The 72,089-nt window shown below is 42.8% G+C and overlaps 1 protein-coding gene across 1 annotated transcript; it reads left to right on the top strand.

Moving 5' to 3' along the window:
• The first annotated feature begins 8,398 nt into the window (after positions 1–8,398).
• Positions 8,399–55,649, top strand: LOC148534444 (alpha-1,4-N-acetylglucosaminyltransferase-like). The gene is made up of 2 exons (XM_088466866.1): positions 8,399–8,872; positions 55,062–55,649. The coding sequence occupies exons 1-2, from the start codon at positions 8,399–8,401 to the stop codon at positions 55,647–55,649; spliced, it is 1,062 nt and encodes a 353-aa protein (XP_088322992.1).
• Positions 55,650–72,089: the final 16,440 nt, after the last annotated feature.

Below are 72,089 nucleotides of genomic sequence, written 5' to 3' on the forward strand. Positions count from 1 at the left end.
GAGGACCACTACTGGGGGCACTACATGGGGGGACTGTATAAGGGACACTACTGGGGGCCCTGTAAAATGGGCACTACTTGGGCACAATTACATGGAGCACTGCTACTGGGGACATTGCATAAGGGACACTACTACAGTGGGCATTGCAAGAAGGGCACTACTATTGGGGGCATTAAGGTGCATATGGAATGGAAAGGAATGTTCCCAGAGAAACAGGGGATGTCACACCCCTATTTTTCAGTGGTCACTCTCCTTGTGGTATGTGGCCATGCCCACTTTTCGGCATGCACAAATAGGTAAAGGTCTCCATTTTTCTTCTTGCCCTGAGCTCCAAATATCCTAGCCACTGCAGCAGCCCTTGGATGGACACAGCAACCCCTGGATGGACAGAGCAGCCCCTGCCCTGGACTGACACAGCAGGCCCTGGATGGACACGCCTGTGCTCACTACACTCTCCACAGCAAGAGTGAAAATGGCACCAATGACCGGGTACCTTTGTAGTATCCAAAATCTGCAAGAATCTGATAGCGTGAATATGCCTTAAATCCCCTTTTTCTTTGTAACATAAACAAATGTAACCAGAAACTCCCACTGGGTAGCTGCTGGAAGGAAATCTTTCAGTAGCTGCCAATCAACCTTCCTCTGCTTCCTTGCACCCTCCCCCAGTACCTGCCAGGCAGCCAATAACTGCTTATTGGGCAACTCAGCAGCACCCCCCACTGCAACGAGGAGAAGATGCCATGGAAATGTAAATCCAGCAGTACTCAGCCACCCCTCTGTATAACCAGTGGCTGCAGAGAGGAGCAACCGCCAGGGAAATGTGAAGTCACAATGTCTCAATGTTCCCATTATAGATTTTAAAGTTTATCGAAGTTAATTTTTTTACATCAAAATTAATGTTATGTTTTCAAAATAATTTATTTTTATAAATAAAAACTTGTTGGATAAGTTATAACAAGATGTTCTTGACATATTTCAATCATGAAAAAAAATTCTGAGCGGTTTTTGGAAAAATATTAGCCAGTTAAGTGGTTTAAAGGATTCCTGTTATTTAGAGACCCCTGTTAGTATACAGTATACTTTTTATGCAGCTGCTGCTCAGTGCTCACATCCTTAGGCTCTGCCCCCTCATGCCGTAATGTTGCAATTCGTGGGTCATTTTGGGGCAGGGCTTGTCGTATTGGCTCTGCCCCCTCCGCCCACGATAGCCGGGGGAATTGGTCCGTCAGGGGGGTTTCACTTTCTAGCTACTTAGAAACACCCCCTGCGTGCTCTAGAGGTGGGGGCCCCTCTGTGTGTGGGGGCGACGGAATGACCGCCCCTGTCGCCCTCCCCTTAATCCAGCCCTTGTTAGGGTAGGGGTTAGAAAAACACTTACCGTTATTTCATATGGGTGTCGGGATTCTGGCTGTTGGGATGCCGCTGACGGTATTCTGACGAGCGGCATTCTGACAGCCAGGATTTCATATCCAACCCCTTTTAACAACCTTCTTTAAATTCATATGAATCCCAAATACATGTATAAGGGGAAACAGTTATAAACTATTAGGGTAGTATGTAAAGATAATGCTACTTTTATCAAAAAAATTAACAAAAACACTGTAAAAAAATATAAATCACAGTAGTGGGATAAGCTCCGTAGCAGACATAGATGTATATACTTCACAGGGACGTAGATGGAACCTGACTAATCTGTCACACATGGCTGAAATGGTGTGCTAGATAGGAGAAGATACCCCCACATCACTTTGCCAATGCATTTTGATGTACTATGACATCTTTATCAAGGTAAGTGGTACTTCCCCAGTAACAGTTTAAATACCCAAAAAATGATATATATATTATATAAAAACTGTACATATAGTACAGATGGTGTGTGTATATATATATATATATATATATTATATATATATATATATAGATATATAAAAAATCTTCCAGTATGGACTGGCACTCAATGGCCCCCTGGCTAATCAATGGAAGGGTGCCTCCAGTAAGAATTTGAAGAAGAAGAACAAAAGGCTTCGGCTCTCAGATATTTCAGAGCTGCACTCTTTTTTCAAGGCAGCCAACTACAGTATAACTTCAAACGGACAAACAAATACATATACAACTCATCTTACCTTAAGTAGGCAGTTGGAATCACTGCTTTGAGACATATGGTCATTGACCATATGCCAGTATCTCTTCGGGAAGGAGGGGGGGTTATAGAGAAAGTTAATTATTGAAATTGGAGGCCAGATGAAATCACCAATTAGATTCCATTTCACCTTGTGGATTGAATGAAAAAATTAATTGGAACTCCATTGTGTACTAGTGTTTGTAGTCTTGGCACACCTCCAATACACCAGATTGCCCCCCCCAGCCACATTTTGCCCAATTAAAAAAAATATATATATTTAATATTGATGCATTATATTTTTAATTGTCCATATAATATTTATTATATGAATACTTACCTGAAATATTTTCTTGTTTTACTGTAATCTATTATCATTAATACATATTTGTTTAAATCTTTATTTTACACCGTTTTTGATCCTAAACTGCCAATTAGTCTACCAAGACACATTACAATATATATCTTGTTTCATAGTATTTTTTTATTTGATCAGAACAGCCTGAAATCTATGTGGCATGGATTTATTCATGTTTATTTTTGTGTACTATATGCTCATATTTACATTACCACACATTTGAAACACCACACACACCCTTGTAATAGTGGGAAAAAATATACTGTTAGAACATTTTAATGTGGTACTGCACTGAACCTTCCCAAGAGCCGGACAACGTACCCATTTCACAAGGAGCAGAGTAATAATGTGATATTCTTAAATAAATGTGGTATTACTAGAATTACTGAATCTTTCCCTATGATTCAGATTATACTACTATATTGCTGACATATATGATCATTAAAATCTGAAACAGATGGCAATTAGGTTAAAAACAGAATTTTAGTTTTGAACTACATGGTACTATATAAGAATTCTACGTGGGGGTATTCAGCATAATCCTGGCTTCAATTTTGTCACTATGAAGGGAAAGTACCATTTATACTATTTGATATTTTATGCACATTGTTATAGTTCAACTTATTTGTATGCTGGATATATGGTAATATGCAAAATGTAATAGCATGTGGGATTCTGTATTCTCGAGATTTCGGTGAGTTAACAGTCAAATTTAAAGCAGTAATGTTTAGTAAAACAAAACCAACCTGGATATTCTTTAAGATATATTCCTATCTCACTTCTGTAAATTTCAATCCCTGCTCTTGAAAGTCAATGGTAGCAAAACTTTGAAAAAGGGATTGAATATTTAATAGCATTGAGGAAAAAACTGGTTTGCGGTTTCCTGTCAAAAGTAAGGATTGGCTTTTATAGGTGCGCAACCCATTAAATGTGGTGCTTTGGTTATACAAATTAGAGCTGTAAACCATAGGCAAATGCAGGGGGGGTTTCTGTCTGCCTGTAAACCCCCTCCCCAGCACACACCATGACCACAATAGAAATAGTAATATAATAGAATTTTACTAGTGCTGCTGGTTCTTCTCAGTATCACAAATGAAATAATTAGCTCCACCTGTGGATCTTTTAACATGTATCAGCCAGTGACAAATAACCTTTGCACCAACTAGGAGATATGGAAAACATGCACTGTTAGGAATGTACTGCAATAGAGCCCAATATGTACATATATGTCCAGGACAGTGCTAGGTTCTTCTGCTGCTCCTCATGGCTCCTGGACTTGCTCCAATAGTCTGGGCCCACATCTAAAATAAAACCACTCAGCTCAGGCAGGATGGCCCTACTGCCGCATCTAATGGTTTACTGTGATTGCTGGTCCTCTATATGCTGGAATTATGACACAATACACTTTGTATGATGCATATTAAAGCTGTTTAAGTACTAATTCTGCCCTCTTCATGGTCTGGCCAAACTCGCTCTAAAATCAAGCATTTGGAAACCCACCTCTAGAAATCCTGCGTTTGCCACTGGTAAACAATGAAGTAAACTTTGGACAAAAACTTGAACCTCGATCAAAAATGGACATTCCTGCTTGAATACAGTACTGTACACTTGTGACTTCTGTATCACTCACCTGTTTCATATTTGATTATAAGTTCCTTTGACTAAGGTCTTCAATCCGCTTTTCTCACGTTATGTTCTTATATTTTTCAAAACATATATAATGTATTTTACAATATGTTGGCAGCTTAACACTTTATAAAAAAATGAATAATAATAATGATAATAATTATTATTTGTAAACAAGCTCAAGTGAGGACTGACTAATAAAATATATTCATCATCTTTTGTTGGCAATAATTGTATAAATAGGCAAGTCATAGCTATTTTGGGGTGATTCTGAATTGATCACAGCTGCGTCGGTGCCTGTTTGCTGGTTGCATGTCTGCGACTTTATGCAAATGCTACAACAAAGTTCCTGTTGTACAGCCATCTGTATGAATGTGCAAGGACTGAGATGCCCACTTCCAGCATCCAAAGATGCTAAAACAAGGGTGTATCTACTACTTGACCATGATTGCACTTGCCAGGGATGCCGGGCACTACTTGCTGGGCACCCTGCTCCTTCTCTGCAGCCAGGTGACTGGCCACTGGCACAAGCTCTATGTCAGGGAGCTTTCTGTAAATTTTTATATACCAATTTATATCATATACCATTCAGGTTAGGGAGACTAAATATAAATATATATATATATATATATATATATATATATACCTGTATATATATATATTTTTTTTTGTTTCATTTATAATATTTACCTTATGCTAATTTCCATTTATTTAGTCATTTAATATCAACTAAATTGCAGAAGGTGCAAATATTACATCATTTACACTTAAACTTTAAACGCAAGAAAATAATTTGTATATACAGTATACTATACTTACCTTTCTGTCTACAGGTATTAGCATCCTGTTATAAACTTATAGTAGCTTATCACATCACAATACGTTAATCAGAAATGTCATCTAAGATTTGCATAATTGTAAAGTAACTTACGTGGAACTCATGTACAATAATAACTACAAGCTAAGTGTTCATACATAGATAACCAGTTAAAGAATAAACATTAGTGTTAAGTGTTCCATTTCTTCAGTCACTTGACTGGGTCAAGCCACATATAACACACTCCTTTCTTCAAGGTATGACTTTTGTTTAAGTTTTGAACATGCAGTACAATATATAGTATATAATAATTATCAGCATACAGGTTATATTTTATTACGTACATTGTTGTATCTAATAATATTGTGAGTGCTAGAGTGAGTTTTAGAAAGAATTGCTTATTCCCTACCAATGTTCTGTAGTTGTATTGTTGGTGTGTTTATTTAGCTAGTGAGACATTTGATTGGTTCCTTTACAATTTTTAAAAATATTTTTTTTATATAAACTGTATATATTTTTATATATTTTGTTGTGGTTTCTGTTATATTGAGTAGCACCATACCAAAACCGCCATGTGCTAAAGAATTATAGTAAATACAAGTATAATGGGAATCAATATTCATGGAATGTCTATTTGCCAAAGGGATTGATTTATAGTTATAGGTACATTTGCATTACACCATCATTTGACAGAATATAGCAATACATTTATAAAATATGTTTATTTAATAAAAGTTTAATGCCAATTTAAAAATATATGTCCAAGTATAGCAAATTTCTGTTTAAAAAAAAATGTTTGCATGCCTAAATCATAACAATTCAGTAAATTAAAGTAACCAGTTTATAAATACAGGGAAGTTGTGTTATGCCACACAAAATATAACCCACTGATGATACTGAAGTTTGGTCTCTCCTGTGGATAACTGACAAGATTGACGTGACTCAAGAAAACTGAATGTGCTGACATCTCTCACAAAAACACAATAGGTTACAAATGTCTGTGTGCAGCACTAAACAAGCAGCATACAGCATACCAAGGTGCCTTCCTAATGCAGTATATACAAAACATCAGTGTCCCCTAAGGAACAAAGGCAATACTCACTGCATTTGTATTGAAAAATAGCTATTTCATTGCACCTTCAAAATTCAATGCAGTACTGTACATAGTTACCGGAACACAGTCCAAATGCAAACTATAGGTCAACTTTTCAGAGCTTGCTACAGTATGCCTTTCTTCAGGACCACATAATGCAGATAAATGTTGTATAATTTTATATATATATATATATACATATATATACATATATAGACATACAGTATATCTGTTACAACCGATACAAAATTGTCACAACCAATAAATAAAAGTCCCAGTGAGGACCGAAATGTTGATATATTTGTGATGGCTTTCCTGTGAATAAAGACCTTTTTCTACGCTTTAAGTCTGGTGAGTGCACCTTAATATGACTTTATATATATAAGTCTTGGTGGGCGGCACACTCGTGAAATTACCGATAAAGGTTCCGGTGCCTTCCATAGGTAGCCCCGGCACGGTGCTCCAACATATAACTTAGGATATATATATATCCTAAGTGCGGCACTCTGGACTTCGATCCAATGATACAACTGCACTTCAAAGCTTGGGTCAATGTTTCAATCTATTTAAGAATATTTCGTCAGGAAGTACTGTGCTTCCTGACAAAAATCTTAAACAGATTGAAACGTTGAAGCAAGCTTTTTTTGTGCAGTTGCATCATTGAATCGACATCCAGAGTGCCGCACTTATTATCTATGTGTTTGCTGGTGTGACTGAATGTTTTTTATAGAATGCCAGTTTGTCTGACTGTTTTCTATAAATATATATATATATATATATAGATCCAAAAAAAGGCGTCACTCGGAGACTTGAAATGCAGGTGAAAATTCAGTTTTAATGAATTTTCACCTGCATTTCAAGTCTCCGAGTGACGCCTTTTTTTGGATCTGTATCTGGGACACTGTGTTGGCACCCTATAGGAAGGCACCGGAGCAATTTAAATGGTATGCATCATTTATTGAGTGCCGGTCTGTGGATCTGTATATATATATATATATATATGTGCAAAGGGAAGTATATATCATCGGTTGCTAATTTTTTATTGTGTGCCAAATATAACTTTTATTCTCTTAGATCTTAGGGAATTTAAATATTCCTAATAAGAGTGAACGTAATTGTGATTGTTATATACTCACATTGTATCTTAACTGTTTTGTTACAGTAATGTATCTTGCCTGATTTCAGCTAGCTTTGAGAATTTGAATATAAATTTGCAGTGCTTTTACTTTTTATTGTGGTTTTAATTCTTATGTGTTTAATCCGTTATTTATGCTTTTAGACATTATTCTAATTAACCAGTGCTCAGGTTACTAGAATTATTTCTTCAGTAGCTGCCTTCATACAAAGGAGTCCCATCTTCAGTAGCAATACAATAAATACAATATTGTGTAATGCTTTTAAATATAGTTTCATATATTAATTATATACTTAGTCTACACAACAAATATGATATTAGATGGCAAGTAAGTTCCGCTACTGTTGACAATTATTCTAATAATTTCCAATATTGCAACACTAACTATTATAAGTGAGCAATACTAGGTTAGTTATATATGGGCCTGATTCAGAGCCGGACGCTATTTGCGGTCGTTCGTTCTGAAAAAAGGGGTGGCTATTCAAATGAACCGTTCGCTCTTTGCGGTCTGTTCACGCCTCTATGTCTGAACGAGCAAACAAAACTTGCGGTCGTTTTTTTGGAAACTACGCCCCCTGGCCGCTCGCATCCTACGTCATGTCCGCTATTTATTAGATTAATCGAGTACATCGACCAGCGTATGAACTGCTCGCTATTCTTGTGGTTGGTTTTTCCTACCGCAATCATGCGAGCAGTTCTGACTATAAAATAACCCAGTGACGTGGTCAATGACGCTGCTGTATTAATTATGCACACCCATAAAATGCCCGTTTTGACCTTTAAGCACGCCTGCGTTCTGATCTCCACTCCCCGTTTTCAAGCACCTTCCCCTGTTATCACCCACATACGCCTCCTCCTGTCACTCAAAATAGCAGGTATTCGCTATTTAGCGAACAAACGATTTTCAGCCACACTGACTGGTTCGCGCATGCGTATTACGATCCGTACGCATGCGCAGTTGGGCAAACATCGCTCGGAAAGAACGAGCGGCCGCTTACGAGCTGCTCTGAATCAGGCCCTATGTTTGCTCTAGTAGTATAGTTAGTTGTATCTACCTGAACATTGCAAAGGTTTATCATTGGTACAGGTATTTGCTATCGTGGCCTCTGTTCTTGCATTTGATTATTGGGGCTCCATCTCTAGGTCTATTCATTCTTCCTTTTCTCCTCTTAATCACTTCGTGGTATAACATAATGTGCATGTTGATATTTTTCTTTTCTCTTGTAGTTTGATGTTTACATACAGTGACCATGATAAAAGACTTTAGGATATTCCCATTTGTTCTGCTGTTGATATCGGCTGGATTTTTCTACAAAACAATCTACATAAAGGGCAATGTTTCCTACTTGTCCTATATCTTCAGAGGAAACCAAAGCCATAAAGCCATGCATGAAAAGGTAAACTTTAAAGACCGGATATACTCCAATGGAGTTAATCCAGAAGCCGTCCTGAGCCATGGAAATGGCATCATTTTTCTGGAGACCACAGATAGGATGAAACCCCCATCCTTGGTGTTGTGTGCTATTGAGTCAGCAGCCCGTGTGTATCCGGAGCGGCCTGTGGCCTTCTTCATGAAAGGGTTAACAGAAATAAACTCAGTAGATGATGAGAAGAGATCACTGAGGCAGTTCCCAACCTTTTCATCTCTAGATAATGTCTACATCTTTCCTCTTATAATGGAAGACATTTTCAATAATACACCACTGCTTCCCTGGTACAAAAAGGTAAGGTTTTGTAGACTATTGCTTACTAGCAGATACATTACATATATTCAGGAATGTGCTCTTGGATCCTTGAGAATATACTATTCTTTCTATTGTTATTTGCTATATGAAAAATACATATTAAGGAAAAGTGGATTTGCATGTGATACTGCCATAAAGGTAAAATCTATCTTCAGAGAATTGTCCGTGCAGATTTAAACAGTGGGTTTATTGACATGATTCACATTTAAACCACATCATTGTCCCACCCCACTGTATAATGTCACAAATTGCGGCTGTGAATAGCAGGACTTGAGGCAATGATGATGGATTTGCGGTGCACGACCACATCGCCACATGGCTGCCCCCCAGATACACTCCCATAGGGGGATTTTTAAAAGTACTGTATGTCTGTTGCCTAGATACTGTATAATTGTATCAAATGTACAGGTCTGAATTTTTTGGTTATTGTATCCAAATACAACAAAAGTAATTTATAAAAAAATAATTTGGTAATAGTTTTATCTAAGGGTGGATTTCCTCTTTGTATTACTTTATCTTCTAACCTAAGCAATTCAGAAAATATTCACTTTCTTCAAATATTAGAGAAGAGGAAAGATTTGCGCACTACATTACCTATATTAGTAGAATATATCACTAATCTTGTTGAGGTCAAGCAATTATGTCCTGAGCACATTTGAAGTGGTGGTGCTCCCAAAGAATAAGACAGTTATGAAATCAAAAAGGAAAAAAGAAAGAACTCTTAATGACAGGGGCAATCTGTCACGTTTGGGCTATGGTGGTCCCCTAGAGGGGTGTTAGAAGACGTGGACCCAGGTTGATATTGGCATAAGAGGCAAGTGGCCTGGATAAGTGCTTCTTCATCCACCTGTACAGGATGTTGGCTAAACCAGACCTAAGGCATGGAGTCTAGTTTACTGGGAGGAGTTCACCAGTGACCCTTACAAGCAGGATTTGGGCTTAAGCTGCACCCAGCTAGCAGGTTGCAGCCCTTTAGTCAGGTCAGTGGTGTAAGTAGCCCCACCCCCCCTATGTGCGCTCATCTTCAGCGTGTGCGGTGATAAATGGGCGTGGTCACTTAAAAATGGGGCATGTCAACATAACACACACCCCTGTCTCGTCACTCTGAACATTCCTTTCCATATGCACTTTAACCCCAGTAGTGTCCCTTATACAGTACCCCCAGTGTGCAATGTCCCCAGTTGTGTTTCCTCTTATGCAGGCCCATAGTAGTGCCCTTTATACAGTACCCCCAGTAGTGGTCCCCCTTATGCAGCCCCCCATTAGTTCCCCTTATACAGTACCCCCAGTATGCAATGCCCCCAGTAGTGGTTCCCCTTATGCAGCCCCCCATTAGTTCCCCTTATACAGTGCCCCCAGTAGTGGTCCCACTTATGCAGTGCCCCTTATATAGTGCCCCCAGTAGTAGTCCCCCCATGCAGTGCCCCCAGTAGTGGTACCCCCTATGCAGTGCCCTTTATATAGTGCCCCCAGTAGTAGTCCCCCTATACAGTGCCCCCAGTAGTGGTCCCCCTTATGCAGTCCTCCAGTAGTGATCCCTCCATCCAGTGCCCCTGTAGTGGTCCACCCTAATTAGTGCCCCCAGTAGTGGTCCCCCTATCCAGTGCCCCTTGTGCCCCTAGTAAAAAGCCCCTTATATAGTGCCCCCAGTAGTAGTCCCCAGTAGAGGTCCTCCCACCCGATGCAGTGCCCCCAGTAGCAGCCCCCCCATATAGCAGCCCCCCAGTAGTAGTCCACAGTAGAGGTACTCTACAGTAATGCCCCCAGTAGTAGCCCCCCAGTAGTAGCCCCCAGTAGAGGTCCCCCCAATAGTGCCCACAGTAGAGGTCCCCCCTGCAGTGCCCCCAGTAGTGGTCCCCCCAGATGCAGTGCCCCCAGTAGTAGCCCTCCCAGTGGTAGTCCCCAGAAGAGGTTGCCCCCAGTAGAGGTCCCCCCTAGTAGTGGTCCCCCGATGCAGTGCTCCCAGTAGCAGTCCCCCCCAGTAGAGGTCCCCCTGTAGTGCCCCCAGTAGTGACCCCCCATTGTGCCCCCAGTAGTGGTCCCCCCTCCGGTGCAGTGCATTACACATAGAAGTAAAATAAAGAAAAAAAATACACTTACCTGTATCCACGCTACAGCTCTGGCCACTGCTTCGCCGCCGCACGTCAGTCCTCCCAGGCTGGTGCACTCTGCATTATGGGAGAGACATCATGACATCATGATGTCTCTCCCATTACCCACTGCAGGAGCTGGAAGGCGGCGATGTGTGTGCAGCAGCAGCCAAAGAGAGTCTGTCTGATGCTCATTGGCTGCTGGTTAACACACACCTTGTTGATCCAGATGCAGGGCAGACACAGGAGAATGGCACTAGGAGTTTGTACTTGGATAACGTACTAAGTACACATGCTGTGGCTTTAGATGCAGAACTGACAAAGGAGATGACACTAGAAGTTTGTACTTGGATAACGTACTAAGGGCCTGATTTATCAAGGATCGCTATTCTGCTAGAACGCATGCACCACAGTTGCTTATATTAGCAGTGAAATGTAAATGTTTGCAATTGCATTGCGACCACAGCTTACCATAAGGATGTCCACTTCCCCTTACACACATCCGTATACTTGGGCAACATAGCAAAATAATCTGTAACATCGAGTAACATCAGGCCCATACGCACAGTTAAGGCAGGTCAGACCTCACTCAGGAATTGCCAACTTCTGGTCACACTATGACGCCTCAGGCTGCATATGGAACTGTAATGGATAAGTTATTCACGACCATGCAATGCCGTCCCAATGGACTGCACGCCTGCATTTGCCCAACCACCCTCCCTTCACCACCCACAAACGGCACTTCCTGTCAATCACTGTGCTCAGGGTCTGCGTTGCCTCTGCATTTGCAGTTCCCATCGCAATTGCTAGTTCATGCACGCACACTGCGATGCACGCACAGTGCGTAAACTTCGACCGAGTGCGTGCGTTCTCTCCTGTGCATTCCTTGCTGAATCAGGCCCTAAGTACACATGCTGTGGCTTCAGACGCAGAACTAGCACAGGAGATGACACTAGGAATTAAGGTAGCAGTCCATTGGAGGATGGTGTCAGCTGATAGCAACCAATGCTACCGTAGCGTAAAGGGCAATTAAGTGGTAGACTGTCATGGCTGCTCCCATGTTGGTAACCGCAGGAACCAAATCACTGAACGAGCACATGGATGTCCTAGCAGACCCCAGGTATAATCCTCAGCACTTCACTTGCCACCACCGCACAAGAGGTCAGGGTAAGCCTACGCTGAGGTGAGTTACGGACTATCCTAGGTCGCAACCTGACATAGTCTTATTAAATTGTATGGTTACACAGTATAAAATTTTAACTTTTATTGTATTATACCAATGATATAACATCTATACATACAACATAACTGGTGAAATAAAAATAGTGCTGAGATGTGATGTGATTATGTGTCTAATGTATACAAACACTTAATGGTTTGGACATGTATTTGAATCTGTGAAAATGTAAACACAAATTGATACAGATGAGACATTACATTATAATATAAACACATAATATAAATACACCAGAACTCATAAAGATGTCTATTTCTAAAGATTGTGTGCTTATTAGCATTGATACAGAAATTCTATAATAGGTACAGGCAGTACTGCAGTTGATGTCTATAGTATTTAGAATGTAAGCTCTCATGAGCAGGGACCTCTTCCCTCATGTGCTTCTCTTTTACATTTTCTTTGACTCTTTTCTCCCCATTAGGGCAAATAACACGTGACTGCCAACTCCCTTCTGCTTATTGTGAGTGTCTAACGGCTATTGCAGCAATCTATATAAATTGTGTCCTTGTCCTGCACTGTAATGTACTTTAAGTTACTTGTTTCTTGTTCACTGTTAGTTCTATGTACTACCGGTATGTAAGGTGCTGCGGAACACTTGTGGTGCCATATAAATAAAGGATAATAATAATAATAGTAGCAAGAGAAAATATAGTAGGATATATTCTACTTCTCACTGTGGGGTATATATTCTAAGTGCGGGTTTCTAGAAGTGCAGTTGTTGCCCATAGCAACCATTCAGATTCTAGTTATTATCTTCTAGGTGCTAGATAAATGTTAAGTAGAATCTAATTGGCTGCTATTGGAAACATATCCACTTCTAAAATCTTGCAATTAAGTAAACATACCCCTAGGAGTCATATAGGTGAGTACAATATAACTCACATTCCCCAATGCGAGAAATTTATATAAGGTTGATATTATTACAACCGTTCCTGAATGGTTTGTTCCTCAATACAATGTTAGTAGTCAAAAAGACAGATGCTTAATATATATTGAGTATCCTCTATATTTGATACAGTAATCATCAAAATTAGAAAAATGGGGGGGGAGGGGGAGATAAATATATCACCACTTTGTATCTGATTCAGTATGATTTACTCCCAAGTGCCTCACCCTAATCCCCCCTCTAAGTGCCTAAACCTAACCCCCCCTTCCATGCCGCCTAAACCCAAGTCCCCCGGGGGGGTGCTTAACCCTAACCTCTCCCTGAGGGTGCCTAACCCTAACCCCCCCTTCCCCTAGCCTAATCCTAACCCCCCGCAGTTGTCCACGCCCGTCACCCAGTTTACCTTTGATCGGTAAACCGGGTGTCGGTCTCCCGTTGTAGGGAAAATGACAGGCGTCGGGATTTCGACGCCTGTCATTAACCCTTGCTGGGATTGTATAGTCGGGAAGCCGGCGGTCGGCATTCAGTCCATCGGCTTCCTGACTGTTTGTCAAATAATCCATTAATGTGGTAAAGGAAATATTCCATACATGGAGGGAGACTTCAAGTGTCCAAGATTATAACCATCCAAGCACAATGCCATAAACGAACAGAAATTATCCACATTTAAATGCCTATGTATAGACAGGGCCGGCCCTAGCCCAAATTTTTTGGTAAGCAAGTATATTTTTTGGCGCCACCCTTTGCAGTGCCCCTTTTACAGTGCCACTGGTAGTGGTCCCCCCTGTACAGTGCCCCTTGTGCCCCCAGTAGTATTCCCCTTATATAGTGCCCCCAGTAGTAGTCCCCCTATGCAGTGCCCCCAGTAGTGGTACCCCCTATGCAGTGCCCCTTTTACTAGGGCCCCCGGTAGTGGTCCCCCCTGTGCAGTGCCCCTTATGTCCCCAGTAGCATTCCCCTTATATAGTGCCCCAGTAGTACCCCCCCTATGCAGTGCCCCCAGTAGTGGTACCCATTATGCAGTGCCCTATATATAGTGCCCCCAGTAGTGGTCCCCCCCTTGTAGTGCCCATAGTAGTAATCCCCCCTTGTAGTGCCCCCAGTAGTATTCCTCCCCCTTGTAGTGCCGCCAGTAGTATTCCCCCCTGTAGTGCACCCAGTAGTATTCCCCGCTGTAGTGCCCCCAGTAGATAGCTCCCCTTGTAGTGCTCCCAGTAGTAGCCCCCCCTTGTAGTGCCCCCATTAGTAGCCCCCCCTTGTAGTGCCCCCAGTAGTAATCCCTCCCCTTGTAGTGCCCCCAGTAGTATTACCCCCTGTAGTGTCCCCAGTAGTATTCCCCCCCTAGTAATCCCCCCTTGTAGTGCACCCCAGTAGTATCACCCCCTGTAGTGTCCCCAGTAGTATTCCCCCCATAGTAATCCCCCCTTGTAGTGTCCCCAGTAGTATTCCTCCCCTAGTAATCCCCCCTTGTAGTGCCCCCAGTAGTATTACCCCCTGTAGTGTCCCCAGTAGTATTCCCCCCTAGTAATCCCCCCTTGTAGTGCCCCCCAGTAGTATTACCCCCTGTAGTGTCCCCAGTAGTATTCCCCCATAGTAATCCCCCCTTGTAGTGCCCCCTGTAGTGTCCCCAGTAGTATTCCCCCCATAGTAATCCCCCCTTGTAGTGCCCCCAGTAGTATTACCCCCTGTAGTGTCCCCAGTAGTATTCCCCCCCAGTAATCCCCTCTTGTAGTGCCCCCAGTAGTATTACCCCCTGTAGTGTCCCCAGTAGTATCCCCCCGTAGTAATGCCCTCTTGTAGTGCCCCCAGTAGTATTACCCCCTGTAGTGTCCCCAGTAGTATTCCCCCCCTAGTAATCCCCCCTTGTAGTGCCCCCCAGTAGTATTACCCCCTGTAGTGTCCCCAGTAGTATTCCCCCCTAGTAATCCCCCCTTGTACTGCCCCCCAGTAGTATTACCCCCTGTAGTATCCCTAGTAGTATTCCCCCCTAGTAATCCCCCCTTGTAGTGCCCCCAGTTGTATTTCCCCCTCTAGTGTCCCCAGTAGTATTCCCCCCTAGTAATCCCCCCTTGTAGTGCCCCCAGTGGTATTCCACCTTCCCCCGCCCCCCGCAGTAGAGATGTAATGAAAATTTTTAAAAAAAAACCACTTACCTGAAACCCGCTCCTGCTCCTGGTCCTGCCGCCGATACCAGCTCCTCCGTCCGTTGCTTTGCATTATGGGAGTGACGTCACATCATGACGTCACTCCCATTACCCGCTGCGGGAGCCGGAAGATGCCCGGCTCTGGCAGTGGGAGCAGCAGCAGCCGATGAGAGTCTGTCTGACTCTCATCAGCTGCTAAAGCAAACACACAGCTGCCGGCGCCGGCGGCTATGTGTTTGTGCTGTGCAGCGCTGATCGAACTCCATCCGGTCAGCGCTACACGCGTGGTGCAGCTGTGTCACAGAGACACAGTCTGCACCGCGGCCAGCATGGTATGCAGCTGAGGCGCCATTCACTATGTGGTGCCTTACGCAGCTGTGTACCATGCGTAACGGGAGAACCGGCCCTGTGTATAGGCTAGTTAGTGCCGTCTAAGTTTAATGTAAGGATAGTCTTCAGTCTTACTGGACAATAATAGCAGCTACACATGACAGATTAGTGCAGCATCCTGTTGTTCTGGTTTAGGGGTGTCACCCCATCGGCTTCCAACATGGGTGTCATCTGTGATTTTTGCACTAGGAAATAAGCTTTCTGTAGTCAGTCTCTCACTGCCTGGGGAACAAGTCAGATACTGTCACGACCAGGGTTTTTCGGCATGCCAGCCAGCAGGTATTACCTGTGAGGATGCTATGACGAGGGGCGTCTGGCGGTGGCGCTGGTATCTGGTGGGGTGCATTGGCTGCGCATAGTCCTGTGTGGGCATACTGTCACTCTGGTCTGGTTAGGCCTGGTGGTGCTTCCGTTCTGCTCTGGCATGGGTGCGGCCATCTTGCCTTCGGTCATGTGACCTAGTCGCCCTATCCTGGTGTGTCACATGCTCTCTCTGGCCTGCCTGCCTGCACTGGGTATTTAAGGGAGTGCCGAGCTTCCTCTCATTGCCAGTGCAACATGTTTCTCAGCGAGAGCTGAGAGAGAGAGTTCCTGAGCTCATTCACCTGTCTGTTGGGATCATTACCTAGCCTGCTTCATCCTGCCTGTTCCAGCCTCACTGGCTCCTGCCTCCTCCTTTGCCTCTCCCTTGCCTGAGTACCTGTGTCAGCTGTTACCCTGCACCTTGCCTCCACTTGCAGTTTCCCTGGACATTATTTCTCAGCCTGCAATTTATTTCAGCCTGCAATTCAGTTCAGCCTGCAACTCACTTCAACCTGCAACTCACTTCAGCCTGCAATTCACTTCAGCCTGCCATTCACTTCAGCCTGCAATTCACTTCAGTCTGCAACTCATATCAGCCTGCAATTCTTTTCAGCCTCACAAACCCTGGAATACTGGCCTACTTTCTGTTATTACTACCTGGACTTTTTCCCATTGCTTCACTACAGTTTCCCAAGTGCACTTTAGTGCTATACCCGGACTTTTTGTTTTTCCACATTCATGTCTGTTAAGCCACTCATTAAAAACTCCATGTTTATTTTTAAATCTGCTTCAGTGTCTGCTCCTTGTACCATCCCGGGCCCACAACAAAACCAGAACCTCACAGATACCTATTGAGAGACACTGTGATTACTGGATGTAAGTGCTGTGCTAAAGACTTTTGCTTGTGAAAGGGATGTAGGGTCCCTCCATTCTGAGAGTGGGAATCATTTTTTTAGATAGTGCTGGACAGGCCAGTATTTGCTTTTATGGTTTGTTTCTTTATTGTACTGCTAATAAAACTATCTGCGTACACATACTGTATACCACAACTCTGGACTGGTTTACTTCTACTTGGCTGCTGCATGACAAGTGCAATTGTTTACCACAGGAGATGGCACCCTTATCATGGTCTTGCCACAATAGATAGGACATTAATTAAATTCCAAACAGTGCACTAAGTATTGTGAGTCAGCAATGCTAACCAGCATTGGGCCTGGCCATTTCTTGGTTATTTCTGACATATTTAAATGTTTATATTTTGAAACATGTTACTTCATAAATTTGTATTATAGGGAAACTGGATGTTGTCGTGACTTCCATTAAGACCAGAGAAGTCTTCATGCATACCAAACGTACTCTGCACTCAGTTCTTTGTCATGAGCTTAATATGTACTCTATATTCAAGTTTTAAATACATATCAATGATATACAATGATATTACTGTATTGTTTGTCCAACCTTACAATTATAATACATTTTTTAAAGGTTAATACTTTATAAATTTATAAAGGATACATATAATTATCAATAACATAAAAAAACAGTATAGAACAAATGATATAATAAAGATTTCCATAATAGAAAAATATATTTGAAAAGTATAAAAAAGGAATTGACTGCCATTTCCACATTATTTAACAATCTAAATTAAGATGGTGATATACAATTTTAGTTTTTTTTTTAGTAGAGATAAAACATGAAATTGAAATTGAAATATATTAAATACAATTGAAATCAATTAAGTGTGCAACCATCAAGACAACAAATATTTGCTTTTACGTATTCTTTTTAGAAAGAGAATCAGATTTAAAAAATCAAAACCTTAAGATATATCTACTATACTGTTAATATTTTACATCAAAAACTCCTCTCTTTCTAAGTAAAATTAATTTACAATTCTGTCCATTCCATATTGGGCTTAATAGATTCATTAGGGTACATTTCTGTGTTTGCCAGAGACTGCAATCATGTGAATATTTTGCCATTTTTACAAACACTGAAATGTACTGAAGGCAAAAATGGGTAATTTTTCTGTATTTTCCGATGTGAACATGGCCGAATCAGAAGTTAAATGCACCCACAATTACAAACAGAACTTAATACACCATCGTCTGATCACAGCAGTACTTTCAATAGACCGAAATGCAACATAGGAATTTACCAACAAACGTGATTATAATCGCGGGTGTTTTCTGAGTAATCTTGGTTAAAATATCAAAGTTTCAAATAGACTCCCTCCTGAGCAGCGTATCTTGCAGAAACATACAGAAATCAGTATGATCTGTATATGTGTTCACAGAGAAAGTGAGAAGCGCTAGTCACAAAAAGACAATATTTAATTACATTAAAATCTGCGGACAACACTTAAAAAATACATGAAAGAAATGAATAAAAATAACGTATACCAATGATATTATAATGAGAATTAACACAATATATGCAGTATTAAGACATAGTTTAAACAAGTTTAAAAGACTGTTAACCAAATCTCAATCTTGGGAAGAAACGATGATTCCAGAGCCTAATCTCTGAGTATTCCAATTGATCCAAATTAGCCTAATGGCTGCTCCTCCATAATGCAATGTTCCTAAGCAAAGAAACTTTGTAACTCAAGCTTATTACTTGCAGCGCTGTAGCATGCTTTCACAAAGTCTATATAGCTTGCTTTGTATCATTCTGATAGTCCTGTAACCAATAATAACTATTGTAGAACAGGTTTATTTATTTTCAGCACTGTAACTTGTTTCCAAAGGAAAATATTTAACTGATTTTGTTGTTACACAGTCCTATTTGCAGTGGTAGGTATTGTGGATCGCTCGGCACAGGAAAAGAAAGTAACGTGGAAGATCTTTCCAGTATAGTATGCACACAACAAAACTAAAAGGAAACTATTTAGTTTTGTATATATGGCTCTAAAACTAGTTTCCTCTTGTTACTGGTATCTAAACATAAGTTATCGATATTAAATTCTTCCTCCATACATCTGTTTTACCATATTATTATGTTCCCCAGATTTTCTCTATCTGGGTTGTAATAGACCGATTCTCTAAGATGGTCCACTATATACCTTTGAAGAAGTTACCTATTGCTCCTGATCTGGCAGAGTTGCTCGTCCAACACATATTTCGTCTTCATGGCCTTCCTGCTGAAATTTTCTCTGACCGTGGTGTGCAGTTTACTGCAAAATTCTGGAGGGCTTTGTGTTCTGTTCTTCAAGTGAAGTTAAACTTTTCCACGGCCTGCCATCCGCAAAGCAACGGCTCCACCGAGAGAGTTAATCTAGATCTAGAGACTTTCTTAAAAATTTTTATGACATCTTCCCAGGACAATTGGGCTGCCTTGCTGCCGTGGGCCGAGTTTGCACATAATGCTTCCTACCACTCGTCAACTAACCAAACGCCATTTCAGGTTGTTTATGGCCTTCATCCTCGTGTTCCCGAATTCCGAAGCCTGCCTGTTTTTGATGTTCCGGCCGTGGATGACACAGTGCGGAATTTTGCTGCCATCTGGACTCAAGTACGGTCTGATTTGCTGAAGGCATCCTCTCGCTATAAGACCCAGGCCGATAGGAAGTGTAGAATAGTTCCACGCATGCAAGTTGGAAGCCAGGTCTGGTTGTCCACCCGGAATCTTCGTCTGAGAGTTCCTTCAATGAAATTTGTACCACGCTTCATTGGTCCTTTCACCATAACAGAAGTCATTAATCCAGTGGCCTATCGTCTACAGTTACCACCATACCTAAAAATCTCTAATTCCTTCCATGTTTCCTTATTAAAGCCCCTAGTTCTGAATAGGTTCCACAGTGCTCTACCTGCTTCTCCTCAAGTCCAGACAGAGATAGGAGTTGAGTTTGAGGTCACCCAGGTCTTGGACTCTCGTCTACGCAGAGCTCATCTACAGTATTTGCTAGACTGGAAAGGTTATGGTCCAGAGGAACGTTGCTGGACCGATGCTCGTGATGTCCACACTCCCATGCTCATCAGGAGATTTCATTCTGCCCATCTGGAGAAGCCTGAGGCCACCCCAAAAGGGGGGGGTACTGTCATGGCCAGGTTATTTCAGCAGGGTGCAAGGCGGGTGTTACCTGTGAGATCGTTGTGGTGCGGGCTGTCTGGTGGCGGAGCTGGTGTCTGGCGGGGGGCTTTGGCTGCGCGCGTTGTTGTGTGGGCCTGTTGTCACTCTGCGCTGGTAAGGCCTGGCGGCGTCTCCGTTCCGTTTGGCATGGGTGCTGCTATTTTGCCTTCTGGCCATGTGATGCGGCTGGCCAATCCTGGTGAGTCACATGTTCCCTCCGGCCAGTAACAGCACGGCATGGGGTATTTAAGAAGGTTCAGTGCCTTCCTTCTTTGCCAGTGCAATGTGTATCTCAGCCTAGCTGAGAGGGAGTTCTCTGTGCTTATCCTGTTCCTGTGAATTGCTGTCTGCCAGTCTGCCTGTCAGCTCCTAGCTTCCGCTTGACTACCCCGCTTCCTCCACCACTCTTGCCTATACCTGAGTGCCTGAGCCTGCTGACATCCTGCTCATTTGCCTTAGTTCACTACCTGCATACCTGGCTTATTATTTCCTGCATCACTGCCTGCATACCTGGTTGATTATTCCAGTCTCACTACCTGCACACTTGGACTGTTCTAATTGTTTCTACTTGGACATTAAACCATTACTCCCACCACAGAACTCTAGTGCACATTTATATATACCTGGACTTTTATTTACTGCCATATTTTATGTCTACTCAAGCACATATTAAAAAACTTAGTTTTATATTCAAACCCGCTTCTGTGATCGCTCCTGCTACCACCCCGGGTCCACAAACAACCCAGAACATAACACCCATGGAGTTGACAAGGTATCGTCCAAGGAGGGGCTTGACCCCCCAGGCTCTTGAAGCAAACCTGGATCTTTCTGCGGTAATGGGGGCCTGTGAAGATCCTTGTTCTCTTGTCCATTACTATAACAGAGATATGACAGCTGCAATGGATATTATCGCCCCAGTGTGTATACGACCCCTCAGGTACAAAGGACCCTATAACAACCCTAAATGGCTGCTTAGCTGAGCTTGAGGAGTGGATGAGTGCTAGTTGGCTGCAACTGAACCCTGATAAAACAGAGGTCCTTATGATAGGTCACAAGTCAGGGGTACAGCATAGCCAACCAACAGGACTTATGCTTGGGGGATCAGAATTACAAAACACTGAACATGTGTGGAATCTTGGTGTTGTCCTGGATAGTGGCTTGACACTTAAACATCAGGTATCAGCCACAATCAAATCCTTATTCTTTCATCTGAGTAACATTGCCAGAATCAAGCACTTAATTCCCTTAGAAGATCTGCCTAAAGTCATACATGCATTTATATCATCACGCCTAGACTACTGCAATGCCCTCTACCTTGGACTCCCAGCAAAAGAATTGCACCACTTGCAGATGGTACAAAACGCAGCTGCCAGGCTATTAACCAACCAGCCCCATTCCAGCCACATAACACCCACTCTCTAGTCCCTTCACTGGCTGCCTGTCAGATGGCGAATTGTTTTCAAGATTGGATTACTAACTTACAAAGCCCTACATGACCATGGCCCAAGGTACCTAAAGCAGCTTCTGATTCCTTACTGTCCCACTCGATTACTGCGATCCATTGATGAAGGACTATTAACAGTACCTAGAATCTCCTGGAATTCATCTGGGGGTCGAGCTTTCAGGTTTGGGGCTTCAACCTTATGGAACTCACTTCCCTGCACAGTTCGAGAGGCTTTCACTCTGGAATCCTTCAAAAATAGACTCAAGACTTACCTCTTCACCAAAGCATTTCACTAATGTCCCTTGTTTAAGCTTACTGTATCTTGTATTTTGTACTGTTAAGGCAAATGTAAAGCACTTTGAGTCCTTTAGGAGAAAAGCGCTATATAAATAAAATTATTATTATTATTATTATCCTCCGTGCACTACAAGTTGCTCCACACATAGTGCAGTAGTGGTGTGACACAGTAGCGCTGAGTGTCTTTTTGTGCATCTTTTTACCTTCAAATGCATCTTATTGGCACAATCAGCTTCTGCTGATTAAAATGATATGCAGCATGCCTATGTTCTGTGAGCGAGTGCGGGTGTATCTGCAAGCGAATCACTACATTAAAGTGTTACTTGTGCTGATACTGTAACGTAGTGTTTTGCATGCAGATACACCCACACTGGCTCACAGAACATAGGCATGCTACATATCATTTTAATCAGCAGAAACTGGTTGTGCTTTCAATCTGATTCGATGTATGATGCAGATGCATTTGAAGGTACATAGTTGCATAAAAAGACGCGCTAACTCGTCATGTCATGACATGACTAGAAGGCCTGTTTAACGTGCAAGGAGGCTGGATGTATGAGGACCCATCTGTATATGTATTTGTATAAATAACAGAATTCACACACTACCAAGTCATTTATTTTTTAATCCTGTAGTGAAGATTTAAAAACCAAAAAAATCTCCCTTTCCATGACTCAAACCCGGGACACCCAAGGTGCAAGGTGCACACTTTAACCACTAGCCCACACACACCAGCCATGTTGAGGGCTGCACCTGTCGAGTATGTGATGTGAAGTGTGCAAATTAAAGCAGGTAATGTGTACAATGTCAATAGTGAGCAGTGTTACAGTCGCTGATACTGTAATGTAGCATTTTGAATGCAGATACACCTGCACTCGCTCACAGAACATAGGCATACTGGATATCATTTTAATCAGCAGAAGCTGCTTGTGCTATCAATTTGCATCACTGTGTGATTCAGATGCATTTGAAGGTAAAAAGTCACATAAAAGACACTCGCACTACAGAGTCATGCCATATTAGTACAGTACATGTAAACACATTCATCATGTCTCAGTGGAAGCTGTGCATGCCTGTGAACACTAACTGAGCCCTTGAGACAAAAGTATATATATATATTTTTTTTTTAAAGTACAGGACTCACACACATAATGTAATTATTTAATACTTTATTACACATTCTTCTGCAGCCCTTATTCCATGACCAAAATGCTGTACTATAGTTTACAGAATCACAGCTTCTGTCAATCAAAGGGCGGTGATACAGATAATGCATTGGAATTCTGATGCATGCGCTGTGTAGTTTAGGAAAAGTGACACCTGGTGGACAAAAAGTTGAATTACAGGATATTACTTTTTTCCAGTGCTACGCTATGATTCATTATGAAACATTCTGTGTGGCGCGACTCAAGGCATACTGTTTGTCATGAGATGCATGGCTTGCTACATGTCTGTATGGAGCAATAAACTAGCTGGACACATCTGTATATACACCACACATGCAAGTGTCACACATACATTACACACACACATTTACATACATACACACACATTACTCACACACACACTTACCTTGCAGTATCTGCAGACTACATGTTGTGGATGGGATGGAGATGAGATCTGGCAGGCTGGCACCATGTTATTAAGCTCCACCCCCCTCACAGCAATATGCCACAATTTGTGGGTTAATCAGAAAAGGGCAGGACCAAATGACACAATTTCAATGCAATCATAATGGCTCCACCTCCAACCGACAGACCCGCAAATCATGTCATTTTTCCATGAGGTGGACGGGGCTTAATAAAATAGTGCTAGCTCTGGTGCAGCAGCTGCTGCTGTGTGTGGACCCCTAGGTGTGGGGGCCACGGAATGACTGCCCCTGTTGCCCCCCCATTAATCCAGATATTTATATGGTATTATAGAAGTAGGACGGAGTGCATTTCATATGCATGGAGGTAATTAAATACCTGAGCCTGTGGGTGTCAGCCTTAGGACAAGAAGGGGCTAGTTGTTTAGTGAGGTAGTGTTGTGGGGTGGGGTTAGGTTTGGTTAGCCTATAGGATTGGCAGAGGGTGGGTCAGTGCTATTTCAGAGTTGCTGATTGGCAGCCATTTCATAGAAATTTATCTGGTCAGCTTTTTGAGCAGGTGCTGTGCTAGTGACGGGAAAACGTCACTTTATGTGACTAATACTTCTATGTACTAACTCTGCCTACTTCTATTTCTTCTCTCTGTCTTTTCATCTCCTTTTCTCTGCCCCTCTTCCTGTTTTCACTGTTTTTATAACCTTGTATTCTGCCTTTTTCTCTTTCCATTTATTTCTAGATCTGCCTTCACTTCTATCCTGTCTTCCTTCTTTCCATTGTATATATTTAATTATTCTCACTGAGGTGAACACTGATGGTAAACACACTGTTATGAGGTGAACACTCTTTATAATAGTACATAGTATACACATTGTACAGTTATAACATTGAGGTGAGCACACTGCTCTGTATAATAGTACTGAGTATACACATTATTCAGTTATAACACTGAAGTGAGCAAACTACTATGTATAATAGTACAGAGTATACACAGTGTATAGTGATAACACTGGGGTGAACACTCTGTATAATAGTACTGAGTATACACAGTTTACAGTTATAACAGTGAGGTGAGCACACTGCTCTGTATAATGAGTACTGAGTATACTGTACACAGTTTACAGTTATAACAGTGAGGTGAACACACTGCTCTGTATGATATTACTGAGTATACACAGTTTACAGCTACAATACTAAGGTGAGCACACTGCTCTGTATAATAGTACCGAGTATACACATTATTCAGTTATAACACTGAGGTGAGCAAACTACTATGTATAATAGTACAGAGTATACACAGTGTATAGTGATAACACTGGGGTGAACACTCTGTACAATAGTACTGAGTATACACAGTTTACAGTTATAACAGTGAGGTGAGCACACTGCTCTGTATAATGAGTACTGAGTATTCTGTACACAGTTTACAGTTATAACAGTGAGGTGAACACACTGCTCTGTATGATAGTACTGAGTATACACAGTTTACAGTTACAATACTAAGGTGAGCACACTGCTCTGTATAATAGTACTGAGTATACACAGTTTACAGTTATAACACTGAGGTGAGCACACTGATCTGTATAATAGTACTGAGTATACACAGTTTACAGTTCTAACACTGAGGTGAGCACACTGCTCTGTACAATAGTACTGAGTATACACAGTTTACAGTTATAACAGTGAGGTGAGCACACTGCTCTGTATAATAGTACTGAGTATACACAGTTTATAGTTATAACACTGAGGTGAACACTGATGGTGAGCACACCGTTCTGTATAATTATGCTGAGTATACACAGATAATGGTCACATTCAGGGCTATTTTTCAGCTGGAACAAACAGAACTTCAGTTCCTGAACCTCTCATTAACTATAATGTACAAGATAATAAAGTCCCTTTTTAGTGCCTTCTTTTCTAGATACTGTTTTGTATATGGTATGTATGTGGATATGTGTGTGCACGTGCAAGCATGTATATGTGTAAATATATATATATATATATATATTATGATAACTTGGGGGTTAATTAGCTCGGTAGACTGGGGTCAGTGGTGCTGTGATTAGGAGCAGAATTAGAGTCCACACTTAGCATTCCAGTTTAAATAAACATAAATGTTGCTTTACTTCCAGCATATGAAATCAGGAAACAGAAAAATAATAAACAACCTAGCCCTTGTTTAGGGCACTAGCTCACTTCTTGAGCCCTCTCTATTAACGTGCAGCTAGTCTGCCAACAAAGTCCAAAGTCAGCTTAGCCCTGCTTCATGCAGGTTAACACAGGCTCCGGCCTGGTCTTTAGTTGGCTGGCTGCCACAGCGTCATAGTCTGGCCTGCTTCCTTGCAGGTACCATAGCTCAGTCCCAGAGTTTGATAGCCTTCCCTGTTTCCCACAGGTCTAGGCTCAGGCCTCCTGGCCCTCACTGGCTTGCTAGCACAGTGAGCTCTGTCTGACTGGTCTGCCTCAGTCCTCCCTGGACTGAATTCACTGGTCAGCCCTTACACAATCTCCCAGAATCCTTTCCTTCTCTGTGTGGGTGGACCTCTCCTGCCCCACACAGAATCTGCTGCTCACCAGTGCCTTCTCTGGTGATACTGCCACAATATATATGTATATATATATTTATATATATATATATATATATATTATATAGAAAAAAAAGGGAATTTGCCCTCCAGCACACTGCAGCAATATCAACAAAAAATACTTAAATCCTACATGATAATAGAGATTCAGAGGTATTAGTTACATGCATTTGCAAATATATGAATACGTGCCAGGCTATCATCAAGGCTCCTCTATACTGGCGTCCCTAACATTAAGGGGTTCACGTCCAAGAAGCAAGGTACCCCAAAAATTCCAGCCAAGGACCATCCCACAAATATATACAGTATATATATTTATGTGTTTGTAATTAATTCTCCTTATCTCTCCAGTAGCACCACCAACAAGTCCTGAACCTACTTTTCTAGAAAAATAGCCCTGGTCACACCGCACGGTATCATATGCTTTTGCCCCATTGGTAGTAGCGGTAACCGCAACCCCCCCATTGCATTCATGGGTGCCATGGCTATTGATGTGGCACCTTTGTTAATAGTACCCCAAGTGGCACCTGTGATGGGGCATCTGCGCAGACTATTGATTTGCAGCAGCTGGTGGCTCAGTTGGCCCCCTTTGACTGTGCAATTTTTTTTAGATTTTGTGCTGATATTGGGAGCTCCAGGGGTCCTCCAGCTGATGTGGTTGTGACAGTCCATGAAGGGGCCCTAGTACTGCTACGAATGTGGCCAATATGTCTTACGCTTCTTTATAGGATTTTGCAATGTCTACAGTGGCTGGTCCTGTTGCTCTTTTGGTTTCTGTTTCTCTTTCAGAGGCTGTGGTTCCAGAGAATGGTGCTCCCGCTGGAGATTGAGATATGACTGCAGTTTCTGGACATGGCAAACAGACGGTCAGCTCTGATGAGTCAACTTTTGCTCTTAATGCAGATTGGGTGGTGTACTTGGTCAAAGCGATGATGAAGTCATAAGCTTAGGAGCCATAGTTCTTCCAAATTTTAGGACCCGGATGAGGCCATACAGTACATTGTGCTTACACAGCTGTCCTGAGGTTTCTCTCTGCGGATCAGGGAACCATATCATGTAGGCCGTTACAGTGCCATATTTGCATTGACATCTAAAACTTGCAATGTTTGAACAGAATGAGTGGGCTTGAATATGCGTCCGGTGGAGCAAATGTACACTATATGTTAATTGCACCTGATCCACAGACGGCAATGGCCGGTTAAAGGTCAGGTGCAATGGACCTATGATTAAGATTCCATCATAAACAACAAGGTCAGGCAGTCATAACATTTGGCTTGTGAGACATGGAGGGTTGCTCGACGTGACTTACTTTGGAGGTAGTGTGTCTAAGTGGGTGCTTCCAACGGGGAGGAAAGTGCTTCTACCGTAGTAGCTGCAACAAAAGTGGATTACTTTATTTTTAACAATGGGCACTGTCCCTTTGGGCTGAAAGATTGATTTCAGTACCATTGTCTCTATTGTGGGGGTGTGCATCCGGCAAAGGACTGTAGTCACATGGCATCCAACAGTGAGGGGGTCCCTTATCCAGTGAACAATTTGGGGGTCTCCTGGAGCTTGTTGGGCCCCCATGCCACTAGTTGTGGCCACTATGTCCTGTTGGCTTGAGATCTACCCTGGGGATTTGCTCGCGGCTATTATGCATGACGGTTTTCTTCATGGCTATCACTTTCTTTTATAGATTAGGATTGCCTGGGCTCATCATGAAATTTATATTTGGCAGGGGATTTCTTGGCAGTGCTGAGGGAGAACGACAGGAAGGAGATTGGCTAGGGAGGTTTTCGGGGCCACCCCTGCTGGACTTGGTGTTGTCTCCGGTGAGGGTGGTTCCAAACAGGGTGCAGGGTGAATTCAGACTTATCCAGCATTTGTCTAGGCCTTTGGGCTCCTGGTTTAATGATATGATTCTGATGGACCTGTGTCGGGTGACATACCAGTCATTTTACTAGTCATTAATCATTTGACAAGGCTTTGATATTGTCAGATCATTCGTAATCGGGCCTCTCATGGCTGAGATTGATGAGGAGTCTGCCTTTCAATTGTTGCCTTTGCATCCGGATTAGTTTCGGTTAAAGGGTTTTCAACCGCAGGACGGATTCTGTTTGGATGGATGCCTTCCCATGGGGTGCTCGATCTCTTTTTCATTACATTTGGTACTTTATTGCACTGATGTTTCATGGGTTGGATGGGTTAGCAGAAACCACATCACTTTATTCATTTTGCGGCAGAGCTTATGAGGGACCTCAGGGTTCAGGTAGAATTTATTTCTGCATTTCATGGAACACACATGGGTTTTGCCAGTAGAGCCCAACTGCATTCTCCATTCCTTTATCGATGCAGTGGGCTCCTCGGGTTTATTTTGAGGGTCTGTAGTATGCTACCCCTTGACCTGATGAGTGGGTGACCGGGAGCTTGACAAGGGATCTTCTCCTTCTTGATCTCTTTCCTATTACGGTTTCCCACAAATGCTCGGGTCCTTCATTGGGTCATTGTATTTTTGTTTTGGTGTGATACTATTGGTACATTTCAGGCTGTCAATAAACAGCATGCACCTTCTTTGCCGGCTATATGTTCACTTATTCAATTTGTCCTGCATTGCCTGCAGTTTAACATTCTATGTTGGACCAGGCATGTCCCTTGTGTTAAGAAAGAGCTAACAAATGGCCTCCCTTTATATAAATCAGTCAGGGTTGGCAGGCTGTTCACAATGAGTAGCAGTCTCTGCCCGATCCATTAACTGGCCTTAGATGAGCAAAATGTTGAATGGGGCCCAGAGTCTGCACTTTCTCTGTCCAATTAGGGTGCCGGTTTCTACAGAGGGCAAGTGTCACATATCAAATTAATCAGTGCAGTCTATCGTAGCTACATTGCATTGCAACTAAGACCCATCTTTGTATGAAAAATACAAAAATGCTGCATATGCACAGGTCTTCAATCAACGAAGATTTATGTAAATATTGACTATACATAAATCTCTGAATCAGTTACTTAGTTTGCATTACAGATGACGTAAAACATCACTCAAAGCATACTAGAGAAGCTGGGCTGCAACTTAAACCATACAGGAATTAGTTGCAAAGTTATACAAAGTCACAGATAAAGCACAATGGAAAAAGCCATGGCTGCTGTGTCGTAGTACTTTGTATACAGATTCAGATTCACTTGTACAGAGATATACACAGTGGTGTATCTATAATAGGTGCAGTGTGTGCAGGGCACATGGGCCCCCGGGTCAAGGGGGTCCCCTCACCGCACACCCTGCACCCATGTTAGTTTAAATTGACCTGTCTGTGGTCCCACGTCAGCCATTTTTCTGGTGTTCTGCACATGCGCAGTAGACTCTGGGCACACTCTAGTGCCTGGAGTCTACTAATGCTCCGGTGGCTGGCCAGCCACATCAGTCAGCTGCTGGCCACCAGGTAGAGAGGAGAGGGCCCCGCACGGGGAGTGCACGCGGGCCCCCTCCTCTCTTAAGACGCCTTTTGGTATATATATTTTGCACATCAAATTGATCAGTGTAATACAGTGGCACCACAATGGGTGATGATGCTTGGTACGGCACTTTTAGTCCCCTCGTGCGTGCCAAAAACATACCTGTGTAAAAGGGGACATGACCTTGTGCCTGTGAGGCCACATCCCCTGATTTGTTTTACTTTGGGGACTTCACCAAATGCCATGATCCCTCCATGTCATGCTGGGGACTTTCCCAGCTCTCCAGAAGTTGCTGGGAATCCCACAGCCTCTCCCAGCGTAGTGTGGATTTTGCGTGTATGCGGGTCACCCATCACCGCTACAGCTCTGCTTGGTGACACCATACAAGGGCATGACACTAAAATAGCAGAACAGCTCTTCCTTTTTTATTTCACCCTCTTGGATAGTGTCACCCAGTGCAGCCCGCACCCCCCTAGTGACTCTAGCAGAGTAGTTTTGATGTTAACAGTTTTTCTATTTATTTGAATTAGATGCACATTTTCAGCAAGAAAGAGTCACCCAGGACCTGGCACGCTAAGAGGGGCTGATTGGCATGACTGAAGTCACAGTGTATGAGGACACATCTGTAGCAGGATTTTTTTATTTTTGCTCCAAAGAATTTGGTATAGTCACAGATAAAGCATAACATTTTGCAGGTCACTAACATCAGACCTGTCTTTTACCTTGTACATGCATTACATACATTTTCCCTAAATTTTGCTACTTTTTCCTAAATTTTGCTACTTTTTCCTCCATTGTGTATATTATTCCTCAATTTTGCATCTTAGTATGCATACAGTGCACTAAGGGCCTGATTCAACTAGGATCATACTTGCAAAGCTACACCCAGGCAGCTTTGCAATTACAATCCTTGCAGATACTGTATGGAAATGCAGCAGGAGGCATCATGCCTCCTGCTGCATTACTTATTTGAGATGCGTTGTCCAACACAGCATCGTATATAATGTGTGACATTGGCCGGCTAAAGTGACCCATGGGGTCCCGCAGTCGGCCGTGGCAGTCGAGAGGAAGAGGCCAGGAAGTCTCCCTCAGCTGACAGAGATCCTGTCCTCTTCACTATCCCCCAACGGCGGTGACACGCCTCCGTTTCAGGAAACGGAGGCCATCGCCGCCTCCAGTCAGCTGCCAGTCTGTGAGCGAGATCGCATAGCCGTTCTGCACATGGGCAGAATGGGTCATGCGCCTGTGTAGATTCCCGAATCAGGCCCTAAGTACTTAGTATTAGGTTTAGAGATTATTATTAAGTTTCAGACTAAGCATAATGATGCATGCCGCAGATCACTTTGATACTTTTTCCTCCACTTTTTTTCCCTAAATTTTGCATCTTAACTCACTCATAGAGGCTGATTCAGAGATATATGCTAACCCAATGGTTAAAGCACATCTCTGATTGAAGCTGCCCTGCGCTGGCACAGGACCCGTTCTTTGACCCCGCATCAAGAGCGGCAGCAGACTGTCAGTGATTGACAGTCTGCTGACATTTCTGGGTGGGGAGGGGATGGCGACGTCCTCCGTTTCCCATAATGGAGGCTTGTCATTGCCTTTGGGGGTGGGGAGGAAGAGACCAGGATCTCCATCAGTTGACATTTCCTGGCCTCTTTTGAGCAACTGCGTTCGCCAGCTTGAGTGACCCCATGGTCTGATCAGTAATGCATGCAGGAGGCAGGACGTCTCCTGGTGCATTACCACAATGGTAACAGCTGCAATAGCAAATACGTCCAAGACTGAATCACCCCCATAGTGTACTAGTTGCTTAGGATAAATGTTTTGGGGCAGCTACTGTAAGTAGCAAAGTCCTTGGCACACTAAATGGGGCTATTTGAGGATAGGTTTATGTGGACATATCTGTAGTGTACTGTACTGACTCCAGGCCAATCTATTACATTTATTACTGCTGTTCTAAAGTAATCTAGCCATTAGTATTCTTCCCTGCACCCAGTTTCCCCAAAGAAACTACAAATCACTGACACTAAAACTTAAATCATGTACTAAGAAAAAAATAAACAAGAGATCACTATCTTCATGCTAAAGCATACCTATAGTATTTCTTTCAAAATGATCAAAGGCCACAGAGAGAATTCTGTATACACTATATAATGCCTGAATATATACTTACTCAACCTCCCATACAGTAGATCAAAAGATCAAACCAGTCATGCAGGGTTTTTTCTGTATAGTGATAATCCTGTTGTATTTGCCTTTAATTTATGGAATGCATCTAACAATTAATGAGAGGAGCAATGGGAAACACCAGAACTTAGTTTTGTAAGTATTTATAATGATACTTTTTTTTTTAAACAAAAAGTTAAACAAAAGTATATAAAAAAAATACTTATTTCGTAGCAAACAAACACAATCATTAGGACGAATTTCCTAGCAATGGCTGCAAACTAACTTTGGAACCACCTAGCAAACACACTTTGAGACCAATATCTTTTTACTAGCATCCCTTAAAGGTACAGTATGAGGGAAAATTAATAAAGATTGTCTACTGTAATTAGGGAATCCAATCACGGAATCCTGGACAGTTTTGGGCACCCAAAGTCCCCTGGATTCTCCCATATATTAATGGGTTTCTCACTGTCTACTGTCTCAGTGACTAAATCTGGAAGCACAGTTCCAGATGCAGAGTGTGTGACTTCCACGCTGCCCAGGTGCCACTGTCACTCATTGAAGGGCGACGAACATTAGCCAGTAGGAAAGAGTGAGTGTCAAGCTTAGTACATACTTACCTACTCTCCTGGAAGGTGCGGGAGAATTTTTCAGGAAGTCCCCCAGACCCCCCAGAGAGTAGGTGGATGTCTGGCATCCCACCTATTTATTTGTAAAGTGGGCAGTATGGGGAGATAATACCAGGTATTGTGAGTCCATAGGGAGGGGGCTGGGCTAAAATGATTTGAATTACATCATTTTAGCTCAAACCCTTATCCATGGACAGAGAATTGCAGCATTCTACCGCAATGAGGGTAGGGCCTAATGACTTCAGTGCCCAGCATCACCCCCCGCAGTGGTCAGCTACATCACCTTTCCAGGCTACTCCTGGAGAGCAGAAATTGAAAGTCGCCAATTATGGCTTAGTTGTATATAAAGCACGCTCCTTCCTCCTGCTGCATCATCTTAGCTGGCTACCTACACAGAGACATGGTCACTGGAGTCTGCAGTAGACAGTACTAGCAGGGAGAGGAGAGAGACTGAGAGAGAGTAAGAGAGGGTGGAATGGACATGTGGGGGTTCTGGGGATTATCTGTTGCATTTATATTTCTTGCTGTTGCTGGCTTGCAGCCAGTGGCATCCCTCCTCACGGTGACACCTGGTACGGGGAGAGATGTAGTGCGTGCAGCAAAGCCATGTGACTGGGAAATGGGGGTGTGGCATTGTGGGTAGGGGATATGGCCTTGTGGGTAGGGGGCATGATATTGCAATCTGAACCCCCTTTGTAATCCCTCTAGGGGTCATGGAAGTGCAGACTGCTACCGGCAACCACTCTGTGTGCAGTGCCAGCTCCCTCATTGTGTCAGGAGCTGAGTGCTGCACATAATACTACAGTGCAGCACCTGGCTCCTGTCACTGAGGAGGAGTCAGCACTTTTGTGTTACCCTTTGGCAGGTGACACCCGGGTGCGGCTCGCACCCCCTTGTGACGTCACTGCTTGCAGCAGCACTATCAACACAAGGACTCATTGGGATAGGAGTCCAAGAGTCCACTTATCTGCGAAACATAAAATAAAAGTGTGACCAAAACAGGCCATGGTCATACCAAGTTCTAGTCAAATGTATATTAATGAAGGTCCACCTATGAAATGAAAAATGTCCTATTATTATGGTCCTTCAGAAAACACACATCTAGATGCAACTTTATCGTGAATGACAGTTTCAGACGGACTGGCATTCAGCATTTTTTATACATTACAGGATTTAGGGCAATTGTTGATTGCTAAAGGGTATGTTACTTTATCCTTTACTCCAATTGTAATACCCTGCTAAGGGGTTACTATTCTAAGAGTGGTGTGTTGTAAAGTAATGCTTTCTTACAAGTTCCCCAGCTGTGGATAGTCCTTAACTCGTCCGGATGGTAAGTATTAGGATACAGGCAATAGGGTACACTTATTGTACAAGAAGTATTTATTTAACAGTTTTTATGTGGTAAAAGGCAGTTTTTTCCACAAAAACTTTACAGTAAAACAATTATATTTCATTAGGATTGACACTCAATAGAGAATAAAATATACACCGATCCGTTTCACTTTATTACAACTGGAACTCTGGATTTTCGATCCAACTGTGAAAGTAACGAGTTTAGTACAAGCATGCATATAACGTCTATAATTCACACAAAGAAAGGTTACCAACCGTTACTTGGTGCACCAAGAAAACAAAACCAAAAATCCCTAGTTCTACCCCTGCATACAAGGAATTAGCTGTCTATTAGTCAGTATTTGCAAAGTGTTGCCCGGGTTGATAGTTAAACTGTGAAGAATAAGCCAAAGTGTCCTTTCTTTATGCAAAATTCAGCACTGTATCTTTCTTTAAAAAATTAAATGTGTATTTATTAAAGCACATCCTTGCTGCGAGCGCTAATGAAGATTGCCCCTGTTAGTGCTATTTTTCCTTTGCCGATAGCGCTGACGATTTTTTTTCTCCAACTTCTATTCTTTGCAAATGCGCAGAGAGGGTTACGTCCAGCGCATGCGCTGTGGTGGGGCAGGGTGTGGGCTTCCCATCGGCTTAGTGTATGGATGCACTGTACGACTATGACCCCTGCTTGGCAGCGGCAGCAACCTTCCTTCCAAGCCCAGCACACGGTGTTGTTTACTGGGCTGGAGAGACAGGCTGCTGCCGCTGTCTCGCAGGGATGGAGACAGCCGAGTGCTGCTGCGGGAGGGTGGAAGGGGGGCCGCCGGCTACTGATGGAGGGAGGGTGCCGGGTGATGTGCACTCTACGGGGAAAGAGAGAGAGAGAGGGCTCAGGTGGCGGGTGCTGTACACTCCAGGGGGATGAGGGAGGAGACAGGGGGCGGGTGCCGGGTGCTCTACACTGATTGGATGGGACGGATCACAGCGCTTGTGAGCGCTGTTTATCAGAAGCCAGCACCTGGCGAGTTCATTTAAGGAAAATGAATAGTAAGTTATCATTACCGTTCGTTAGTAAATAAAGGTTGCCATTCGTTCTCATGATAAAGCGCTAACAAATAGCGCTATTATGCCCAAACCCTAAATGTGCATTACTAAATAGGATGAAGTGTTGTTTTTCATGGGCAATGAGTTTTAACAGCTGAAACTCGTTTGTAAATGGAGCCCTTAAAGTTTAGTTTTACGAAATATGGATATTCCCAAAGTAATCCTCTCTGCCTGCTCTTGCCGGAGAATGATGAACGCTGACTGAGTACTGTGTTTAATGTTACACTATTTTCCTTAGAAACAGCTGACTTGTAACTGATTAAGCTCAATTTGAGGTAATTGTAGCAATCTCTCCTGGCTACACTTGTTTCTCTGCAAGCGTTGTAATAGGAGCTTATGCACTGTAGTAGGTATCACCTAAAGAGGTGTATTGCAATTGGTTGTTTTATTTTATACAATCTGACTTCTCATATGTACTGAACTGCTGTTCTGTTTAATTACTCTTGCCTGGGTAACAACAGTATAGTCTTTGGGAGCTGCCTGCCCTGCTGCTCTGAGTTTATCAGGGCTTCCTCATCTGCTAGCCCCTGTTTGGCCAGGAGCAAACTTTGACTGAACAGTGTAAAATAACGTGTTTCCCCGATAATAAAACCTACCCTGAAAATAAGCCCTACCCTTACTTTTGTAACCCGGTCTAAATTAAGCCCTACCCCGAAAAGAAGACCTACCAAAATCCCATTTTGAACTGGTAACGCTTCAGAGCCCAGCGTTCCCAGTCATGCAGTGTGCGGGTGACGTCATGACGTCACCCGCGCGCTGAGGATCCTGTGCGGCCGTGCCTGCTGGATCATGTTAGATCCAGTCAGCGCGCAAGTGAGAGGGACATCCCGGATGGCGGCGAGTCAGGTAAGTACTGTACTGGTGGGTGGGGGATCAATAACAGGGGGACTTGCAATGCAATAAGGGAGGCTGCATAAGGGACACTGCAACAAGGGGGGGTCCTGCATAAGCGGCACTGCTACCGTACAAGGGAGGCTGCATAAGGGACACTGCAACAAGGGGGAGGCCTGCATAAGCAGCACTGCTACCGTACAAGGGAGGCTGCATAAGGGACACTGCTACAGGGGGGCCTGCATAAGGGGCACTTCTACAAGGGGGCCTGCAAGGGGGGGCCTGCATAAGGGGCACTTCTACAAGGGGGCCTGCATAAGGGGCACTGCTGTCAATGTTAATTAAAATAAGACCTACCCCGAAAATAAGCCCTATGGTGTTTTTTTGAAAAAAAAAAAAAAAAGACAGTGTCTTATTATCGGGGAAACACGGGGTAGCAGGGGTTGGATTCTTTACTCACTGCTCCGCCCTTGCTGCTCCTCCTCCATCCTGCTCTGTTCAGTGGAAGACACACCTCAGCTCTCAACACTCCCCTGCCCAGCTGTCAGTCACTATGAGGGGGAAGACAAGGGGGTGGCCCCCGCTGATGCTGCTTTCTCCTGGCAGTGTCTTCACAGCTCTGTGGCTGCTCCGCACCCGGCTCCCTTTCCGGCAGCAATCTACTAACCAGCGACTGTGGCTCTCCTAGCAGCCCCCACAGCGCTCTCCGGTAAGCAGTGGTGTAACTAGGGCAGGGCGAGCGGGGTGCGTGCCCTGGGTGCAGTGGGACTGGCGACGTGGGGGGCGCCGCCGGCCACGGTCCGGCCCACCCTAGTTAGCCACCAGTGTAGCGCCGACCGCAGTGAGTGCGGTCAGGGCTACACATTTACACAGGACCGGCGCTAGGCTTCCAGCGCTGGTCCTGTGCTGCACACCTGAGCCTGTTCCCTCCCCCTGAGTGCTTGCCCAATAGCGCCAGGAGGCGGCCTCAGGCTGTGCATAACACACACATCGCCGCCAGTGCTGGCGGCGATGCGTGTGTTAAACATCAGCCAATGAGAGTCATAAAGACTCTCATTGACTGCTGCAGCACCCAGTGCAAGAGCCGGACTTCCGTCCGGCTCCTGCAGTGGGTAATGGGACAAACGTCATGACATCATGACGTCTCTCCCATAATACTGAGCGTGCCAGCCCGGGAGGACTGGCGGGCGGCGGCGGGAGCGGTGTCGCGGACCAGAGCAGCAGCGTGGATTCAGGTATGTATATTTTTATATATATTTTTTAAAACCTGCCTGCACTACTGGAGGCACAATGGGGGAGAGGGGTGGCTACTACTGGGGGGACCTCTACTGGGGGTGGGGGCACAACAGGGGGTGGCTACTACTAGGGCCACCATTATTAGGAGGACCTCTACTGGGGGGGCTATTACTGGGGGCACCATTATTGGGAGGACTTCTACTGGGGGGGCTATTACTGGGGTCACTTAATCGGGAGGGGGAACCTCAACTGGTGACCACTACTTGGGGGGGACTACTACTGGGGGCATTATAAAAGGGGCCTACTACTAGGGGCACTGCACTGGGGGGGCCACAACTGGGGGCAATAATAGGAAGGACCACTACAGGGGGCACTAGATAGGGGGGATCACTACTGGGGGCCTGCATCAGGGGGACCACTACTGGCGGCACTGCATGGGAGGGGGGGAACTACTACTGGGGGCATTATAAAAGGGGCCTACTACTAGGGGCACTGCACTGGGGGGACCACTACCGGGGGAAATAACAGGAAGGACCACTACAGGGACCACTGGATAGGGGGGTCACTACTGGGGGCCTGCATCAGGGGGACCACTACTGGGGGTACTGCATGGGAGGGGGGGGTACTACTGCTGGGGGCACTATATAAGGGGCTTACTTCTAGGGGCACAGCACTGGGGGGACCACTACAGGGGGCACTAGATAGGGGGGGATCACTACTGGGTGCCTGCATAAGGGGGACCACTACTGGGAAAACTGCATGGGGGGGACTACTGCTGGGAGCACTATATAAAGGGCAATGGATAGGGGGGGGACTACTACTGGGGGCACTATATAAAGGGCACTGCATAAGGGGATACCACTACTGGGCGCACTGCATTGTGGGGACTGCTACTGGGGGCACTGCATAAGGGGGAACACTACATAGGGCACTGCATTTGGGGGGACCAATACTGGGGGCGCTGAGTAAGGGGAACTAATTGGGGGCTGTATAAGGGGGACCACTACTGGGGATACTGTATAAGGGGCACTACTTTGGGCCTGCATAAGAGGGACCACAACTGCATACTGGGGGTACTGTATAAGGGGTACTACTGGGGTTAAGGTGCATATGGATAGGAATGTCCAGCGTGAAAATAAAGGGGTGTGTCATGTTGACACGCCCCATTTTTAAGTGACCACGCCCATTTTCCCCACGCACGCACATATCGGGGTGATGAGGGGGGGGCTCCCTTTTCAAATTTGCCCTGGGCTCCAAATACCCTAGTTACGCCACTGCCGGTACATTGAGCCTCTCCGTCCCCACGGACAGCTCTCCCCCTTGTCACACTGCAGGGCAGGCCAGTCTGAGGAGAAGATCCGTCCGCTCTCCACTCCCCCGATCCGCCTCCTGTCAGCAGTGATTACAGGGAGGCTGCATAGGGGGAGACTTCTGCTCATCCCTCTGCCGTCCCAGGACACAGGACGCTCTGCCGGGATGCCGCCATGGCTCAACCGCCTCTGCGGGCAGTGAGGTGAGCGCAACCAAGGAGGGGACTCCTCTACACTTCCTGCCTCAGGCACACTACAGCTCAACATCCGTTGCTGGGCCCCTTTATAACCCTCTTTCTCAGCTTAAGTGCGAGCCAGCTGTACTCCCGCCGGTCTCACGCGCTGACTGCAGTCCAGTAACAATGTCCAGTACAGTTCCCCCCCTTGCATAAAATGGGGCAATCTGTGTCTCGAGGGCTACTTACAGCTGGCCATAGGGTAGGGGCTGCCTTAGAAAGATCCACTGCCTGCCGATGGGGAGAAAGAGACCCTCAGGACAAAACAAGGGCAGGCTGTGGCTATAATTATGGCTCACATTAACAACTGAACGTGTACCTATATGAACTATCATTTCTTTTTACTATATATTATATATCTTGTATAACAACTGGACAGTGATACTCTAGGGGTATCACACAACTACCAAATAAAGTTGTAAATTATGCCCTGAAAATGAAATCAAAATTAATTCTGGAAATAAGTGATAATGGTGGGTGGGTCTATTTGTCTGTGTGTGGGGGGGGGAGTTTGCATTTAATGAATGGATGTCTACTGCTAATAAAACATATGAATATCATCTTACATGGCTAAAACAAATTGTGGAGTTTGGGTGTGGTCAGAGGGCCTGATTCAGAGCCAAACGCTCTGACCAGAGCGCTCGCTCTGAATCAGGGCCCTACTCCATGAAAATGGAGCGGCCTCTTGGACGCTCGCATAGCTGTGGGTGACCACCCACAGCTATAGCGAGCGTCCATGATGATGGTCGCGATGGTCAAGACCATCGCGACCATCGGGCTTGCGACGGAGACCCTGCGGTAGGGTCTCGCTGCAGCAAGCCCTGAAGTGATTTTGGCTCTATCAGAGCCAAAATCACTCCCACTGACATCACTAGTGATGTCAGTGGGGCCGGCTTCAGACGGTAGGCATTCCCATGGGAACGCCTCCGTCTGCAGGCACACCCCCGGCACGCCCACCAAAGGGGGCGTGCTGTCAATCAACATCAACAGCACGCCCCCTTTGGTGCGAGACCCGGAGCAAAGGAGAGCCTGTTTTGTGAGAATATTGCAGTTTGAATTACATCTTCAGTCTAGTCAACTAACATCTAATTTCCAGTGGGGAGATTTGAGCTGATTTAACATTTTTCATTTGTGTTTTTTTAATTTTTTTCCCTTAATTCCAATACCAAAATGAACTAAAAAATCCAGGGATTTTTTTAAATAATTTCGGGACTGGAATTCCTAGGCATAATAGACAATGATGTGCTGATATTGTGGTGATGTTGGGGCAGCACATATAAGGCCTGAATCAGCTTTGGGAATAGAGGGCCTGATTCAGAGCCGCTCGTGAGCGGCCGCTTGTTCACTCTGAGTGATGTTCGCACAACTGCGCATGCGTATGGGTCATAATGCGCATGCGCGACCAGTCATTGCGGTCGGAATTTGTGCGCTCGCAAAACAGCGAGGGGCTGCTAATTTGATTGACAGAATGTACCGTTTGTGGATGGTAACAGGGGAAGGTGCTTGAAAACGGGGGAGTGGAGATCCGAACGCAGGCGTGCCAAACGGTCAAAAGGGCATTTAATGGGAGTGCATAATTAGTAAAGGAGCGTCATCGACCACGTCACTTGCTTGTCTTTTAGCCTGAACTGCTCGCAGTGATAGCGGTAATAAAAACTTACCACAAGCACTGCGAGCAGTTCAGATGCCTCTCGATGTACCCGATTAATCTAATAAATACCGGAGATGACGTGTGATGCGAACGGCAAAGGGGCGTCTTTACAAAATAGTAAACGCATTTTTCATTCGCTCGCTCAGACATAGAGGCGTCAACAAACTGCAAAGAGCGAGCGCTCAATTTAAATAGCCGGCCCCTTTTTTGGAACGACCGTCCGCAAATAGCGTCCGGCTCTGAATCAGGCCCAGAGTTAGATATAGCAAGTAACTGTGAAAGTGGATCAACCATGTTGCAATTCCAGGGGTGCAAATATATAAAAAAAAATTACGTGTGGGGTAAATACTGTCTGCTGTTGCCTGTAGCCAACAAATGCTGGACAGCTTTTTTTTACACTGCAATTTAGGTTTGGCTACACCCCTCCCAAATCTAAATCTCTCTGCACATTTTAAATCTGCCCCACCTGCAGTGCAGCATGGTTTTACCAAGATGCACAGTTACTTGCTATATCTTACTCTATTCCCATAGAGGTGTATGTTCTCTGCATATTTCCATGGGATTCTTTGCACACTGTTGCGTCGTTGGCTTCTGACAAAAAATAACCCTAGTGTGTGTCTATACTGTACATCAGGGGTTCCCAACCACGGTCCTCAAGGCACACTAACAATCCTGGTTTTAAGGATAGCCATACTTAAGCACATGTGACTTAATTAGTATCCCAGTTAATTTGATTTAACCATCTATGCTGCAGCATGGCTATCACTAAAACCAGGACTTGAGGACCGAGGTTGGGAATGACTGCTGTACATGGTAGGAAACATACAGATATTGCTGCAGTCATGCCAAACAGGCCCTCCTGTGTTACTCTGCTAGCACCAGGCATGAATATGTAAAAAATATGTGCATGGAACCCCGTTTACTGGTTTTGGTTTTGGAAAAATTACTCTAAATTGTTTTGGTTCTTTTCTATTTTGGATTTCTTTAAAATGTATTTAAAAAAAACAGGTAAAATCATGTCATTTGGAGATGTTTATATGCTGTCCAAAAAGAAAAAAAAAATTTTTTAAATCCGAGTTCCGAATTTACAGCAAACCTGAGCCAGGATCAAAGCTTGAAACGCGTTGGTGGCAAAGCGGTGCTTACCTATATCCATTTGACATATGTTTTATTCAATTTCGCTTTGGCATCCTCATTGACAGTTTGGGGACAGACCCGTGGGTGAAATGCTCCTATGAATGACCTTGGTACAAAGAGGGATAATCCAGCACTCCCATATTTGACCGCATTTCTTCACTCTTTTTACAGGAGCTATCATGGTACGGTTCCACACAATTATATGTTTTCTGGATGCCACACGTTTTATTGCATTACCTGTTTTATGTATATGATCATGGTACAAATATGAGTTTCTTTTGTGAAAAAATAATTTGGCATGTTCAAAACATTTTACACCATATACAGTTATTATTTTTTTGACTGAAAACTCTGTGGAGACACATTGAGTGGAGTACGAGTATATCCGAAAAAGAGGAACCTTGATGCCATCATTGTGGAGAAATATAACAAACTTGGAGTAAGTAAAAGTGTAATTCTCTGCATGGATGTGACTTTTTTGGATGGCATTTCATATTTCCATCTAAGGAAAGTCCTCTCTTAATATATATTTTGTGGGATCACCAGAAGCGCCCAAGGATATTTTCTTTTCTTTTTTCTATTATTGCATATTTCTGGTGATAACATATAGTCTGCATATCTGGGGGCGCCAGTATGACTTCTGCTTTAATACTCATTTTGTCAGAGCCATGACTCGATTCTACTCAGAACCCCAAAGTTTGGGTGTGTTCAGTGTTCAGCAAAACTGCTTATCTTTAATAAAAAGTGCTGCATTGCAGAGGCACTAGCGCAAACAGGGGGGTTTCTGAGTATCCAGAAACCCCCCCTGACAGTCTGGAGAGCAGGCACCATCTTCATTAGCCCAGCCCCCTCACGGCAAAATGCCACGATTCACCGGTAAGGAGACGGAGCCAATATTACGTGATTCCATTAATATTGCATTATTTGGCTCTGCCCCCTCCCGATTGACCAGTGAATCACTAGTGTGAGGGGCCTTATGACATGGTGTCAGCCTGCCAGGTCCCATCCTTATCTGGTCTACAACCCACAGCTGCTGCCTGGTAAGTGTGTGTGTAAAGTATGTGTGACATACAGTAGGTGTGTGTATGTAAGGTAAGTGTGACATATGTATGTGTGTGTATGTATTATATATATATTTTTTTCCATGCCAAGTTCCATTGTGCTTCATAACAGACTCACTCGCACACAGATATACAAGTGTCTCTGAGTCATGAAGGCAATGAGAGGATGAGAATTATACCCCTTTCACACTGAAAATGAAATTGCCAGGTAATTCACTTTTATCCAGTAATTTGCTAAACAACCCGGGATTTTTCCCTGTGTGAAAGGATCATCCCGGGACTAAATTTCCCGGGTCTCCGACCCCGGTTTTTTGCAGGGTTGGAGACCCGGGAATTTAGTCCGGGGATGATTCTTTCACACCGGTAAAAATCCCGGTTGTTTAGCAAATTACCGGGCAAAAGAGATTAACCCGGTAATTTCATTTTCAGTGTGAAAGGGGTATCAGACAGAAAGTGGCAAAAAACCTGGCATGCACATGCTGGGTAAAAGCCGTGTTTTTTGCCATTTTCTGTCTGAAAGTGGTATTACTTTGCACTCAATTATAGCTGGTAACGTGGAGCCTAGTACATGAACTATGTATGGATATCCTGACTCATCCCATATGTTAATCACATATTGTTCACTTATTTTCTCCTTGGTGGATCAATATAATATGTCAGGATGCGGCCTGAGATCAGCCGCTACTCATCTCTGCGCCGGTGTCCTTGAGCCTAAGTGTTCAGTTGATGGGAGTGGAGGTGAGTGGTGACTGATTATTCTCCTTGGGTTCTGCTAGGGCTTCCATGCATGTATCCTGGTTCCCGGGGTGCTGGGCATGGGCGCAGCCATGTTGGTACATATCACCTGACCAGTACCTCCCAGTGGTAGTCCTGTGGTCACTCACCTGATCCTCTGATCTAATGACCTGCTACCCAGGGGTATTTAATCTGACTCAAGGAACAGGAAATGAATGTTTAACTTTTCTGTTCCATTGACTGCCATAACTAGGGTGGTGCGACCAGTGCCGTGGCACAGGACACCGCAGGGCAGGGAGCACTGTTTGGGCCAGTCAATTTTCTGTTTATTATCATTCTCACTTGTAGCTTCCTCATCTTTTATCTCCAGCATCTCCTGGCCTCTCCTATCCCTTCACTGGCCCTTCCCCATGAGGCAGTGGCCCTTTATCAGGTGCACTATCTTATGTCCCTTTTTAAAAAATGGGGGGGTACCAGTGCTCTCTTTGGCACAGGGCATCAAAATATCTAGTTAGGGCTCTGACTGTGATACTCCCCAGTGTTTCTCAGTGTGTTACTTTAATCTTCTCACTGTTCTCCAGTGTTATTTCCATCAGCTCCCAGGCTGACTTTCAGTGTGTCATTTCAGTTCTCTCACTGAGGTCTTTACATAACAGCCCCTGTGTCTTATTATTGTGCTGTTCACTTCCCCAGCTGCCTACCTGTGTTACTAGTGTCAGCTTTAATGCCAATTACTAGTTAGCTCTCAGCTGGATCCTTTACAATTCTCAGTGTATCCCTGTGTTACATTTCCCTGTGTTCTCAGTCCAAGACAGCAATTGGTTCTTTTACAATTCTCAATGCACTCCTGTGTTACATTTCCCTGTGTTCTCAGTGCAAGTCAGCAACTGGATCCTTAACAATTCTCAGTGCATTCCTGTATTAGATTTCCCTGTGTTTCTCAATGCAAGTCAAGCGACTGGATCCTTTACAATTCTCAGTGTATTCCTGTGTTATATTTACCTGTGTTTCTCAGTGCAAGCCAGCAACTGGAACTCTATAATTCTTTGTACACCCCTATGTTAAATTTTTTGTGTTTCTTAGAGCAAGTCGGCATCCGGGTCATCTCCAGTAACCATTTAAATTCTAATGTTTCTTAGTGTTGTACCTGGCTAGAAGGCCATGACCTGCTCACTTGATGCAGTGAAACCCATATCCCAACTGGAGGGGTCACTGGTGAAGACCACCAAGTGGGTTTGGCTGCAATAGGAAGACCTAGTCACTGTCACTCTACTAGTTGTTCACAAGCCACCCTAACTCCCTGGCTTTTTGTCCTCATCTGAGGAACTTGGTGTATGGATCGTGACAATATGATATTAATTATATTAGGATATCTATTCCACTTATTAATTAAATTATTACCACTTGCATAGGTATTTACTGAGCTGAAATTAATGTACGGTCTCTCTTTCCTAACCACGTGTTATTGTTTATATATATATATATATATATACAGTATATATATGTGTGTATGTGTGTGTGTATGTATGTATATACAGTCAGGTCCATAAATATTGGGACATTGACAGAATTTTCAGATTCTGGCCTCTATTCACCACCACAATGGTTTTGAAATGAAACAAACAAGATGTGCTTTAACTGAAGACTTTCAGATTTAATTTGAGGGTAATTGCATCCAAATCGGGTGAACGGTGTAGGAATTACAACAGTTTCAATATGTGCCTCCTACTTTTTAAGGGGCCAAAAGTAATGGGACTATCAACTCAAAGGCTATTTCATGAACAGGTGTGGGCTATTCCCTCATTATTTCATTATCAATTAAGCAGGTAAAAGATCTGGAGTTGATTCTAGGTGTGACATTTGCATTTGGAATCAGTTGCAGTCAACTCTCAATATGAGATCCAAAGAGCTGTCACTATCAGTGAAGCAAGCCATCATTAGGCTGAAAAATCAAAACAAACCCATCAGAGAGATAGCAAAAATCAAGAGAAGACTTCACCAGAGTGAATATAGAGGGTTCACCACAAGATGCAAACCATTGGTGAGCCACAAAAACAGGAAGACCAGATTAGAGTTTGCCAAACAACATCTAAAAAAGCCATTACAGTTCTGGAACAACATCCTATGGACAGATGAGACAAAGATCAACTTGTACCAGAGTGATGGGAATAGAAGAGAAGGAAAGGAACTGATCATGATCCAAAACATACCACCTCATCAGTGAAGCATGGTGGTGGTAGTGTCATGATATGGGCATGTATGGCTGCCAATAGAACTGGTTCCCTTGTATTTATTGATGATGTGACTGCTGAAAAAAGGAGCAGAATGAATTCTGAATTGTTTCGGGCAATATTATATGCTCATATTCAGTCAAATGCTTCAGAACTCATTGGACGGCACTTCACAGTGCAAATGGACAATGACCCGAAGCATACTGCAAAAGCAACCAAAGAGTTTTTTAAGGCTAAAAAGTGGAATGTTATGCAATGGCCAAGTCAATCCCCTGACCTGAATTCGATTGAGCATGCATTTCACTTGATGAAGACAAAACTGAAGGGAAAATGCCCCAAGAACAAGCAGGAACTGAAGACATTTGCAGTAGAGGCCTGGCAGAGCATCACCAGGGATGAAACCCAGCGTCTGGTGATGTCTATGCGTTCCAGACTTCAGGCTGTAATTGCCTGCAAAGGATTTGCAACAAAGTATTAAAAAGTGAAAGTTAGATTTAGGATTGTTTAGTTTGTCCCATTACTTTTGGCCCCTTAAAAAGTGGGAGGCACATATAGAAACCGTTGTAATTCCTACACCGTTCACCTGATTTGGATGTAATTACCCTCAAATTAAATCTGAAAGTCTACAGTTAAATCACATCTTGTTTGTTTCATTTCAAAGCCATTGTGGTGGTGAATAGAGGCCAAAATATGAAAATTCTATCAATGTCCCATTATTTATGGACCTGACTGTATGTATATATATATATATATATATATATATATATATACTGAGACTTTCTGATTCCTCTCAAATTCTCTTGTCATATTACACCCTTAATAATATGTAGGTCTATTACATTCGCAGTCTAAAATCAGCCTTCATTCATTGTTTCTAATTAGTGTGTACTGATCTCTCTCTGCAGCCTGTATTTACTTTCTCTTGTGGCTGCTATCAGAATGTTCAAGGAGAAAGATTATCATCAGCGAAACATGCGTCGGCATGTGTGTCTTTAATTAAACAGCCTGTGATGTTGTAACTCTAACGGTTAAATTATCAGAACAGGAACTTATATTTTTTATATAAATCTCTTCCCCTTTTAATCTAAACTTTATATTCACCTGTTTTATATGGGGAGGTGCACCTAAGAATAAATTATGAATAATACACAAGGAAAAGGAAAAACAAGTATTCTTATGTAGGGCACTCACAGATTATATCTTTCTCATAAAACATATCAGGATAGAAATCTGGTTGTGATATTAAAACATAACTTTTATTAGATTTGTTATAATGGAGAAATATTTCAAACTAAAATGTGCATACATTTAATAATGTGAATTAAAATTGTGAATATATACCTTTGCTGCGCATTATTTTACAAATTATTCTTCAATAAATATGATCTTAATTTATTATATTATTGCCCGCTATGTTGGATACGGATCATTCCTTGTTTTCTATATAAAGCCTAGTAACATACAAGTAGGCTTACTCAGATACCCCTATTAAAGGTTTGTACCAATTATATGTCCAGATATGTAGCTGACACTAAGGGCCATATTCAATTAGCCACGAAAAGTCCTGTAGTTTTCACATGCTGGACTTTTCGCTGAAGTTTTAAAATAGGTCTATACTGATTGCTTTCCCTATCTTTCCCTAACGGTGTTGTCCATTGTCCGCTTCTGTAACAGCTGAGCGCTGGGTCAGTCAGCTGCGTGAGCTCCCCATCTGACTGCCGCTCATTGTCTGGACAGCGTCCTAGGTACCTGGCTTCTGTAGCTGCTCACGCCCATTCAGACAGTGATGTGCGCTCTCCGTCTGAGTGCCGCTTGTTATCTGGACAGCGTACTGGATGCCTGGCTGTCTCGCGTACACTTGGAGATGATGTCAGGGGGGGGGTCCGATTACCACTAACGCATTTCCTCACTATCAACTTTTTCTAGGGAAAGGTAGGGCAAGCAATCAGCATACCCCTATTTTAAAACTTCTCACAGTCCCAGTGATGGGGATAAAGTCCACAAATACACAAGCTCTCACAGAAAGCGCTATAAACATTTTTTGTCTGTCTTATATGTGTTGAGTGTATTGTATGTCAAACAATAATTGGCCCTTAGACACATTATTACTAGAACATCAACATATTAGATACATTGCTACGAGCACTTCTATAGACCTATGAACTAAAACTGATGTGTGTCAACTTCAATGCAGACTTTAAGTTTCGTGTCATGACATAAGCCCACAAATGGGAAGACGAAAGCCTTCTGTAAAACCAAAACATAAAAATTCTGTCTTAGCTCTATCTTGGAACATAGAAAGCTATTTGAATAATGGCTTAAGGTGAATTGGGGATATGGCTTTATTTAAATTTTGCTCCTCCTACCCAACTGGGTATCCAGATATTTCAGTTTCTCTCTGGGGATCCTGTGCTGTACCCTCACTCTGAGGTAAGTGTTGTTGACACATTTAATCAGATGAGAACCAGACCCATCTGTTTACCAGCCTCTTTGAGTGTGCAGCACAGACCCCTATTTTTTACTTGTGATACACTATTTCCCCAACTATATGTAGGATGATATGTAAAAAAAAAACATTTTTTTTTTTTAATATTAAAAGTTATATTTTTATATGGAGGATTTCTTCAGCTAAGAGCGATCACCTATACAAAGAAACCCCTACGTGCTTGAAAACATCTACCCTAACATGAGTATGGGTACATCACTCCTTTCAACATTCCCTGGGGTCGGGCTTACCTTTAATAGGAATTTTCACCTATAAAGAAACCCTTATATATGCATATATATTGCAAGAGGGGTAAGTATGGGTATGCTATACCCTTCATTTTGTTAGAAATTACTGCTAAGTGAACAACGCAGAATATATTTAAAGATACCTTTAGAAGTTTTAACATGCACTCTTACGTGTAAGTGAGGTGTGCTGACAATGATCTCATACATCTTTATGATAACATCTTGATCCAAAACTATACTACACATGTCATGTTATTGTTTTATCCCCTTTTTTCACATGTTATGAGGGAACATCTGTGTGAGAAATCACCTTATAACAATGAAGGAATAGATACCTACAGATAAGTATTCCTTAAACATTATTCCCACATTTTCTGTGCACAACCGGAGATAGCACCATCACATCCTACTCATCCCTAACAGCTGAAAACAGGTTTGTTTATTAGAGAAGCTATAAACTGGCCTTCCTTTGAGCTAATTGAGTATCTGGAGCATCACATTTGTGGGTTCATTTCTACTCTCCAAATGGCCAGAAAAAGAGAACTTTCATGTGAAACTCTACAGTCTATTCTTGTTCTTAAAAATGAAGGCTATTCCATGCGATTAATTGCCAAGAAACTTAACATTTCCTACAATGGTGTGTACTACTCCCTTTAGAGAACAGCACAAACGGGCTCTAACCAGAGTAGAAAGAGAAGTGAGAGGCCCCGTGCACAACTGTGCAAGAAGAAATGTACATTAGAGTCTATAGTTTGAGAAAAAGATGCCTCACAAATCCTCAACTGGCTGCTTCATTAAATGGTACTCGCAAAACGCCAGTGTCAATGTCTACAGTGAAGAGGAGACTCTGGGATGCTGACCTTCTAGGCAGAGTGGTAAAGAAAAAGCCATATCTGAGACTGGCCAATAAAAGTAAAATATTAATATGGGCAAAAGAACACAGACATTGGACAGAGGAAGATTGGAAAAAAGAGTTATGGACAGACAATTTGAAGTTTGAGGTATTTGGATCACACAGAAGAACATTTGTGAGATGCAGAACAAGTGAAAAGATACTGGAAGAGTGCCTGATGCCATCTGTCAAGCATGGTGGAGGTAATGTGATGGTCTGGGGCTGCTTTGGAAATGGTAAAGTGGGAGATTTGAAAAGGGGAAAGGGATTTTGAATAAGGAAGGCTATCACTCCATTTTGCAATGCCATGTCATACCCTGTGGACAGCGCTTGATTGGAGCCAATTTCCTCCTCCAACAGGACAATGACCCAAAGCACACCTCCAAATTATGCAAGATCTTTTTAGGGAAGAAGCAGGCAGCTGGTATTCTGTCTGCAATGGAGTGGCCAGCACAGTCGCCAAATCTCAACCCCATTGAGCTGTTGTGGGAGCAGCTTGACCGTATGGTACACAAGAAGTGCCCATCAAGCCAATCCAGCTTGTGAGAGGTGCTTCAGGAAGCGTGGGGTGAAATTTCTTCAGATTACCTCAACAAATTAACAGCTAGAATGCCAAAGGTCTGCAATGCTGTAATTGTTGCATTCTTTGACGAAAGCAAAGTTTGAAGGACAAAATTATTATTTCAAACAAAAATTATTATTTCTAACCTTGCCAATCTCTTGACTATATGTTCTATTCATTTTGCAACTCATTTGATAAATAAGTCAGTTTTCATGTAAAACACAAAATTGTTTGGGTGACCCCAAACTTTTGAACAGTAGTGTACATTTCAGCCAATCAATGTTGATAAAGCTTATAGGCCTCCTCACCCATTCCCTTAATAAGATTTGCAGTTGCCAAGTCCACTTGGGATTTTAAAGTAAGGGCAAAAAGATCTACATTTTTGAACTTCCTAATATGATCATGCAGAAGAAGTCAGAGACCCCACAATATGGCCGTTTTGTCACAATAGACAACAACACCTCTATGCAAGACCGAGGACCCAAAACTGCTTGTAATGGAAGACCATGCTTCCAATGTTTTTACCCCTGCACTTAGCCCATTTCATTGCTAGCTCCACCGACTCCCTTGAGTCGGTGCTAGAGAAAGCAAATGATGAGCTGGTGACTACAGGCCAGATGGACCAGGGGCAGTACCATCCTTACAAACCTCAGCAATCAGACCATAGCCATAACCAACTGGTATGTAGAGGAGGAAGCAGACAAAAATACTCATCTACCGCAGCTCCAGGGGTGGGGGGCGAGATGAGGGGGTACAGAGCCAGAAGGATTTGAAGAAGCAGACAATTGCAAGACATAGGAAGAAGACGGTGCTGCCACCATCCTAAAGCTTGCAAAAGTTTCCCCATGAAGGAGGCCGGCTGCTCCTATATGCACACCATGGAAGCTGTTTGGCTGGTGCAGATGCTTGTATAGGCAAGGGTGTCAGTGCACCCGCCAAAGTGACACATTAGCCGCAGCCAGTGGGGTCGGGACAGTAGGTGGCTACACAGATTGAGTGATTGGGACAATATTTGCACTAGACTAAGATAAGGCAGTTACCTGCTACCCTTGAGAAATTCATTTAGGAAGCACTCTAGCTCACAGCAGCCAGGCACAACTTGCCCACTTTGACAATGGTCAAGAAAATTGCACCTGTATGACCTGCACTGGTGCATGCATTATTCTAGATGTGCCAGCCACCACCTGACTATAAGGAGGTTACCCTACCCCTGCAGCAGAATCTGCTTCAGCATCTATTTTTTAAACAAATCAAATCCTATTAGAAGGCTCCCTGGTATGTATTGCCAGGGAGTCCTGCTGCCTGCATGCAGATTAGGGGTTGAGCCAAGAGAGATAAACAGAGGCTTTTCCCGAGTTCACTGGGAGCTACTACGACAACCATCACCAAGGCTTCTGGTGATGCCATTGTGGGGGGCACCAATGAGAGTCTCAGCTGAGACTCTCAGGCCTGTCGCATCCATCTTAGTTGTGGCACAGGCTACTCCAGGGGAGCATACTGCCGTACCAAAGTAATGGTGATGCTTAGCTCTTCCCTGCACCAGCTGGGCACCCCCTCCCCTGTATCTTCTCAACCTCTGGCAGGGGATCAAGAGCGGCCCCTATCCTTGCAGTGGCTGAGGCCAAGACTGCCACCATCTTTGCAGAGGTTGACACCACCCTATTCCCCACACACCAGAGCCCCACAGCAGCCTGCCGTGATTCATGACCTAATATAAAATAGTGGTTGCTCAGATCAACTTAATAGTCTTTCACATGTGCATGACAGGGAGGAGTTTAATCTGGACTAGAAAAGAAGAATAAAACATGTTCCCCAGCACACTGCAAGAGACCAGCAATAAGATTTGAATACTACATGGTAATAGATATCCAGAGATCTTTGGTGCATACTGTATATTTGGAAACATGTTTAAGCATTGGGCTGCATCCAGGCGTTGCAGTACTCGTGTCCCTAATGCTATATGATAATAAAACCCACTTTGGGTCATATTGATGCACACTGTTATGCCACATGATAATAGCATATACATTAATATATCTAAGTTGAGAGCCAAATCACCTGGAAGTACCCCAGAATCCTCCAAATAGCACTACAGGAACTAGCACACACTCCTAATGCTGATCCCATCCATGCCTCTCAGAACAGTAATATAAAATAGTGGTTGTTCAGATCAATTTAATGGTCTTACACAGGTGCTTGTAAAGGGAGGGGTTTAATGACTAGAAACCAAATTGAAAAATGTCCCCCGGCACACTGCTATAGACTAGCAATAAGATTTGAATACTACATAATAATAGATATCCAGAGATCTTTGTTGCATATATTTGCAAAGATATGTTTAAGCACTGGGCTGCATCAAGGCATCCCTGTACCAGTGTCCCTAATGCTACATGACAATAGCACCCATTTTGTGTCATATAATTGCATCCACAACAATATGAAGTACCAGGAAAATGCATAAAAGCGTAAGTATTTATAAAAATAAAAAACATATAATGGATATATTTATAATACTAGTAGTAAGGATGCATGACAGCTGGGGATGGCAGTAATAGTAGTAGAGACACATTCAACATCTGGATGGGCATAGTAGGGATCAGTGGCGGCTCCAGAGGTGGGGCTGCAGCACAGTACATAATTCAGATAGAGGAGCTGCACCAACTGCCCTTTCACACGCTGCCAAACATCACCAGCCAGGACATACTGGAAGTTGGTGTGGCTCCCCTATTTGAATTTTGGACTGTGCTGCAGGCCCACCTCTGGAACCGCCACTGGTAGGGATATATGATAACTGTATGGGGGTAGTATTAGTAATAGGGGGGAGATGTATGAAGATCAGAAGTGGTATCAGCGCACGTTATATGCGCTGATACCGCTTCTCCCTGATGTATGATCGTGTGTTAAGCGGTAAATGACAGGGTTGCTATGCGCCCCTGTCATTATCGGTGCTGCTATCTACAAGATAGCAGCACCAATAGCCTGGGCCATGTATAAATGGTCAGATCACCTTACCATTTGGCCCGCTGTAGCTGCCGCTATTGACAGCTACAGCCTGGCGCTGCCCTATTCCCACAGCAGGGACAGCGCTGTCCCTGCTGCGGCGGCTGCTGGATCCAGACTGCACATGGGGATCTCACGATACTTGCGAGATCCTGCACATGCTCAGTGGAGCCGGCCAGGACTGAGACACAGCACATCAGCACTAGGCTTATGCGCTGCCATCTCTAGCGGGTAGCGCCGGAGGGGGGAGTTAACACTACCCCTCTCTCTGGCTGATGAGATGTTCATACATGTCATCTGTAGTGCTTCCTGCTGCACCTCGGTAAAGAGGTGAAGCAGGAAGCGTTATAGCGGCACGTTAATTGCCGCTATAATACAGCTGCCCCAGGGAAACATGACAGCTAAGGTTGCAGTAATAGAAGTAGGGAGCATAACAGCTGTGGGTAGTACAGTAGCAGTACAAGTAGGAAAACAGACAGCAGCTGAGTAGGGGATGTAGTAGGGACATATGGTAGCTGGGGATAGTAATAGAAGTAGGATCCATTGACCCTCAGCAGCAGTCACTGATAATCATACTCACATTATTTCATAGTCACCACAGTGATATGATGGTGGCACGACACCACACTCAGGGCCTGATTAATTACGGATCACAACTGTGATTGCAATAGTGATTACGCACACAGTCTCACTGCGATAGTATGCTAATCCATTGCTATCGCTATGCCATCACAGCACAATATAAGGACGCCCACCTTACCTTACACACATCCGTAATATTTAGCAAGACTGTGAAACCATTGGTACCATTGAGTACAATCGCAGCCTCACCCACACTTGCACAAGCTCTCACCTTACTCAGAAATTGCTAACTTTATCGCACGCTATTGTAGCTCGAGCTGTGTATGGCATTGCATTGGATAATTTATGCAACAGCATACAAAGTACAAACGCACTGGCACGTCTGTGTTTTAAAGACCACCCCCCTGTTACCACTTACAAATGACACTTCCTGTCAATTACTCTGTGATGGGTCTGCGTAGTCACTGTGAACGCAGTCCCGGTAGCAGTGGCTAATTTGCACACGAGCAATGCGATGCATGTGCAGAACGCAACAAACGGCAGATTGCAGATCGCATTGCTCGTGTGCAGACCCATCACAGGTTACAGTAGGTAAACACACAGGTAACAGCTGTAACAGAAATACAATGGTAATGCAGGGGTAACCAGTGGTGGTCACTGCAGTAGCTATAACAGCAGTAGAGGGTCTCACCTGAAGGTGCTAAGAGATGAGAATCTGCACAGCACTGTGGCACTCTACACAGTGACATGCATCAGATTACACAGGACCCATTCTGCACATGCACAGAATGGGTAATATGCATGTGCCTTCCTCACACCAATGGAGTTATATGCAAACCACCAGTATTGCGTATAACTCTGAATCAGGCCCTCAGTTTGCTACCTTACAGTACACCTTACGTTTATCTTTCTCATCAGAAATCTGTCTTCACACACTGCTTGCAGGGCTATTCTTATGTCATGTGCTCACATTTTCCCATGGATTATGGAATAAATGTGCTGTTACACAACTAGGCCAATGGTTTCCAAACTGTAGCTCTATCTATTTCATCACGATTTGGATTCTTCGCGCTGCACCCAATCTATGGAATGACCTACCTCGCACAATAAGACTTTCCTCTAGTCTCCAATCCTTCAAGCGTTCCCTGAAAACTCACCTCTTCAGGCAAGCTTATCAGATTCCAGAACCTCCCACATAACCTTCATAGCTTCCATATCTAATTACATCCTCTTGTACAGTCCACACACAATCTCATACATTGTCTTTCTCTCACATCCTCATGACATTCGGTCGACATTCCTGTGTGACTGGATCATGCAGCCAACCAAGAAACTGTGCATTCTGGCTGGACCAAAATGCAATATATAGCACCTATCCTTGTGTATCAATGCCTATTTCTCTATAGATTGTAAGCTTGTGAGCAGGGCCTTCCCACCTATATATCTGTCTGTTATTACCCAGTTTTGTTATATTAATGCTTACAATTGTAAAGCGCAACGGAATATGCTGCGCTATATAAGAAACTGTTAATAAATAAATAATAAATAAATTACCACCTGCTTTACTTGTGATGTTCCATAGCTTCTCCCACTACATCTTCATCTCCATAGTGAATTTCAATGTGGTGTAATTATTTGAACCTCTTAGTTTAGAGAAGGTCATGCTGGCTGCTGCATTATGCATTCAGTGTGTACTAATCCAAATGCAGGATCTTTTCAGTATACTCCACACTCTTAGTCACAATAGTCGTCTGGGTCTATGATCTATTGATATGACCTATTAGTGAAAATTGGGTGATCACAATAGGTGTCAGTGGAATGTGAAAGTGGGTGTAAGTCCACACAGAATGTCCTTATCCAGGCTTGCAGGTTTAATGGAAAAAATAAACAGCAGGTAAACACAAAAGTAACAGTGGTTACAGCAATACAGCAGTAATGCAATGGTCACTATGGTGGCTATCACAGTGGTATAGGGTTTCACCTGGGGGAGCTTAGCACTGTGGCCAACACAGTGGTGCGCATGCGCCATGACATCATGAGTCGGAGGCCGTACCTCTGGCTAGCTCCAGTTCCTCCGGATAATAGTGTAAAGGAGTTTGATAAACTGGTTTATAAATTCATGACTAACTTCTAGGAATGTATCTCATATGCTATTTAAAAAAAGTTCCTTCTTTCTATTCTTAACCCCCTTTCTGGGCCACCCAATACGTTAGTTTTGTTTCCAATCTGACCTTTCAGTTCTGTTAACTGTGTTGTTTTTGTATTTGTAGATTAATCCTGAGCAAGAACAGCACTGGATCCATGTCAGCTCAGATGGTTGTAGGCTGGCTCTAATCTGGAAACATGGTGGCATCTATATGGACACTGACATCATCTCCATTAAGGCCATCCCAGATCCGAATTTTCTGGCCGCAGAGTCGTCTCGATATTCTAGCAATGGTGTTTTTGGATTCTCTTCCCATCATTATTTCACGTGGAAAAGTATGGAAGATTTTGCTGAGAATTATAATGGCAGATTATGGGGACATCAAGGACCTCGACTTTTTACACGTGTTCTTAAGAAATTCTGTACCTTACCTGAATTTAAAGGTGTAGAAGATATCATGTGTGGAAACATCTCTTTCTTGAATCCACAAAACTTTTACCCTATTCCATACCCAAGTTGGAGACAGTATTATGAGGTTTGGGGCAAATTGCCAACTTTCAATGAGTCCTATGCTTTACATCTCTGGAATTACATGAACAAAGAGCACATGACCATGGTTCCTGGTAGTAACACATTAGTGGAGAATCTCTATAAAAGACATTGTCCTTCCACATATAGTGCTATTAAGAGTAATCAGAGCACTTATCTTTAATGATTCAAGGCCTGATTCATTATGGTACGCAATATAGAATATGCACGCAGTTCAGTGCGATTGCATGCTAATCTATTGCAATTGCAATGCAGCCGCAGAACTGTATATAACGCCCACTTTACCTTATGCACACATCCGTAATGGTTAGCAAGGCTGCGAAAACATCAGTACGATCGAGCACCATCAGACCCATATGCACAGATAAGGTAGGTCAGACCTCACTCAGGAATTGCTAACTTCAGCGCACGCTGTGAGGCCTCAGGCTGCGTATGGTGTCACAGTGGCTAATTTCTGCACACCCCTAAAACACAGTTGAAATGCACTGGCATGCCTGCGTTCACCCGGCCACCCCCCTGTCACCACCCACAAATAGTACTTCCTGTCAATCACTCTGCGATAGGTCTGCGTCACCACTACAATAGCAGTCTCAATCGCAATGACTGGTTCGCGCATGCACACTGCGATGCATATGCATGTGCAGTACGCAACAATCAGCCAGTTGCATGCATATAATCAACTGCGTTCCTTGTTGAATCAGGCCCTCATTTTGAAAGTAATCAAATGTTTGACAAAAATTGAGATACAAAACAATAATTTGACTGTAATTTACACATAATAGGATTTGTAATCTTTGGCAGCATATATATTAGTTTGCAAATTATTAGTAAATTACAGATTACTATGATTTTTCTTGTCTTTTTGTACATTCATTAATCCAAAACCTTGTTTGGACAATGCTAATAATTCAATATTGTTGTACTTACTGAAATAATATTGAAATAGAGATATTTTTGCAAAGACACAAAAAAGGGGAAGAAAGACAAATATGCCTTACATGGGGCACTCTTGCAAGATATATGAAAAATTAAGTAGATGATAAATGAAATCATTAAAACTTAGTGTTTAATATTATCCTTAAAATGAATTCTCTAATAAAGAAAAAATAAACTAAATCAATCAGGTTAATACATCTCATAAATAGATAACAATATACCACCTAGCTGATAGGGAAACATACGATGTGAAAATGACACATCATATGCCACGATCACAAGGTGTGAAGTGGAAACAGATTACCATACTATAAGTCCTGGATATAATTGAATATTCAAATAGATATAATCAAAAGGACAAGTATAGTAAAAAAAAAGCAGTTGAGAACGCAAATGTTCAATTAAGAACACAAATGTTAACTAAGTATGCAAAATGGCGAAAATAAACATATAAGGACTTCAATCTCAGAACCCTTAGTAAAAATCATAACGGGCTGACACACCAAAAGGAAACAGGTATAGTGCCAATGTATATATAAACAAGGCACAAGTACATATAGTACAACATTTAGCATGCAGCATATAGTGGGTACATCCTAGAAGTAAAGCATCTGTGACACAAGATAATCTTGATGTCTAATTGATGAATCAAAATAGACAAGATATATATAAACAAATCAATATATCAGTGAAAGAATCAATGTAAATTAAACCCAAACATTAGGTAATTCAAATAACAAGTCAGTGTTCATATCCTATAGAGTAATAAACAGTGAGATACAATGAGGGTTAATGTCTGTCACCTGGCTGAAGATGGAAATAAGCCACTGATGAAGGAAGTAAGGCCTGGGGGAGAACAGCGTGGGATCACTTCTACTGTCCCCTATCTGAATCAAAAAGGGGATGAGAGAGTGACAGCCACGTGGATCCCAGGTGAAACAACAGACAGCGCTTCTGCTGTCTGGGATAGGGCTGCGTCTCTCCCCTGATACCAAGGGGCATTGCAGGGGGAGTCAGCAGCTGAAAACCCAGATGAGAGAGCACTAGGGAGAGATAGGAAAGTACCTGGATAGTGAATCAAAGCTGCAATGCGGTGTGCTGAGAAGGTCCTGCTACTGTGAGCGGGTAAGTAGAGGTAGGACACGCGTTTCGCCGGAGCTTGGTCACCTGATCGGCAGGAATTCCTCTGACATACTGGTAGATAAAGGACTGATGTCCAATCATAAGGCTGTGTCTAGGAGTGACAAAGAAATCACCCTATCCACATGCACTGGGGGTCTGGCAAATCACAGACAGGCACTTTGATCCAAGGGAGTGATTAATGTAACTAATTAGCATATGTAAACAAACTAGAGAGACATCGTGGTTACTGCATGAAAAAGTGATTGTAATGAGACCATATAAGCAGTAATCAAAGTAAGAATAAATTAGAACAAGACCAGTCACTGGAAACGTGTGGAGGTATATCATGAGAATAAATATATAACAGAAGAGTATACATATAAATATATATATACAAAAAATAAAAAATATATGATGAAAAATATAGATATCATATATACTAGGGATAGGTATCCTAATAACGATGCCATAGAAAAAATATTATATTATAATAAATGTTGTAAAAATAATCTGATAAAATAAAAAGTGCATGGGACATTTGTAAAGCAGTGAGAATAAACACAGAAAAAGAACTGTGCACATAATACTAGATAAAACATGTGTAGATGAGAGAAGAGGGAAAAGAAAATTATATGTGTAAGAGTGTGAGAAAAGTGAAAGATGATATGTAAATGTACATGTCAAAATTAGATTAAGTGGTCAATGTGAAAAGATAGGTTAAATCGAAAAAGTAACAGAAACATAGGAGTGAAATATAAGGGGGAATTGGAGGTGAAGTGATGGTTAAGGAAAATAATATTTTATGAGGTAATTAAGGCCTCGTTAAGATAAGTGAAATAAATGTGTGGAAAGAATGCAGAAAGTAGATAACAGAGATAATATGGCAAAGAGATGCATATCCAAACTGTGGGAAATGTGAATATAATAATGAACAATAATTAGAGCAAAAATTAGAAGGTAACTAATGGATGACAGGAAAAATGTGATGAATGGGGGAGAGAAAGAAAGTGAAAATCAAAACAGAAAGAGGAAATAAAGTGTAGAAAAACATAAGAATGAAGACATAAGATGGAGATACTAAGAATAGAAAAGAAGAAATATGATAAATACTGATAATAATAAAGAGAAAATAAAAAATAAGGAATGCCTCAAAGTGATAATGCATAACAGAGTAAATAATATAGTAAGCAATATTAGAGACTGGAAATGTTAGGAGTAGGGTCATATGGTAAATTACAGTCATGGAGCAGAAAACATGGAAGAAAAAATGGGAATGGAGAGGGAATACTGAAAGAAGAGTGAGAAGAAATTATTCAGTAAGGAACACCCCATAGTTTATGTTTTCGTTTAGGCCACCAGGCATCAAAGTCCCTAAACGAAAGATCCATTCACTCTCCTTCATTTGTAGAGTCCTATTGATATCGCCCCCTCTTAGACCTAATTTGATCCTCTCCAAGCAAAAAAATTTAGATCTTGTATCCGCCCAAAATGTTTGGTATGGAAATGTCTGGCCACGCTAGTGAGTTGTTTCATCTTGGTAATATCAGTTCCTCCATTGCGTATATTACCTATATGCTCAAGAATACTGATTTGGATCATCCTTGAGGTCATACCCACGTATCTTTTCTCACAAGGGCAGATAATGCAATATATAACATTGGTGGTTCTACAGTTGAAGAATTCCTTAAACTTAGTTTTTTGCCCAAATCTGTCTGTAACCACATCTATGTTAATTATATGGGAACATGTTTTACACATACCACAAGGGTGACTACCTACAGTTGTGGGTTTTCTAGTAGGATGATATGTAAAGTGGCATCTTACGAGGCGGTATTTGAGATTAGGTGCCCTGCGCCAACTCATGTTGACCTTATCTTCCAAACTGGCTGCCAAGTCCTGGTCTGATAATAAGATGTGCCAGTGTTTTTGTAATGCGTCTCTAGCTTCTCTCCAACTGTTACAGAAGTCCCCAATGAATCTGATCGTATTGGTGTTTGATTTTAATGGTTTTTTGCCAAATATCAGAGTCTCTCTCTGAGTTGTCAGAACTTCGTTGTAGGCTTTTTTTAATTGATCTTTTACTATATCCTCTATCACGTAGTCTAGATGTGAGTTCTATGCTCTGAGTCTTGAACGATGTATCTTCTGAGCAATTGTGTCTCAATCTAAGGAACTCGCCTTTCGGGATGTTATTGATGGTAGGGGGAAAGTGAGAGCTACTGTTGTGCAACAAGCTGTTTGTAGAGGTTTCTTTTCTATGGATCTCTGAGCAGATTTCACCATTGATTCCCTTGAAGATCCTAAGATCCAGAAATGCAATACTGGTGTTGCTGCTGTTGCAAGTGAATCTCAAATTCAGGGTGTTATTGTTAAGATAATAAACAAATTTGTCCAGTTCGCTCTGTGATCCATCCCAAATGATTAAAATATCAGCTATGTATCGCATCCAACTGATGATATGTTGGGTATAGTTCTCATTATAGTCTTGACATACATGCTCTTTCTCCCACCACCCCAAAAACAAATTAGCATATGTGGGTGCACAGGCTGCACCCATTGCTGTTCCTCTTGTCTGTATATAAAATCGATTATTGAAAATAAAGTAATTGTAATGGAGAACAAAATCAAGGAGTTCCAAAAGAAAATTCTGGAAATCTCCCAGACCCTTCATGCTAAGAAAATATCTAACAGCTTTGATACCTAAATCGTGAATCATAGAGGTATAGAGAGATTCCACGTCCAAGCTGACAAGGAGGTAATTGGTGTCAAGGGAGATGTCATGTATTTTTAGCAAGACATCTGTTGTATCCTTAGTATATGAGGGGAGACTGAGGACATGTTGTCGCAGGTGAACCTCAAGAAAACAACTAGCCTTTTCCAAAAGACCCCCACTGCCTGATACAATTGGCCTACCTGATGGGTCCACCAGGTTTTTATGGACTTTGGGTAAAAGATAGAACGTGGGAACCCCTTGATTTTGTTCTCCATTACAATTACTTTATTTTCAATAATCGATTTTATATACAGACAAGAGGAACAGCAATGGGTGCAGCCTGTGCACCCACATATGCTAATTTGTTTTTGGGGTGGTGGGAGAGAAAGCATGTATTTCAAGACTATAATGAGAACTATACCCAACATATCATCAGTTGGATGCGATACATAGATGATATTTTAATCATTTGAGATGGATCACAGAGCGAACTGGACAAATTTGTTGATTATCTTAACAATAACACCCTGAATTTCAGATTCACTTGCAACAGCAGCAACACCAGTATTGCATTTCTGGATCTTATGATCTTCAAGGGAATCAATGGTGAAATCTGCTCAGAGATCCATAGAAAAGAAACCTCTACAAACAGCTTGTTGCAGAACAGTAGCTCTCACTTTCCCCCTACCATCAATAACATCCCAAAAGGCGAGTTCCTTAGATTGAGACGCAATTGCTCAGAAGATACATCGTTCAAGACTCAGAGCATAGAACTCACATCTAGACTACGTGATAGAGGATATAGTAAAAGATCAATTAAAAAAAGCCTACAACGAAGTTCTGACAACTCAGAGAGAGACTCTGATATTTGGCAAAAAAACATTAAAATCAAACACCAATATGATCAGATTCATTGGGGACTTCTGTAACAGTTGGAGAGAAGCTAGAGACGCATTACAAAAACACTGGCACATCTTATTATCAGACCAGGACTTGGCAGCCAGTTTGGAAGATAAGGTCAACATGAGTTGGCGGAGGGCACCTAATCTCAAAGACCGCCTAGTAAGAAGCCACTTTACATATCATCCTACTAGACAACCCACAACTGTAGGTAGTCACCCTTGTGGTATGTGTAAAACATGTTCCCATATAATTAACATAGCTGTGGTTACAGACAAATTTGGGCAAAAAACTAAGATTAAGGAATTCTTCAACTGTAGAACCACCAATGTTATATATTGCATTCTCTGCCCTTGTGAGAAAAGATACGTGGGTATGACCTCAAGGATGATCCAAATCAGTATTCTTGAGCATATAGGTAATATACGCAATGCAGGCACTGATATTACCAAGATGAAACAACTCACTAGCGTGGCCAGACATTTCCATACCAAACATTTTGGGCAGATACAAGATCTAAAAAATTTTTTGCTTGGAGAGGATCAAATTAGGTCTAAGAGGGGGTGATATCAATAGGACTCTACAAATGAAGGAGAGTGAATGGATCTTTCATTTAGGGACTTTGATGCCTGGTGGTCTAAATGAAAACATAAACTATGGGGTGTTCCTTACTGAATAATTTCTTCTCACTCTTCTTTCAGTATTCCCTCTCCATTCCCATTTTTTCTTCCATGTTTTCTGCTCCATGACTGTAATTTACCATATGACCCTACTCCTAACATTTCCAGTCTCTAATATTGCTTACTAAATTATTTACTCTGCTATGCATTATCACTTTGAGGCATTCCTCATTTTTTTATTTTCTCTTTATTATTATCATCAGTATTTACCATATTTCTTCTTTTCTATTCTTAGTATCTCCATCTTATGTCTTCATTCTTATGTTTTTCTACACTTTATTTCCTCTTTCTGTTTTGATTTTCACTTTCTTTCTCTCCCCCATTCATCATATTTTTCCTGTCATCCATTAGTTACCATCTAATTTTTGCTCTAATTATTGTTCATTATTATATTCACATTTCCCACAGTTTGGATATGCATCTCTTTACCATATTATCTCTGTTATCTACTTTCGGCATTCTTTCCACACATTTATTTCACTTATCTTAACGAGGCCCTAATTACCTCATAAAATATTATTTTCCTTAACCATCACTTCACCTCCAATTCCCCCTTATATTTCACTCTTATGTTTCTGTTACTTTTTCATTTTAACCTATCTTTTCACATTGACCACTTAATCTAATTTTGACATGTACATTTACATATCATCTTTCACTTTTCTCACACTCTTACACATATAATTTTCTTTTCCATCTTCTCTCATCTACACATGTTTTATCTAGTATTATGTGCACAGTTCTTTTTCTGTGTTTATTCTCACTGCTTTACAAATGTCCCATGCACTTTTTATTTTATCAGATTATTTTTACAACATTTATTATAATATAATATTTTTTCTATGGCATCATTATTATAATACCTATCCCTAGTATATATGATATCTATATTTTTCATCATATATTTTTTATTTTTTATATATATATTTATATGTATACTCTTCTGTTATATATTTATTCTCATTATATACCTCCACACTTTTCCAGTGACTGGTCTTGTTCTAATTTATTCTTACTTTGATTACTGCTTATATGGTCTCATTACAATCACTTTTTCATGCAGTAACCACGATGTCTCTCTAGTTTGTTTACATATGCTAATTAGTTACATTAATCACTCCCTTGGATCAAAGTGCCTGTCTGTGATTTGCCAGACCCCCAGTGCATGTGGATAGGGTGATTTCTTTGTCACTCCTAGACACAGCCTTATGATTGGACATCAGTCCTTTATCTACCAGTATGTCAGAGGAATTCCTGCTGATCAGGTGACCAAGCTCCGGCAAAACGCGTGTCCTACCTCTACTTACCCGCTCACAGTAGCAGGACCTTCTCTGCACACCGCATTGCAGCTTTGATTCACTATCCAGGTACTTTCCTATCTCTCCCTAGTGCTCTCTCATCTGGGTTTTCAGCTGCTGACTCCCCCTGCAATGCCCCTTGGTATCAGGGGAGAGACGCAGCCCTACCCCAGACAGCAGAAGCGCTGTCTGTTGTTTCACCTGGGATCCACGTGGCTGTCACTCTCTCATCCCCTTTTTGATTCAGATAGGGGACAGTAGAAGTGATCCCACGCTGTTCTCCCCCAGGCCTTACTTCCTTCATCAGTGGCTTATTTCCATCTTCAGCCAGGTGACAGACATTAACCCTCATTGTATCTCACTGTTTATTACTCTATAGGATATGAACACTGACTTGTTATTTGAATTACCTAATGTTTGGGTTTAATTTACATTGATTCTTTCACTGATATATTGATTTGTTTATATATATCTTGTCTATTTTGATTCATCAATTAAACATCAAGATTATCTTGTGTCACAGATGCTTTACTTCTAGGATGTACCCACTATATGCTGCATGCTTAATGTTGTACTATATGTACTTGTGCCTTGTTTATATATACATTGGCACTATACCTGTTTCCTTTTGGTGTGTCAGCCCGTTATGATTTTTACTAAGGGTTCTGAGATTGAAGTCCTTTATATATTTATTTTCGCCATTTTGCATACTTAGTTAACATTTGTGTTCTTAATTGAACATTTGCGTTCTCAACTGCTTTTTTTACTATACTTGTCCTTTTGATTATATCTATTTGAATATTCAATTATATCCAGGACTTACAGTATGGTAATCTGTTTTCACTACACACCTTGTGATCGTGGCATATGATGTGTCATTTTCACATCGTATGTTTCCCTATCAGCTAGGTGGTATATTGTTATCTATTTATGAGATGTACTGTATTAACCTGATTGATTTAGTTTATTTTTTCTTTATTAGAGAATTCATTTAAAGGATAATATTAAACGCTAAGTTTTAATGATTTCATTTATCATCTACTTAATTTTTCATATATCTTGCAAGAGTGCCCCATGTAAGGCATATTTGTCTTTCTTCCCCTTTTTTGTGTCTTTGCAAAAATATCTTTATTTACATGTTCTACACAAATATCGTGGGTGCACCACCAACCCAGAGTCATTAATGAAATTCATCACCTCAATAGACCTTAATGCTGGTATATTTTATGTATAATTGTTTCTGATTAACCATCTTCTAATTTATTGGTTAACTTGTGCGGACTCTTACTTTTCTGTATTTGAAATAATATTGAGTTATTGGTCATCATATATATAATGAAAGTAGGGGGTAAATTTACTAAAGTGAGAGTTTTTAGAAGTGAGTTTTAGAAGAAATGTTGCCCATAGCAACCAATCAGATTCTACCTAACATTTAATTAGCACCTTCTAGAAGATAATAGCTAGTTAGTGTCTTGTGGATTCTTTTCACAAAAGTTTTCTAGTGCTGAGAGTAATTTCTCCATCGGGGACCAAGAATTGTAAGCTATTAAGTTAGCTTTGGATGAGTGGAGATATTTATTAGAATGCGCATCATTGCAAATTAAATTACAGTTTTCATCTGCATATCATCCTCAGTCAAATGGACAAACTGAGAAGAGTGAACCAGGAGTTGGAAACCATCTTAAGAATGTACATTTCTTCCTCCCAAGATGATTGGATGGATTTTTTGCCTTGGGCTGAGTTTGCTCATAACTTTCATTATTCGTCTGCTACAGGTGTAAGTCCTTTTTTTGCCAATACTGGTCGACATCCTCGAGTTCCTGAGCTTCAATCAATTCCTACTGTGAACGTCCCAGCAGCTAAAGCTACCCTCCAATATTTTTCTGGACTTTGGAGCCAGGTACATAAGTGTCTTAGGAAAGCCTCTCATAATGATAAAATCTTTGCTGATAGAAAACGTTCGGCTGTTCCTAAATATTCTGTTGGGGATCGTGTCTGGTTGTCTACTAGAAATCTGAGACTTAAGGTACCTACCATGAAGTTTGCTCCCCGGTATATTGGTCCTTTTCGTATTATAAAAATTATCAACCCAGTAGCATGTAAGTTACAGTTACCTCCAACCATGCATGTACCTAACTCCTTTCATGTCTATTTGCTTAGACCATTGATTCTTAATCGATTTCATGACAGCTTGCCTAAAGTACCTCCCATAACAACTGCTCAAGGTCTGGATTTTGAGATATATTAGAGTCTGCATTCACGTAAGCATCAAAATCAATTGCAATATCTTGTAGACTGGAAGGTTTATGGCCCGGAAGAGAGATCTTGGATTAAAGATTGTGATGTCCATGATCCTAAGTTGATATGTAATTTTCATGCTAAATTCCCTTTAAAACCTGGTGGGTGTTCAGAGACCACCCAAAAGGGGGGGAGGGTACTGTCAGGATTGCGACTATTTCAGTACATAAAGATAGACTACTTTTGCCAAAGTTCCATTGTGATCTTGGAAGAGCTATCCTGCTTGCTGGCATGCTTCTCATTCAGGGGATAGAGTGTTAAAGTGATCATCTGTTTCCCAGGTGTCGTCAGGTTGTGGGATTCCTAGATTACTCATTATTTCCAACCTGATTCTATTTGGGTCACATGTTCTGAAACTTCCTATGGATCACAGACCTCTAGTATAAAGCCTGTTATTAACTGTGTCTCAGTGTCTTTGCAATGTTGCTTTCAGGTCTTTCTTGGACTCCTGCCAGATCCCCGCTGTGCCTGTGGATTGCTTTGGACTTTGTTATATTCCAGATAAACTTCTAATGCCAGTTATCCACTGCACTACAGGGCCCAACACTCCTATTGTCTAAGTATTGCTTTTTGCTCCATCATTGTGCTTTCATCATTTTGCTGCATTTAACCTGTTGTCTTTTCATTCCTGTGGATATTGAACTCATCCTTGTTACATTTGTCAACTGCACCGTTACAGTGTCATCTCCACATCACGGGGCTCAACCCCGCTCTGTACTCTAGCCAAACCACAGGGCTCAACCCTTCTACAATCTTCTCCACATCACGGGGCTCAACCCCGCTCCATAGTCTAGCCACACCACAGAGCTCAACCCTGCTGCAATCTTCTTCGCATCCCGGAGCTCAACCCCGCTACAATCTTCTCCGCATCATGGAGCTCAACCCTGCTACAATCTTCTCCACATCATGGGGCTCAACCCCGCTAAAATCCTCTCTGCATCACGGGGCTCAACCCCGCTCCGAACTCTAGCCACGCTGCAGGGCTCAACCCTGTGCTGGAATCTCATCGATTTACAGGACTTAATCCTGCTCCGACTTCACTACTCCACAAGGCTCTCACTGCACTGCAGGGCACGGCCCTGTCCCGGAACTATTCTATTCTGCAGGGTCTGCTCTGCTCCGGATTTCCATTACTACAGGGTTCTATCCTGGTCAAGGTCCTTAATGTCATCCTGAGGTGTTAGCCTCATACTGGACTCTGGGTTCTCTACCACGTTAGTTCTTATATGTTAAAGACTGCATATATATTTGGGGATTCTCTCCTATACTTATTATTGCATAAATGAATCTCTGTGCTGCTTGAGACTTTATATGAGACCTTGTTGATTATAATTCTTTTGTGAATAAATTCTATTTTACTTTTATCCTGTTGAGTTTCATGGAAAGGTCATTCCTAAGACCACCCCAGTTTATTGTGCCTAGTAGGCATGCCTTCCTCCAGGAGTCTCAAGTGTCGGCAGCCATGACAGTTTCACATGTCCCATTAAGGCTTCTTAGACATGATCTGAAGTTTCACAAACCTTCTGAATTTCTGGAAGGAAACAGAGTGGCACGGATGCAGGAAGACAGGGAGCGGTGCAGATGGGTAAAGACAGATTGGTACAGATGAGGGAATAAAGAACTAACACAGTTAGGAGACCACACAGCTGTAGAGATTGGGGAAGATAGAGCACATGGAGGTGCAGATAGTGTGCATGCATAGACAGAGTATGCTAGTTTTAGAAATTAGAGAGTTAAATGTGTATTCTGAATGAGATGGATGTATGGAGTGAGAAGGTTGGTGTAACCTAGTGGAATTGTGGTGAATGAATGGAAAGATTGTGGGCACTGTGTGGGATATGTGTGCCACATAACTGCTCAGACCTCAGTTGCATAGACTCCATGTATGTATTGCAATGAGCACACAATTCTGTGAATAAGCAGCTCCACCATTTTGTGAGTGATAGCACTCCCACTCTGTAAGAGTGCTGAATCTGCAGTTAACCACATGGTGTGACAGCATACCATATCTGTATTATGCAAGGAACACATTCATTAAGGTGTCAGCTTTAATGATCATAATTTCATTGCTTTTTTAAGTTTCAGTGGCAGAAATTCAGTAGGTTTTGTGCAATTTCAGATCATGTCTAAGAAGCCTTAATGGGACAAGTGAAACCGTAACGTTTTTTGTCTATGAAATATCATTGCTCCTTTTATAATTTATTAACCATCAGGAATGGGAGCAGCACACTGGGCCACCTGCAGAGGAGAAGGGCAACAGAATGACACACTAGCACTGGTGGTGGACTTCACACAGGAAGTGTTTCAGAGTGCAGAGGGAGAGACAGCTGAGGGGGCAGGCTGCAGGTGTGCGGGGCAGTGGAAGAAGTGGGGCAGTGCACAGGGGCAGCAGCAGGGGTGCGGAGCTGTGGCAGCACAGGGTCAGTGCACAGGCTCAGCAGCGGGGGACAGAAAGGCTCACTAGCGTTGATGGTTCCAGCACTGAACTCTTTCTTAAGGCCCTTACACATGGAACAATATGCTCATCATGTGATATCGTGAACCTTGAACACTCCCTGGCACTCCAGGACACAATATGGTGCTTAAACAGCACATTTTGTCTTAAGAACTATTGTGAAGATTTAAAAAAGATAGCTGACTGCATACACGGATAAGTGAGATCCGTGATGCAGGCATCTGTGTAAAATAAATGATTCAGAGATGCATGCACGGATCAATGCGATCCGTGTGGCTTGCAACTGAAAAAAAAATCAACATGACACAGATGCATGGATAGATCAGTGAGATCCATCCATGCATCTGTGTTAAAAAAATGATTAAAAGTATATCTAAAAAAAAAACAGGTGGCCCCCAACCCCACAGTAACAACCACCCCTGATCTCTGGAGACCAATTACCGGTTGTACTAAATAGAGGGGTCAAATGACATAGGGGTCCCCCGTATGAGGCACAACCATCATCAAGCTTTTCAGAACCAGTTCTGGTTGCCAAAATACAGGGGACAAACATTCCCTGTATTAAGCGCAACCAACACTGGGCTCTAAGCCGGACCTGGTTCTGGAAATAGAGGGGAAAAAATTAGTAGGGTTCCCTTGTAAATTCAAGAACCAGCACCAAACATTTTTTAGTGGGGGGGGGAGTAATGGGGGAGGTAATTCCACAGCCAGGGGAGCCCATTCACCGGGTCCCCCAGCCAACACATCACCCCTGACTGCTAGTCAGCCCAGGCCAGGGATCCCCGGGGAGTTAGGGACCCACCATAAATGGGTTTCCCTCTCCAGGGAACCCCAGGCCTGGGCTGATAATGTAGTGTGGTGTATATGAAAGTTAAAATATTGGTACTTGAAGAACAACAAGTGCTAGGGGAATAAGGTCCTGCTGGAACCTATAGAATCCCTATAAAAGAAATATTAAAATAAATAAGAACACAGATTGTTGTAATAGCTTATTTTCCTGCACCTTCAACTGGGGGGCGGCAGCCTTTAAGCTCTTTTATATGGCTGTTGCCTCCCACAAACTTCCATAGCATCTTCGCCTGGATGGCGACCCCATCCAGGACTTCCCTGGTGTCTTCATTCTTTGGAAGCTCTGCTGCCTCCCCACCATCGGACTGCCATGCCGTTACCAGACAAGGGGGTGGGGCAATGATGTAGCGAGCCGTGATTGGCTCACAGTGGCCTTCTTTAAAATTTCAAAAATGGCGCTGAGGAGATAACCTTAAGGTCCTTTTGTGGTTCTCACCATTGAAGTGATTGGTTGGAACCGTTTATTGGCTGACAGGTGGAAGGCTCACCTCTCTCAGCCAATGAACACTCCGCACCAGGATTTCTGTAGTGAAATCCCACTGTGAAGCCATCATTCGGATAGTACTGTCTTTAGAGGCAAGTACTAAGTTCGTGGGTCCAGATATTTGCAGTTTTATTTTTTTGCCAAGCCCGGAGATGCCTACATGAAACAAAGAGGACGTAATAGGAGGAGGTGAGTATGGATGGATAATCTACTGGACAAGTGGACATGATAGCTTTAGGGATACATAGGTGAGTATGTGAGATAGTGTGTGCATATGTGTGTGTGCATGTATGTTTTAATAAAATGTTACTTTCAACTGTGTGTGTCTTGTGTTTATTTTAATATTTATTTTGCTGTGGAACTACAGGTACCAGAGGACCTGTAATTCCCCAAATGCTGGTACTTGTACCTCTCCAAGTACTAGCATGCAGGGGAGGCTTGCTGGGTCCTGCAGTTCCACAGCAAAAGACAATATTTTTACTATCAACAAATGCACCACACTACGCAATCAACCTGCACCCACCACCCAGGTGTGCTGGGGATAGCCCCAGGCTGGGGCCTGGGGTGCAGGTTTATCTTAACAGCAGTGTGGGCCCTGGGCAAAGCAATGCACTGGGGCCACTACCCACTCATTCACGAGAAAATTTTTTATATAGTCAATAAAATTAAACCCTCCTGCATGCCCATCAGACCTCAAGCACATGCAGACAGACTCTGTCTGACTGGTCTGAAGCCAGTGGATGAAGTGAAACTGGGACTGAGGTGAGTACTTGTCACCAGGGGGGGGGAGTTTAGATCAGAATACAGTACACCGTCAGTGGGCTTATAAATATATCACAAATGTACCAACTGGCCACGCTTGCAGGGGTGCGGGTTGGCAGGCACCTACAAGCTTTGGGCCCTTGGGCAACTGCTCAACAAGCCCAATGGAAGAGATAGCCCTGCTGGGGTGCTCTAGAGAGGGGGAACCCTTTTTTGGGGCAGTCCTAGCTCCCCAGGTATCCCCGGCCTGTGCTGACAAGTGGTCAGGGGTGTTGCTTCAGCTGGGGGACCCAGTGAATGGGCTCCCCTGGCTGTGACATTACCCCCCCACTAGAAAAAGTCCGGTGCTGGTTCTGGATAATACAGCGGGGCCCTACACAATTTTTTCCCCTATATTTCCAGAATCAGGACCAGCTCAGAGCCCAGTGCTGGTTGTGCTTATTACAGGAGACCCCTATGTCATTTGTCCCCTGTATTTTGGCAACCAAGTCTGGTTAGTAAAAGCCTGGTGCTGGTTATGCTTCATACAGGGGACCCCAACGTTATTTGTCCCCTGTGTTTAGCACATTCAGTACTGGGTCTCCACAGCCCAGGGCTGGTTGTTCTTTTGGAGGGAGGCACGTGTTTTTTTTTTACACAAGTTTTAATTTTTTTTAAACACAAAAGCAGAGACAGATCTCACTGATACTGTCCATGCTTCTGTGTTTTATTTATACACAGATGCAGATATCATGGATCTTCCTGATCTGAGCCTGCATCTGTCTGCTGCTAACACCTACTAGCTTCCCCTGGTCCTGCAGCCCCCACCACCACTAACACCTGCACCACCGCAGCTAATGCCCGCTACTTTTTTCAGGTCCTGGCCGCAGCTAATGCCCTCTTCCTTCCCCTGAGTCCCACTGCCACTAAAACCTGCAAAGAACAGCCATCTTGGTGCACCCAAGTGAAGCCACCTTGAGTACACCCCTCTGCAGGAGGCACCTCCTGAGGCTGCACAACAAGTTGAAGCTTCCTATCTGTATAATGGCACAATTGTGAGGTAATAGTTTAAAAACTGTAACTTCCTAATTTACCTGAACCCCAAAAGACCCTACCCTGGAACAATAGCTACCTAATAAAACAAACCCCAAGTCTAAATTTGCCCTGTACCCTGACTTATGCCTTCCCAAAAATCCCCCATAGAGAACAGCAAAAAAGTGGTCTTAACTGAAAGTGTCAGAAAAAACTGACGGTGGGAAATTAAATTTAGATTACTCCCAAATCCTAGTTTTGTATTTTTTTGCCCTGAAATTTGGCAAGCAGCACCGAGCACTAGTTCTACTCGTCCATGCCAAATTTCAGTTTGGTAAGTCCAATAACTTTTGAGGTGCACACCCTTAAACACCATGACCCCCCTCGGGAGTTCTCTATGGGAGAACTACGTTTTTTTCGTTTCAGCCTTAAAATAAGAGTATGACTGTGCCCTTATAATATATATGTATAAATATATTAGGGGTGTGCACCGGCCACTTTTTGTGTTTTGGTTTTGGATCTGGATCTGTCTTCATGTTTTGGATCTGGATTGGTTTTGCCAAAACCACACTTCCATGTTTTGGGTTCTGGGTTTTGTGTTTTGGATGCGTATTTTTTTTTAAAAAAAGCATAAAAACAGGAAAAATCACAGAATTTGTGGGTTATTCTGCTCCTATGCTATTATTAACCTCAATAACATTAATTTCCACTCATTTCCAGTCTATTCTGAACATCTCACAATATTGTTTTTTGTCCAAAAGGTTGCACCAAGGTGGCTGGATGGCTATGCTAAGCGACACAAGTGGGCGGCACAAACACGTGGCCCATCTAGGAGTGGCAGACAGGATGGCAGTTTAAAAAACTAGGCCCCAAACAGTACATAATGCAAAGAAAAAAAAGAGGTGCAAAATGGAATTGTTCTTGGGCCCTCCCACCAACCCTTATGTTGTATAAACAGGACATGCACACTTTAACAAACCAATCATTTCAGCGCCAGGGTCTGCCACATGACTGTGGCTGAAATGATTGGTTCATTTGGGCCCCCACAAAACAAACTGGCAATTAATCTGTCCCTGCACAAACTGGCTCTACGGA

This window comes from Taudactylus pleione, unplaced genomic scaffold (assembly GCF_031769625.1).
Source record: "Taudactylus pleione unplaced genomic scaffold, aTauple2 ptg000066l, whole genome shotgun sequence".
In the NCBI taxonomy this organism is placed as follows: domain Eukaryota; kingdom Metazoa; phylum Chordata; class Amphibia; order Anura; family Myobatrachidae; genus Taudactylus; species Taudactylus pleione.

Excerpts from the sequence above, each read along its gene's own strand:
- LOC148534444 (XM_088466866.1), top strand. The coding sequence starts at position 8,399 with ATGATAAAAGACTTTAGGATATTCCCATTTGTTCTGCTGTTGATATCG. Across the intron at positions 8,873-55,061 it reads TGCTTCCCTGGTACAAAAAG|ATTAATCCTGAGCAAGAACA; the intron begins GTAAGGTTTTGT and ends TTGTATTTGTAG.